At 37.6% G+C, this 51,845-nt stretch overlaps 3 protein-coding genes and 1 pseudogene across 3 annotated transcripts; all 4 read left to right on the top strand.

Annotated features, from left to right (window-relative positions):
* The first annotated feature begins 10,613 nt into the window (after positions 1-10,613).
* On the top strand, positions 10,614-28,629 carry LOC110937002 (protein SPIRRIG). The gene is made up of 18 exons (XM_022179414.2): positions 10,614-11,155; positions 12,252-12,321; positions 12,416-12,501; positions 12,611-12,746; positions 12,845-12,901; positions 13,028-13,192; positions 13,885-14,076; positions 14,171-14,236; positions 14,329-14,443; positions 15,537-16,606; positions 16,691-17,387; positions 17,477-17,579; positions 17,663-20,365; positions 22,261-24,969; positions 25,083-25,379; positions 25,516-25,822; positions 26,096-26,242; positions 27,012-28,629. The coding sequence occupies exons 1-18, from the start codon at positions 11,007-11,009 to the stop codon at positions 28,194-28,196; spliced, it is 10,254 nt and encodes a 3,417-aa protein (XP_022035106.1). The 5' UTR covers positions 10,614-11,006; the 3' UTR covers positions 28,197-28,629.
* A 2,020-nt stretch (positions 28,630-30,649) lies between these two features.
* Positions 30,650-32,049, top strand: LOC110933763 (annotated as a pseudogene).
* An 815-nt stretch (positions 32,050-32,864) lies between these two features.
* On the top strand, positions 32,865-36,721 carry LOC110937001 (2-methyl-6-phytyl-1,4-hydroquinone methyltransferase, chloroplastic). Its single transcript, XM_022179413.2, has 4 exons — positions 32,865-33,023; positions 33,298-33,875; positions 34,655-34,961; positions 36,361-36,721. Exons 2-4 carry the CDS (start codon positions 33,307-33,309, stop codon positions 36,514-36,516), a joined length of 1,032 nt encoding a protein of 343 aa, XP_022035105.1. The 5' UTR covers positions 32,865-33,023; positions 33,298-33,306; the 3' UTR covers positions 36,517-36,721.
* A 4,018-nt stretch (positions 36,722-40,739) lies between these two features.
* On the top strand, positions 40,740-42,462 carry LOC110934941 (ammonium transporter 2 member 5). The gene is made up of 3 exons (XM_022177626.1): positions 40,740-41,342; positions 41,488-41,773; positions 41,849-42,462. Exons 1-3 carry the CDS (start codon positions 40,740-40,742, stop codon positions 42,394-42,396), a joined length of 1,437 nt encoding a protein of 478 aa, XP_022033318.1. The 3' UTR covers positions 42,397-42,462.
* Positions 42,463-51,845: the final 9,383 nt, after the last annotated feature.

Below are 51,845 nucleotides of genomic sequence, written 5' to 3'. Positions count from 1 at the left end.
CCAGTCTTCCTGCACAGATACGAACTGCTCAGATAGAAGCGTTAAAACCCGAAAACGTCAAAGCTGAAGCCTTACGCGGCTCAAGGCAACGAATGGAACAAAAGGAAGACGGTGCATACTATGTAACGGGGCGTATTTAGGTCCCACTTTATGGCGGTTTACGAGAGCTTGTGATGGACGAAGCACACAAGTCTCGCTACTCGGTACATCCAGGGTCGGATAAAATGTACCACGATCTCAAAACTACATATTGGTGGCCTAGTATGAAGGCTCACATCGCTACTTACGTCGGCAAGTGCTTGACCTGTGCAAGAGTCAAGGTTGAATATCAGAAACCAGCGGGTCTACTGCAACAACCCAGGATACCACAGTGGAAATGGGAAGAAATTTCCATGGATTTTGTTACTGGCCTGCCTAGATCCCAGCGTGGGAATGATACCATATGGGTGATCGTGGATCGACTCACCAAGTCTGCACACTTCCTGGCTATAAAGGAAATGGATAAGTTCTCCACTCTCGCAGACATCTATCTTAAAGAAGTTGTTTCGCGGCACGGGGTGCCCACCTCCATCATTTCGGATCGGGATGCACGATTCACGTCAGAGCTATGGCAAGCGATGCACAAATCTTTCGGCTCACGGTTAGACATGAGCACAGCGTATCATCCTCAGACGGATGGGCAGTCTGAGCGAACGATCCAGACTCTTGAAGACATGCTTCGGGCATGTGTCATTGATTTCGGCAACGGCTGGGAAAAGCATCTCCCTTTGGTGGAGTTTTCGTATAATAACAGTTATCACACCAGCATACAAGCCGCTCCATTCGAGGCATTGTACGGACGTAAATGCCGGTCACCTCTCTGTTAGGCAGAGGTGGGGGATAGTCAGATCACGGGTCCAGAGATTGTAGTGGACGCCACATAAAAGATTGCACAAATACGACAACGCATGGCGGCAGCACGCGACCGTCAGAAAGCATACGCGGATAAGCGTAGGAAACCGTTGGAATTTCAGGTCGGGGACCGGGTTTTACTAAAAGTCTCACCCTGGAAGGGTGTGGTTCGATTTGGTAAACGAGGCAAGCTCAATCCACGGTATGTTGGACCGTTCGAGATCGTTGAGAAAATAGGCAAAGTGGCCTACAAGCTAAACCTACCAGCTGAACTCGGTGCAGATCACAATGTTTTCCACGTGTCGAATCTGAAGAAGTGCCTGTCAGATGAGACCCTCATAGTTCCTTTTAAGGAACTCACTATCGACGAGCGGTTGCAGTTCGTCGAGGAACCAGTTGAAATCACGGACCGGGATGTTAAGGTCCTCAAAAGCAAGAGAATCCCTCTTGTTCGAGTTCGTTGGAACTCCCAACGTGGCCCAGAGTACACCTGGGAACGCGAAGACCAGATGACAGAAAAGTACCCCCAGTTATTCGGAACCAATGTAACCACTACTGAGACTGAAGCTACTACTGCGGAATTTCGGGACGAAATTCCAAATCAACGGGGGGATGATGTGACACCCCAGGAAAACCAGTGAACAATACAGCTTACCTAGCTTCCTCAGTGAGTGCGTACCAAATTTCGGGACGAAATTTCTTTTAAGTTGGGGATAATGTGACAACTCGAATTTTCAATATTTCTATTACGCATTTATTGCACGTTTCTTGATTGTTTAATTGTTTTCTTGCACAATTGGTTTGCTATGAAACTGTATACGTTTTGATACAATATAGTGTTTTGTGGTTGTGCATGGTTATGTGTTACTTGTGAAAGATTTGACAAATAATGGAATGTGGTGTTGAAACTGTAATAAAAAATACTTAAGGGTGCTTAGGGTTGATAGTGAAACTTTAACAACTCATAACCCTAATCCCCTTCCCTAATCATTCACTAATCATTGGCAAAGAATCAAAACACGTACTTTCACCTCCTCTAATCCTCTCTACAACCATCTTCTCATTATTCTTGGTTTCACAAGTCTTTGGCATCAAGTTTGATCTTTCAATCCATTTGGAATCAATCAAGGTAATTGCTTAATCATTGTTGGTTGTTAGTAAGTGATTGTTTGATTGTTATTAATCCTTGATTCTTGTGATTCTTGTAAACCCTAGTTCTTCTCATGCTAGTTCTGTAGTTGTTGATTTGATTCTGTCTATTGTGATAATGTTGTTGATTAGTTGTACAATCGATTGCTTGATGATCGAGATTCATGGTATGTTAGAAGTGTATGAAATTAGGGTTTTGGAACGATGAACGTAACTGATGAATGAAGGAAACGTAACTGTTGAAATTGTGTCAATGGAAATTGGATATTTCATGTTTATGTTTGTCCGAGCTTTGTGATATTATAAGGGAGTCCGAGCTTTTAACTAACCCAACATATCCGACCTTTAGATGTGAAGAATGTCCGAACTTTTATAAGTAACACACTAGGTCCGACCTTTATGATCACAAGATGCCCGACTATTATTTAAGAGCATATAGTCCGAGTTTTAATGAATGTTGAGGTCCGAATTTTTATAAACAAAGCATGAGTCCGACCTTTGGTTTGATATGTCCGAGTTATACAAGAAACAAATGGGTCCGAGCTTTCTTATACTCAAGCACATGTCCGAGTTCTTTTGATAGGGGACTTGGTCCGAGTTCTTAACCACATAAACGTGCATGTCCGACTTTTATTCAAAGGAGAGGGGTCCGACTTTTATTCAAAGGAGAGGGGTCCGACTTTTGATCAAGGGAGTAGGTTGTCCGATCTTTTGAAATGAAACACCCCCATGTCCGAGTTTCATGCATTATTGCCTTGTCCGACTTTAAACCCCCACACCCCCCATGGTCCGACCTTTCCACTTGCTGTTTATGTCCGACTTTGTGAATAGAGGATCCCTTAGGTCCGAGTTTATTAATGTGATAACATGTCCGAGTTTATTAATGTGTTACATGTCCGAGCTTTATTAATGTGATGACATGACCGAGTTTTGATATCATAACTGTTATCCGAGCTTTGTGAGGAGATATATTGTCCGACTTGTAAACAGGGGAAGCCCCCCCCCCCACACTTGTCTGAGTTTTAAGAAGGGCAAGGCCCTGTCTATTTTGCGTATGATTAATATGAGGCCATGCGTTGTATGTTAACTCATGATTTCATCTGTTAAGATATGCCTGTAACCCTGTTTAATGTGTTTACCTGGTAGAGCATGTTAACTGCCTGATTATCCTGTCAAGTATGAAACTATATGGATTTGACTGACTACTTAAATACCGCATGATGAATAATTGCCAAACACAATGTGACATTTGATTTGTGTGCAAGAATTGTTACGAACGAAAAACTGATTTATTACATGTACACACAATAGGACTTGACTGATTACTTGTGAGTGCATAACCTAGCATACCGAGCAAACCAAGGTGAGTTCACACAGCCAAGGCATGGGGTTCCCGGGTGGGAATGGGATTTGATGAACTATTGTATATACTTCGCTGATAGAACTACGACTAGACTAGTAACACTTATTGAACTGATCTTCGCACACCTGCCAAGGGTTGGCCGCGATATTATGACTGACTTCGCACACCTGCCTTTGGAAGGCCGCGAACTGAAATTTACTAATCTTCGCACACCTGCCTGGTAGGCCGCGATACAGATAAACCTAGTCTAGAATACTCGGGATGAACATCCCCTAATATCTTCGCATACCTGCCTGGGAGGCCGCGATGGAAACTAATACGATACATGACATAACGAACGAACATACTACTACACACACTATACTATTACTGAATTGTTAACTGTGAACTCGCTCAACTAGTTGTTGATCCTCTGTTACATGCCTTGCAGGTCGTTAGATACATGGAGCTTGCACAGGGAGGAGCAGGTCGTTGTGGAGCATGGATCGTGGATGCCATGTCTAGAACATTTAAACATTTGAACTTATGTTACACATTGGGTTTTCATACTTATGCTTCCGCTATACTTTGAAACTATGATCATGTTTTGAACACCTGTCGTATTGAATGATTGGTTTACAATTATTATACTTGATATTAATTGCATGTTCGATATGATTGGTGGCTTGATCCTGGTTAGTCACGCTCCCAAGCGGTGATACTCCGCAAGTGGATTTTGGGGGTGTGACAAACTTGACTTGGATTTGAAACAAAAACGGAGAGTTTTGATAATATTGAGTGTTTGAATAATCTCCATAGTCTAAAGTGTTTGAATAATCTCCAAAATCTCCAAGATTTAAATAAAAGTTTGAATACGAATAATCCATCGAGTATTATATGATATTAAAAAAGAATAAGATAGAGAATCAGTTGTGGGTATGAAAATATGTTAATCTTATTCAATATTTACATGGAAAAAATCATGAATTTTAATATTTTATGTTTTTTAATCAGATAACATTAAATTCTTTAGATAATAAAGTTATTGAAAAAAATCTAAGGAACCACTAGGATCAATACATGTGGGAAAAAAAAAGATAATGCATATAATTTTCTTTGAACGGACTTAGTTTTTAATAAAATATATATAAGAATGTTCACAAAAAGGTTAAACAAGACTGTGTTTTCAGTTTTTTTTTAAGTTAAATATTAATAAGTTACAATAAATCAAATTTTAGGTGAAATTAATTGTTATAAAAGACAAATGAAAAAAAAAAATAAAATCCAACCATACATTAGATGACAAGTGTCATATTAAAATTCATAAAAGATCACAACGCAAAGATTGTGCAACACCCCCGGTCGAGCAACTTAAATGGATTCTCATTATTTTTTTACTTTCATTAACCCAACCTTGAATAAAAGTCAGCAATGGACATAGCCTTATGTGTTGTTTGTTTTTTAAGAGATAAAATGTTTGCAGTCTACAGATCACATCTGCAGACATATGTAGTAGAATAGGTGGACCAAACATGTGCAATCTGCAAGAAGAAGGTCGTTTGTTTTGTAACATATGTAGACTTCTAAAATAAACTGGTGGTGGTGTACGGACGGTGGTGGTGGTGGTGGACGGTGGGTGGTAGTGGTGGACGGTGGTCGTAGACGGTGATGGTGGGTGATGGACGGTGGTGGTGGTGATGGACGGTGGTGGGTGGTGGTGTTGAACCCTCTACAGATATTAGAAGATCTTAGAAGTGGTGGGGCTAAGTCTGCACCAAGTAGAGCTCGCACAAACTTTTTTAATGAAACGTCTTCAGGAAAACAAACAGTCTGCATATGGCAATGTTTGCGCGTGGTCTGCGCGGCGCAGATAGAAGAGCTTGCGCAAATCTTTTTAGAAAAACAAACACCACCTTAGTTTATGATATCACTTGATTGAATACTCCATAAACACAAATCTTCATCCTTATCGCAACTGAACACCTCCATCTCCTTAAACACCTAATAAAAACCAACCTCTCCATCATCCTCCCTCACAAAACCTCGAAATTCCCTGCTCTCCTAACCCTATATCTCTTTCAAAATCATAATCCCATCCATAGGGCTGCAAATGAATTGAACTTTTAGCGAACAGTTCATGAACCGTTCGTGGAAGTTCATTTGTGTTCGTTTGATAAATGAACAAACACGGACAAAAAACTTCATTCGTTAAATTAAATGAATGAACGTGAACATGAAAAGAGGCCCGTTCGTTCATTTATGTTTGTGAACATTGAGTAACGTGTTCGTTTGAATCCGTTCGTGTTCTTTGTTTTCGGAGATTTAAAATCTATTAACATATATATATATATATAGGGTAGGGATATGGTAAAAAGTGTCTAAAATGTGAGAAGGCTAAGAAGTATTTTAAACCATTTGATATTTGATCTAATGGTTGAGATCAATAGGGTATAAAATGTAAATTGTGTTTTAATTAGAAGGACCTTATGTAAGATTAAAGGGCAATAGTGACTTTTCCAACGTTTCAAATATGGTAATCGTTTGAAAACCCCCATCAATCTCCTATAAATCAGCGAATTTATGGTAACTGCTTCAAAACCCCCATCAATCTCCTAAAAAATCAGCGAATTTCTCGTACTGAAATAAATTCTTCGATTTCCTTCACAACTTTTTATAACACTATAAAGAACAGTATATTACATGATAAAACACTATAGGAAGATATAACACTATCCATAAATAAAACACTCTTGATGGGGGATAAAACACTATGAAAAGGAACAATATATTACATGATAAAACACTATAGGAAGATATAACACTATCTGTTTACTGTAAGACACTATACAGAATAAAACACTATTGATGAGGATAAAACACTATGAAAGGAACAGTATATTACATGATAAAACACTATAGAAAGATATAACACTATCTGTTTACTGTAAGACACTATACATAATAAACACTATTGATGGGGATAAAACACTATGAAAAGGAGATTAAAGATACCTGTACATAATATAACACTATTGACTGGGGAATATAACACTACAACAAGAACTTACCGTAAACAATTAAATGTATAGAACAAATCGAATTCGAATCACATCCCTAATATATCGCTTGATATTTTTGGCAGTTATCTTTGAAAATCAATTAATTGATAAGAATGGATAATTCCTAATATACCCTTTTGAATTAATTAGAATAAGGGACAATTGTCATTCCCAAATTATTTCTCACACTTCTCACAAAAGTTGGACTTTTTATAGGATCCCCAACCTATATATATATATATATATATATATTAATAATTAATAGGGTATATATTTATTTTATATTTTATTACCCATGTATAATATTAAGTACTTAAGTATGTTTGGATAATAAGGTTGGTATATTTTCAGTGGATCTACTTAGTGTCTTTGATGCCGATCATTTTGAAAAATTTAATACATGTTCGTTTGTGTTTGTTTATGTACACTAACGTTCGTTTGTGTTCGTTTATGCTCATGAACACTTGTTTGTGTTCATGAACGCCCATTTATGTCTGTGTGTTTTAATGAACATTCGTTTGTATTCGGTACCCAAAATTAACAAATGAAAACGAACAAGTTAATTTCTTTAATGAATGAATATGAATAAAAAATCTCGTTCAGTAAGCGTTTGTGAACTGTTCCTGAACACATGTGTATCCTTAACAAACAAACACAACACAATACATTGTTTGTGTATATTCAGTTTGTTTTGCAGCCCTACCCATCCATCTTCAAGGCATCATAATCATTTTTCAACAGGAACATCGTTCTAAGGTAAGATTCAAACCCTTGTTTTATGTTTTCATTCAATTATCTTAAACAAAACCCTAAAAAAATAGCTTTACTGTAGTTAAGATGATGTAAAATGATCATGATAATTCTGGGCCGTTATTTGATGAATACATATAAGTTTGTCACTTAAAAACTTGTTTAGAACACAAACAATCACAATAATCTTCAAACAGATTCAAACCCGGTTTTATGGAAGTCATAACTTGATGATAACTAAATTAATCTGGTCGATTCTTGAGTCCAAATTGAATTCAAAGAGTCCTTGTTTTAAGTCTCAAATTATACATTTTCATTAGATCCCGGTTAGTCTTTTTGAATTTATAAAAAATGTGTATCAAAAATGATTTCGAAACAGAAACTTTGGGTTGTCTTATGAGAGTCATAACCCACTCAATATAAATCTAAATGACCTAACATTTTTGTACAGGACATAGTCTTACGAGTCCTTGTAATTTTCCAACTGGTTTTGATTTTTTTCAATAAACTATCCATTTTTAATGATTTTTAGCGTAAGCTGTCACGGGAAAAACACTTCTACTACCTTTTAGTGTTGTACAATTTTTCGTACTTTTTCTACAAACGTTTACAATAAATAAAATATTTTTGAATCCCAGAAACTCATAGAAACATGCCATAAAAGTTTCATAATTTAATTTATCAACTTAGTATTTTAATAAATTTTATGGAAACATCTCAGAATCTGACTTAAAACTTAGATTCAGGAACCTGTTTAAACTTAACAACAATGGACTCATTTGACCTTAATAGTTCATAAGAGAGGTCAAAACCCTAATGTAAAATCATTAAACAATAGGGAAACATGTTTAACTATTTGTAACATGTAAACTCGTAATTCAACACATCAACAATTACGAAACAACTTTAATCACCACAAATGCTTGTTTATCATCTAAACATAGTCCTTAACCACAACATATGTGTTGTAGACTTCGTGTAGGACGGAAACTCATCAATCTTAGCAATTTTTGTGTAGATATTAGCAACATATCATATGTGAGTTTACATAGCCCTTTTCATTTAAACTTTTTGGGTGAAACATGTATAATTACTTAAAATTAGTAATTACTTATGCCATAACATGTTATCTTTATACTTCTTGTCTTAAACATTACTTTGTCAACTAACGTTAAGAAACACTACAAACATTAACTTTGATCAAGCCAACTGTAGTAGATTATAGCACTATAGGTTTGAAAAACCCATCCCCGTATGGATCTAGGGATGATTGAAACAACAACTATCTAACAAAGGTTAACTCGTGGAGTTCCTTCAGTCACAAGGGTTGATTGTACACCATCATTTATTCTAAGGTGTGTGTTTTCACAAGATAGTTTTAGATAAACATTTTATATGCTAATTGCTTAACATATCTTTCATATGCAAAACTTATGTATGCTCACCAACTATTCGTAGTTTACCTTTTTTATCTTAACATATTTCAGGGAACATTGCTTGAAGTCTTTTGAGCTTTAAATCACATTGGAGCTGGGACTTGGTTTAAACTTAATTTGAATCATTTGTCTTTGTTGAAGTATTGGTCTCTTTGGATTGTTGTGTACGAATTTCAGATATGGGTCAGTAAAATATTTAAACTCTAGTTGATCATGAAGTTATGAAAAAATCGTACCGCCCCGATGTTTCCGTCATTGGTTAAGGTGTTACACTTCGTCATCACCACCATCTTCCAAATTGGAAAGGATACATGTTGTGTTACTATAAAGTATGTTTTAGTATTTGGTGTTGTGATTAGGATACGTGTATCGGTTCCTTGTTGATTCTTGATACGTCAATTTGTGTTAATCACATATTAATAATTGAGGTAACAAAATTGTGGCCCAAAATAGTGATTTGGGGTCATAAAACCAACAAAAAAAAAAAAACATTTGAATATTTTGAAGCAATCTGGTTTTGAAGCATGGCATAACCAAAATCAAATAGTAATTTTCAGTTAAAATAAACAAAACCGAAGTGTTGATTGTTGGCTTAGGTCGATTATCTCGTTTACAGTTTTATATAACTATTAAAAACCAAAGGGGCTACAATCCCTGTGTTGCACCCCTTTGGTAAAAGTAAGAATATGCTAATTAATTAATGAAGATATAGGTTGGACTTTTGGTTATATGGATCACAATGCAACACTTTGGTGAAGGTTTTGTTTCTTTTTTTTTCTTATTATTATTTTGAAAGATATTTAATACGCATCTATATTTCAATATAACTTTTAGTAAAAACGTATGTGTATTCAAATTTAATATCGTAAAGTATACACAATACCGAAATACCGATACACTACCAAAGTGCTGTAACGAATTGAATCAATACCCACTGAAACCGTCTTCCCGCCATATTGAGCATATAACTATTAAAAACCAAAGGGGCTACAATCCTTGTGTTGCACCCCTTTGGTAAAAGTAAGAATATGCTAATTAATTAATGAAGATATAGGTTAGACTTTTGGTTATACGGATCACAATGCAACACTTTGGTGAAGGTTTTGTTTCTTTTTTTTTTTCTTATTATTATTTTGAAAGATATTTAATACGCATCTATATTTCAATATAACTTTTAGTAAAAACGTATGTGTATTCAAATTTAATATCGTAAAGTATACACAATACCGAAATACCGATACACTACCAAATTGCTGTAACGAATTGAATCAATACCCACTGAAACCGTCTTCCCGCCATATTGAGCATATAACTATTAAAAACCAAAGGGGCTACAATCCTTGTGTTGCACCCCTTTGGTAAAAGTAAGAATATGCTAATTAATTAATGATGATATAGGTTAGACTTTTGGTTATACGGATCACAATGCAACACTTTGGTGAAGGTTTTGTTTCTTTTTTTTTTCTTATTATTATTTTGAAAGATATTTAATACGCATCTATATTTCAATATAACTTTTAGTAAAAACAGATGTGTATTCAAATTTAATATCGTAAAGTATACACAATACCGAAATACCGATACACTACCAAAGTGCTGTAACGAATTGAATCAATACCTACGGAAACCGTCTACCCGCCATATTGCGCATATAACTATTAAAACCAAAGGGGCTACAATCCTTGTGTTGCACCCCTTTGGTAAAAGTAAGAATATGCTAATTAATTAATGAAGATATAGGTTGGACTTTTGGTTATATGGATCACAATGCAACACTTTGGTGAACTGTTTTGTTTTTTTTTTTTTATTATTATTTTGAAAGATATTTAATACGCATAAGTGCTAACAAATTGAATCAATACCCACTGAAACACTAGTTGGTTTTTTACATACAAAGAGTCAAACACTACTCGGTCAAGGGGCTAAAATAACACAATATATAATTCTGGAGACGTTCAGGGGTTAAAAAGAGAAACATTTCAAAATCGACGCAAAAGAAATAGAAATACACAGAACAACGAGAAACAAGGCGGGGAGTTGTCTGTCGTCCAAAATCATTCGAATTTATAGTTAGGGCACCAAAAGTGACGAAAAATCTCATCAACTCGTCGTAATTCACTCATTCGGAGGATAAATTAGCACACATTCCAGCTTCATCATCATGATCTTCGATCCAGATTCAATTATTTTCCCCTAATTCAACATCATAAACACTCACTCTGATTATTATCATCATCTAACGATTTCCAAACCGTATGACGGAGGGTTTTTGAGCTCGAAAATTCTCCACATTCATAATCGTATTCACACATTCGGTGTTTTGTTACATTGATTCGCTGTTTATAAACTTTTTACGGCGAATGAGTGGTTATTATAACGATGAAATGGGTAACATTGCTTAAAGACTTCAGAGATAAGGTAGGGTTATCGTCGCCTAGACAGGCTTCATCGTCTGCCTCACCGTCCTATTTTTTGGTTGAGGATAGTAACAATGCCACTTCCTCAAGCTATGATGACCCATTGTCAAGGTATTTTCGTGGACATTGATATCCGAAACGATGATTGTTGATTGTATATTTGATGTTTAGATGCATTGTTGTACAATAAGGTTTTGTAATTCACTGTTAAGTAGTTGAAGTAGTAGTAGCTACCTTAGGAATCGAGTGGTTTGTTTGTAGTATGGCACTGTTTGATAGGTACAGTACAAAGCTATTTAGAGATATGTACTTTAGGTTTTTACTACAAACGGATGATGTTTGTGTTTATAGATATTGGATAGTTCGAAAGGAATAAAAGATATACATCTGATGATGATGATAAAGGCTAATAACTTAATCACTTTATGGTACAAGTGACCGTGACAGTTGATTTTACGTTGCTATGTTCACCATTTGATTTGGTGACAGAGGAGTAAGCTTGTGGTAATTACTGATGGTAAAACAGTCATGGAAGGGACAAACATAATGTGGTAGGGTTATTGAATTAATTATTCATTACTGCACTGCTTAACTCAATTTGGAAAGAAATGAAGGATATTGCGATTCAAAGGAGCTGCAAGTGCTTATGGTTTGTGGTTCAAGCTATCCTTAATGTAGCATTGGGTTAGAGGCTTAGAGCAGGTGGACTTAAGATTTGGTTATTAGTAATCGGTGATTTAGGATGTTTTTATTCTATATGGTATGCTACACTTATCTAGAGTACACAAGTAGTTAGTTATTTTCACGAGGAATTTAGATCTGTGAAAAGATGTATTAAATGATAAAGATCTTGACTTTTATGTTTTTAGCCGTAGAATTTATTATGGGACCAAAGAGTATTCCTTCAATACCCTTAACATTGAATGCATACATGAGTATAAGGGTTTTATGCTGTGTGTTATAGGCCTCCACCGTCCACACATATAATGCTTGCGTTTTTATTTTTCTCTCTCCACCATGGACATGATACTTGCACAAGTTTCATATGATAGTTTGCTTGCACATTAAAGTAAAATTATATTTTATGTGAACTTTTACTTTTTAGTAACTCTAATTTGCTCCACGTGACCATCCATGTAAAAAGCCCAGTGTATCTTCTTCACGTTGTACCTTATTTGTTATTGCATCCTTACCTGTTTAAAAGCAGAGAAAAATATGAACTGGAACTGGACTTCAAGAGGTCCTGGGAAGAGTTCCGGATATCGAATTCAGAGAAGGTTGGTACCAGTTACAATCATGAGTCGCTTCCTTTTTTTTTTTTGTAAAATAAACAGCCGACTAGAGTTGACGATTTTGAATACATCTATGCAGGAGAAGGAAAAAGCCTTGAATTTTACTATTGACGTCTTCTGTAGATTAGTAAAGCAGCATGCTAATGTAGCACAACTGATTTCCATGTATGAAATCAACCATCCTTGTTTAATTTTCAATTTACATATCTTTCTCTGTTTAGTTTTATTATTTTGTTTTGAGTATATGTTAATATTGTCATGTTTTGATCCACAGGTTAGTAGAAACACACATATTTTGTTTTGTTGTGGGTAGAGCATTTGTCACAGATATTGAAAAGTTAAAAGTTAGCAGCCAAACAAGATCTTTGGAGATTGAAAGCGTGATAGGTTTTTTCTCAGAGCCTACAGAGGTTTCCCTCTTTTCCTTTTTTTTTTTTTTTTATATTTTATATGATTTTGTTTGCATACAATTCATATGAACATGCATTATATTATCGTACCATTACAGGATGGAGTTCAAGTTGGTTCAAATTTACTACAAGCAGTGTCGTTCCTTGTTTCCGGGGTATGTATTTAACCTTCACATGTTATAAATAAACACTTTTGGGTTTTGTTCTTTAGTGATGAATAATGCAACTAACCATTTTATATTTTCACAATGAATAGTGTATCTTTTATATATTGTTTGCAGGCTATTGATAAACAATCTCTTCTTGATTCTGGGATATTCTGTTGTCTCATTCATATACTTGATGCCTTTCTTGTTTCTGATGGAGTGAATGCGAGCCAAAATATTGTTACTGCTGAAGAGAAACCAGAGGTAACTGAGAATGCAGCTCCAGATCGGCGGCTTGAGGTAGGTCTTTTTTTAAAATCATTTTAATAACAAAGTCTTGTATCAACTTGTTACTATTGAGTAAAATGCCATTTTCGTCCATGAGGTTTGGCCAGTTTTGCGACTTTCGTCCAAGGGTTTGTTTTTCCGCATCTGGATCCAAAAGGTTTGAAATCTTGCCATTTTCATCCGGCTCGTTGACTCCATCCATTTTTCTCCGTAAACTCAGGGGTATTGTCGTCTTTTTTCTTAACTTAAAGGGTAATTCGGTCTATTTCACTTTACATACAAGCATTTAGCATAATGTACAAGTATTCAAAAAAAAAAAAAGCCAAAGTAGGTAAAAAGACAGAAATACCTCTAACTTAATGGAGAAAAATGGATGGAGTTAGCAAGCAGGATGAAAATAGCAAGGTTTCAAACCTTTTGGATCCAGATGCGAAAAAATAAACCTTTGGACTAAAGCCGCAAAACGGGCCAAACCTCAGGGACAAAATGGCATTTTACTCTGTTACTATTTGTTATTTAAGGAGTAGTATTAATGAAACAGAGATTTGGGTTTCTTACTTGTAAGAACATAGTTTTTACAATATTCAATGCTAGGGTACACATCAATTTAATCCACATGCTTTAGTTATATAGATTTGACCTAAGTAAGAACAACAAATGAGAGGTTAAATGGGTATATTTGTAATTTGGTTTTGTCCTTGAAGGTAGTGGGCAGCATTCTGCATATTATGAAGGCATTGGCAAGCCATCCTGCAGCTGCGCAGAGTTTGATTGATGACAATTCTCTTGAGCTACTCTTTCAGATGGTAGCCAACGGGTCGTCAGTTTTATTTTCAAGATACAAGGATGGGATTGTCCCCTTGCACGCCATTCAGCTCCATAGGCATGCAATGCAGGTGATTACATAAGGAAACACCATCACCTTATTCACCTAACTATCCTTGCCTTTATCTTAACTAATACAATTATATTAATTCTTTTGTTATCCAGGTACTAGGTCTTCTTCTGGTTAATGACAATGGGAGCACCGCTGAGTACATAAGGAAACACCAGTTGGTGAATATCACATTCTGTTATCCTGAACTAAATTGAGTTATTCAACATTTTTTAATATTAGTTTAGTTTTATTATACTATCTTTTTGTGCAGATAAAAGTGTTATTGATGGCAGTGAAAGACTTCAATCCCGAATCTGGAGATTCTGCATATACAGTGCATATTGTGGATTTGTTGCTTGAATGTGTGGAATTGTCATATAGACCTGGTCAGTTACATTGTTGATTTTTCACTATTTTTGTAGTGATTATGAAAATTATATCTTCTCAATAATAATATAAGTTTCTGAATAAATGATTTAGGAGGTTTTATGCATTAAAAAAGTGAATCGCAAAAGTAGCCCTTTTCTGAATGTGTTATACCCCTATGACCATTCAGAACAGTTTCACACCTACAATCAAGTGATACACGGATAAGATTCGACTATCTACTCTTTGTACCTGCGGATTTGTAAAAAATATCTTTTCGTTTGCTGATAATCACTATCAGATTCGAGTATATCCTTTATTTAGAAAGTTGCCTTTTCATCTGCCCATAATAAATGTTATTTGAATTGGATCCGAGTATCTGTCTTTTGTGATCGCGTATCCTTAAAAAATGTCTTTTCATATTCCGATAATTAATGATACACGTATCATCTCTCAGTATATGTTATTTGTACTTGTGTAACTCATGTGTACTATTATCAGACTAAAAAATGATACGCGAGTAAAAATGTATACACGTAACGTATCTCATGGCTATAGGTGTCGAATTGTTCTTATATGGCCATAGAGGTATAATATAATACACTCTGAAAAATGGCTACTTTCATGATTTTCTCTCAATAATATATATTACACTTTGGGTGACATTTGACTTTTTTTTTCATAATTTTAAATATATTATTACGCCCCGCTTGCGGTGTGCACAGATAATGTATATATGTGTGGGCGCTTAGGGGGAAAAAGTGAAATTGCACTAATTTTAACGTTATTTTACTAATTTCATGAAAATAACGTTAAAAGCGGCGGACGATTAATCATGCATCATGTAGTGGCGTTGATAGCCGAAAGACTAGGGGGTACATGCACCAATCGGCCTGCCTCGATTGCTAAGCGTTATGTGCCTTATGTCCAAGGCTTGATGCAAAACTACTATCGAGCTGGGGGTCTCACTGGAAGCAATCTCTCTATTCCAACAGGCCTCCTCAGACCCTACCTTAGCTTTGCTATTGGTGGGATTTAGTTTTACTGAGTATGATGATGATGATGAATTCTAAATATATTGCGATGCTGACTAAACATAATGTTGATTTGTAGAGGCTGGTGGTATCAAGCTTAGGGAAGACATTCATAACACTCATGGTTACCAATTTCTCATTGACTTCGCATTAATTCTTTCAAGAGATCAGGGTTCTCAAACTAGTCAAAGTTCTGACCAAGAAGGGTCAAAGTCAACTAATGACATGGACATGCATGATGAAATGGGAAAAGAAGACACCTCATCACCATCCGTTTCTCCCACACTCTCTAGATTACTTGATGTTCTTGTTAATTTAGCTCAAACAGGCTCAACTGATACAAGCGGGTCCCCTAGATCAAAGGGTACAAAGAATCTTAATAATATTGATGTTTGGGAGAAGGATAATAACAAAGTTAAGGATCTAGAAGCTGTTCAAGTGCTGCAGGACATTTTTCTCAAAGCGGATCGCACGGAGCTGCAGGCTGAAGTGCTAAATAGAATATTCAAGATCTTTTCAAGTCATCTTGAAAACTACACGTTGTGTCAGCAGTTGCGAACTGTTCCATTGTTCATCCTCAATATGGGAGGCTTTCCTCAATCTTTTCAAGAAATTATCCTTAAAATTCTTGAATACGCCGTGACTGTTGTGAATTGCATACCTGAACAAGAATTGCTTTCACTTTGCTGCTTGTTGCAACAACCGATAACGTCTGACTTGAAGTGCACTATTCTGGGATTCTTTGTAAAGCTAGTGTCATTCGATCAACAGTACAAAAAGTTGTTGAGGGAAGTTGGTGTGCTGGAGGTTTTATTAGATGATCTCAAGTTGCACAAGTTTCTTGTGGGTCCAGAGCAGAACAACCATGATGATAGTGCTGAGGTGGAAACAAACGGTTTCCAGAAACATCTGGAAAGTCCTAAATTATCGGATTCTGGTTCCACAAAGTTATGTCTTTTTGAAGATGAAGGTACAATTCCAGTTGCTTGGGACTGTTTGATTTCGTTATTAAGAAGAGCTGAATATAACCAAGTGACGTTTCGTTCTGCTGATGGAGTAACGACTTCTCTTCCTTTCTTGGCCTCTGATGTCCACCGCACTGGTGTCCTTCGCGTATTATCATGCTTAATCATCGAGGATTCCGCACAGGTTGGCAGTGGTTCCTGTTTTCTTTTTAGACGTTTGTGTTAAACTGATTGGAACTTTATTAACCGAATTTGTAATCTTTACCAGGCTCATTCAGATGAACTGGGTGCACTGATAGAAATTTCAAAGAGCGGGATGGTGATAACTACTTCGGGATCTCAATACAAACTCCCAGACGATGCAAAATGCGATGTTTTTGGCGCCATGTGGCGAATTCTAGGAGCTAGCGCATCTGCTCAGAGAGTGTTTGGTGAAGTCACTGGGTTTTCGCTTATCTTAACAACCCTTCATAGTTTCCAGGGAGATAAAGGACTAATCAGTCAATCCTCAATGACGGTCTGCATGAAAGTTTTCACATATCTGTTGCATATGATTACTGCTGGCACCTGCAACAATCCTGTTAATAGAGTAAAGCTACACACGGTTATTTCTTCTCAAACTTTTTATGATCTTTTATCTGATTCTGGATTGATCTGTGCGGAGTGTGAAAACCAAGTCATGCAGTTGTTATTTGAACTTGCTCTTGAGGTTGTGATTCCACCGTCTTTCACATCAGAAACTACCGAGATATTAGATGATACTGGAAATGTTTCTGCTTTCCAGATAATTACTCCATCAGCTACGTTTCTTCTTGATAAGCAGAACATATATAATGCTGGCGCAATTAGGGTTCTCATCCATTTGTTGTTGCATTTTACTCCAAATCTTCAACTCAAGTTTCTAAAACTTATCGAAGAACTTGCTTGTGCTGGCTCTTTTAATCAAGAAAGCCTTACATCTGCAGGTATTCATTTACAAATTTGCGACGTGTTATTGTTAAAGATATTATTATCTTATATTCTTATATATCTTGCTAACTTGTTCTTTGGTTAGGTTGTGTGGAACTTCTTCTCGAGACAATACATCCCTTCCTTTCTGGTTCATCCTCTCTGCTTTTTCAGGCTTTGAGGATCATCGAAGTACTTGGTTCTTATAGGTAAATTTTTATACTCATGGATAATAATGCTATAATAGTACTTGACGTTTATAGATATTCTTGATTTGTGACTTTTGTTGCAGGTTGTCATCAGCAGAACTGCAGGTGATAATAAGATATATATTGCAAGTGAGACACATGAAATCCGGTCTTACGCTCATTACTATGATGGAGAGGTTTACGGTTTCGGGGAATATTCCTCTTGCACCGTTTGTAGATATGGATATGAGCAAATCGGGGCATGCATCTATCCAAGTACCATTGGGTGAAAGATCATGGCCCCCTGCTGCCGGCTATTCTTTCGTTTGCTGGTTTCAATATCAGAATTTATTAAAAACAGTTGGCAAAGAAACGGAACCTTCACAAATCATGCGTATATTCTCTGTTGGTGCTACAGATGGCGGTAACAGCAATACCTTCTATGCAGAGATTTATCTTCGAGAGGATGGAACGTTAACGCTATCAACCAGCAACTCGTCTTCATTGTCATATACAGGTCTAGATATAGACGAGTACAGATGGCATCATCTTGCTGTGGTACATAGCAAACCAAATGCATTAGCTGGATTATTCCAATCTAGTGTTTCATACGTTTATCTTAACGGAAAGCTTAGACACACAGGGAGATTAGGGTACTCTCCCTCGCCAGCTGGCAAGTCTCTGCAGGTAACAATCGGGACACCTGTCAGTTGTGCAAGGGTTAATGATTTGTCCTGGAAAATCAGGTCTTGCTATCTGTTTGAAGAGGTATTGACACCTGGTTCAATTTGTTTTATGTATATTCTGGGTAGAGGGTATACTGGTCTTTTCCAAGACACAAATCTTTTGCAATTTGTCCCGAATCAGGCTTGTGGTGGTGGAAATATGGCTATCTTAGACTCTCTTGAAATTGATTTTGCATTGGCTTCTAACATACAGAAACCTGATACTGGTAATAAGCAAGGTGGTTCTAAGACAGATCGTAGTGGTGTTGTTTGGGATCTTGAAAGATTAGGAAATCTTTCACTACAGCTTTCTGGAAGAAAACTAATATTTGCATTTGATGGAACTTCTACGGAAGCTTCTAGAACGTCTGGAACTTTGTCAATGCTCAATTTAGTTGATCCAATGTCCGCAGCTGCTTCTCCAATGGGAGGTATACCACGCTATGGACATCTTCATGGGGATATATATGTATGCAAGCATTCGATAATAGGTGAAACGATGCGATCCATAGGTGGGTTACCCATGGTCCTAGCCATGGTTGAAGTAGCTGAAACCAGAGACATGCTGCACATGGGGCTCACACTTCTCGGATGTGCACTTCACCAAAATCCACAAAATATTAGGGACATGCAATCTTATAGAGGATATCACCTGCTAGCACTCCTACTACATTCCAAAATGTCATTATTCGACATGCATTCACTCGAGATCTTTTTTCAAATTGCGGCTTGTGAAGCTTCTTTTCCTGGACCAAAAAAGTTGGAAAAAATCAGTAACGATAACGTTCCGCCACCTGCTGAAACATATGAAGAATCCAGCACCTCTGTGGAACTTAATTTGTTAAATGAAGTTTCTTCAGTTGGTTCACATGGAGATATGGATGATTTTTCTGAAACCAAAGACAATTTTAGTCATATATCAGAACTCGATAACACTGAATTTCCAGCTGAAACGTCAAACTGCATTGTTCTTTCAAATGCAGATATGGTTGAACACGTACTACTGGATTGGACCCTTTGGGTGGCAGCATCGGTTCCAATACAACTTGCTCTTCTGGGATTTCTTGAAAACCTAGTTTCAATGCATTGGTACAGAAATCACAATCTTACTGTATTATGTAAGATAAATCTTATTCAACATCTTTTAGTAACCTTACAAAGAGGCGATGTGGAAGATCCCGTTCTAGAAAAACTAGTTGATTTGCTTGGGGTAATTTTGAAAGACAGGTTTGTAATTTCTGAACTGGAACATGTTGTTAGATTTGTAATCACGACCTTTGACCCTCCTGAACTGACATCAAAAGGTCAAATCATAAGGGAGTCAACGGGGAAGCAGATTATCGTTAGAAATATGTTGCTCGAGATGCTAATTGATATTTTGGTGACAGTTACATCAGAAGAATTGCTTGAACAGTGGCATAAAATCGTTTCGTCAAAGTTAATAACTTATTTTTTTGACGAAGCGGTTCATCCCACTAGTATGAGATGGGTTATGACTCTTCTTGGTGTGTGTTTAACTTCACCTTCTACGTTTTCTCTTAAATTTCGCACAAGTGGAGGATATCTAGGGTTAGTAAAAGTGCTTCCTAGTTTTTACGACTCCCCCGAGATATATTATATTCTTTTCTGTTTAATATTTGGGAAACCCGTTTATCCAAGATTACCCGAAGTTCGTTTGTTGGACTTTTATGCCCTTATGCCTAGTGATGGAAGTCAGACCGAGTTGAAGTTTTTGGAACTTTTGGATTCTGTTATCGTAATGGCAAAATCGACATTTGACAGGTTGTCTATTCAGACAATGATTGCCTGCGAAAGCGGTGATATAAATCTGATTGGTGCAGGGCTTGCGGCAGAACTTTTGAATGGAAATACCGAGATGACCGATGAGCTTCAGGGTGAAGCTTTGATGCATAAAACATATGCCGCCAGGCTCATGGGCGGAGATGCTTCGGCTCCAGCTGCTGCAACTTCGGTTCTTAGATTCATGGTTGATTTAGCCAAAATGTGTCCACCTTTTTCTGTTGCGTGCAGACGGGCCGAGTTTCTTGAAAACTGTGTGGATCTTTATTTTTCCTGTGTCAGGTTCTACTTCACATTTCTTGACTTATATGTGTAATGTTTAGAGGTTGAAATTTTAACCTATATATTCAAACTCGTCATAAAAAATAGTTCGAAGGGGAATGGATTTAATGGGTTGAAATTCTACCAGTCTATATTTAATGCATACATCATCAACTGTTTTATTCAAAGATAGAGATTATTGTTGTAGAAGTTCTGTCTTCGTAATCATAGTTAACTCAAAAAGAATAATCGTTATCTACATAAAATCTGAAAAATAGATAAAAAAGTTTTAGTGGGACAACTCAACCTGGCCTTGCCATGCCTTGCTTGTAGGGATGTAAACGAACCGAACGTTCAGCGAACAGTTTGTGAACCGTTCGGTGGGAAGTTCGTTTATGTCCGTTCGTTTAATAAATGAACAAACACGAACAATAAATTTTGTTCGATTAGCATAACAAACGAACATGAACAGAATCTGCGTTTGTTCGTTTATGTTCATGAAGGTTCGGTAATGTGTTAATTTATGTTCATTTGTGTTCATTCGTTTAAAGGTTTTTTAACTATATAGTTTTATTTTATTGGTTTTAGTTTTTAAAATTTGAAACCATAGTTATACTATATGCCTCTGCCAACATCCCTCATTTGATCATTTCAATTCAGTTTGTATTAATTATATTAAGTATTTTTTTTTGTGGATTCTTCGTAATCTCTCTGATGAAAATTGCAGATTGTTTTTTTAAATGAATATACAACGTTTGTTTGTTTGATTTATGTTCATGAACATTTGTTTGGGTTCGTTTGCGTTCGTCTATGTTCGGTAAGTGTTCATGAACAATTATGAACATGTTCATTTCCTTAACGAACGAACACGGACAAGAAACCTCGTTCGGTAAGCGTTCGTGAACCGTTCGTGAACCGTTCGTGAACCGTTCATGAACATGTTCATTCTTTAAGAACAAGGCCTTGTTCGTGTTCGTTCGGTTCATTTACAGCCCTACTTGCTTGACATATTCTAAAATGCCCTGTTTTTGTATATTTAGCTGTTTCAAATGGGTTGAGCGGGTTAAAAGTCGGTCAAGTATTTTTTAATGCATGCAACTTTATAAATCATATTATAAAAAAGATTTTGATTATCATTGCAATAATATCCTTTTGTAATCAAATGTAACACATTAATTATGTTTAGAAAAAAAAACACAAGGCCTTGATTAACCTAATTCAGCCCGTACTTAAAAATGATTTGTTTTGATCTCTTACCCAACCACTCTACTTATATGTGTATCATGTTATCATTGGGAAAGGTTGTGGCTAGGGTGCTAAACGGGCCGTGTTCGTGGGTTCAACCCGACCGGAACCCGAAAGTCTTAGACGAACCCGAACACGACCCGAACCCGAAAATCGTGTCATACATATGAACCCCAACACAACCCGAATATTCATTGGTTGACCCGAACACGACCCGTTCAACCCGATTTTTTATATTTTTATATTTTTTTTCGGCAAATTAATATATTAAAATTAAAATTTACTACAACAAAACACAAATGTATATAATACTATTACATTTGAATTATAAGATCTTATGTCAATTCTCTTTTTAAGTTAAAATTATGTCAAAAAACACACCCAATTTAATTTATGTCATAAAACATATTGTAAGAAAATATAACATAATTTAAATGAGTTAAACGGGTCAACCCGCCAACCCGACCGGGTTGACCCGAACTTGACACGTTTAGCTTAACGGGTTCGCGGGTTCAACCTGAAACTGACCCGAACCCGGTTAGACTAAACCGAAACCCGTGAATTTTGTGTTAGGTTCGTGTTGTGTAAGAAATTCACATCCCTAGTTGTGGTGGAGATCTCTTAATTGTGTACTTACCTGAATCATTTATGTAGTTATTTTGTGTTTGTAGGTCAGCTCATGCTGTGAAGATGGCAAAAAAGTTGTCTGTGAAGCCAGAAGACAAAAATCCAAACGACCGTGATGATACCGGTAGTTCTCACAATAGCTTGCCACTTGAGCAAGAAGAGTGTACTGAAGATATTCCTGTTGCCACAAACAATTCAGATGGATATAAAGAAAATAACATACCTGCATCATCTTTAAGTGTGTTAGATTCCTCGTATTTACCAGAGAAATCCACTGGGGTACACCGAACACCTTCATCACAAAATCTTGCAGTGAGTCTCATCGACACAAAACCGAAGTTAACTTTATCTCCATCAATGGCATCGACTGTATCCTTGTCTGAATTTGATGCCACGTCAGAGTCGAAACGCCCTCCGGTAATTCCAAACACCACAGACCCAATTTTCACAATTAACCCGCAGATGCTTCTAGAAGCAGACGATTCTGGTTACGGAGGTGGCCCATGTTCAGCGGGAGCAACCGCCATTCTAGATTTCATGGCTGAAGTTCTTTCAGATTTCGTAACTGACCAGATAAAAGCTGCACCCGTTATCGAAAACATTCTAGAAAGCATTCCTCTGTACATTGATGTCGAATCCGTCTTGGTTTTCCAAGGTTTGTGCCTTGGTAGACTGATGAACTTTCTAGAAAGACGTATCTTGCGTGATGATGAAGAAGACCAAAAGAAACTTGATAAAACTCGTTGGTCAACGAATTTAGATGCGTTATGTTATCTGATAGTTGACCGTGTATATATGGGCGCGTTTCCCGAGCCTGTTGCTGTATTGAAAACTCTCGAGTTCTTGTTATCTATGTTGCAGATGGCGAATAAGTATGGTAGAATTGAACAAGCAGCACCACCTAGCAAAGGGTTACTGTCTATTGGAAGATCAAAACAACTCGATGCTTATATACTTTCAATGTTTAAAAACTTGAATCGTACGATTATGTACTGTTTTCTTCCTTCTTTCTTGATCTCTATCGGAGAAGATGAACTTGTTTCACGTCTAAGGTTACAAATTGAGCCCAAGAAAAGATTTATTCTTAACGACTCAGAAGACGACAACGTGATCGATATTTGCACGGTGTTACAGTTGCTCGTTGCTCATAAACGAGTAATATTCTGCCCAAGTAACCTTGAAAACGATCTGAATTGCTGTTTGTGTATAAATTTAATCTCTCTTTTACATGACGAGAGGCAAAACGCACAGAATCTGGCTGCTGATATTCTAAAACATCTGTTGCTGTACCGGAAAACCGCACTAGAAGACCTGCTCGTGTGTAAAACAAATCAAGGATCAGTTTTGGATGCTTTTCATGGTGGTTTTGATAGACTTGTTACCGAAAGTATGCAATCTTTTTTAAAATGGCTTCAAAGTTCTGAAATTTATGTTGATAAAATATTGGAACAGTGTGCTGTGGTTATGTGGGTTCAGTATATTGGAACATCTGTGAAGTTTTCGGGAGTGCGAATTAAAGGTATGGATAGCCACCGTAAAAAAGAAAGTACCAAAAAAAAGGATTCAAGAAAGTTTGACCAAAGACATTGGGAGCAGATTAAAGAAAGACGAATCGCACTGGAATCGGTTCGTGATCATATGTGTACTGAATTGAGACTTGTTCGTCAAGATAAGTACGGGTGGGTACTTCATGCTGAAAGTGAGTGGCAAACACATTTACAGCAACTCGTACACGAACGAGGTATATTCCCCTTGCCCAAATTGGGCACAAGTTATGATCCCGTATGGCAGCTTTGTCCCATCGAAGGTCCGTTTAGAATGCGGAAAAAGATCGAATGGTGTAAACTGAAAGTCGACATGATTGAATCCATCTTAAATGTCGAGTTTGAAGGTCGGGAGAAAAACGAACATGATCTCAAGAATTCTGATTCCGGCTCTGGTTCTTTCTTAAAAGTTTTACCGTTTGATGAGTTGTATGACGACAGAGATTATGTAAAAGACGGGGGTTCCGGTCAAGTTGGGTGGAATGATAAGGATAGTAGTATTTTCGATGCATGTATTCATTCTGCTGCTGAATTTACCGTTAATGTCAGCACAGCGGTTGCACCAAAAGCAGAAAGCGTATTCGAAAATTCCGAGGTTGGTTCGTTAAGACGATATGCTTCCGTAAGATCTGATAATGTTAGAGTGACCGATGACAAAATCGATAAGGAGTTAAGTGACAACGGGGAGTATTTAATTAGACCGTATCTGGAACGTAATGAGAAAATTAAATTTAAATATAATTGTGAAAGAGTTGTTAGTCTTGATAAACATGACGGAATCTTTTTAATCGGAGAACTTTGTCTATACGTTATTGAGAATTTTTATGTTGATGATTCCGGGTGCATATGTGAGAAAGAATGCGAAAACGATCTCTCGGTTATTGATCGGGTTTTGGGTGTAACAAAAGATGCGTCTTTAAGCGTTGACTCTCAGTCAAAGTCACCTTCATCCTGGGGAGCGGATGTAAATAAACACAGTGGTGCATGGGGTAATGAGAGTGCAATTAATAGCAGAAATGTACCTCATTTGTGGCGAATGTGGAAGCTTAATAGTGTTCATGAACTTTTGAAACGTGATTATCAGCTTCGTCCTGTTGCTATTGAAATATTCAGTATGGATGGATGCAACGATCTTTTGGTTTTTCATAAAAAGGAAAGGGAAGAAATTTTCAGAAATATGCTCGCAATGAATCTTCCTAGAAACAGCACGTATGTTTTTAGTCAACATTTATTTTGTTCACAATAATAGTCAACATTTATTAAGTTATAAAAACATATATTACTTCATTGATATTCTTGTCTTTGTGCATGTAAATAAGCAGGTTTTTGGACCCCACAATCTCTGGATCACTGAAACAAGAAAGCGCCTTCAAGCTTACGGCTAAACCTTTTTCCAAAAGGTGGCAAAACGGAGAAATTAGCAACTTCCAGTACCTGATGCACCTCAACACTCTTGCGGGTCGCGGTTACAGTGATCTTACTCAGTATCCAGTCTTCCCTTGGATTTTGTCAGATTATGATAGTGAAAATTTGGATTTAACCAACCCCAAAACGTTCCGGAAGCTTGATAAGCCCATGGGTTGCCAATCACAAGAAGGGGAAATGGAGTTCAGGAAAAGGTTTGTTTCGTTTCGTTTTGACCATTTTGCTTTTAGCTAAAATTATCAGGTCAACCGGTTCACAAGTAAATAGACAAAGGCATGACCTCTACTTTGTTCATGTGAATTTTTCTAATCTATCGTGGTTTATTTTCAGGTTTCACAGCTGGGATGATCCTGAGATTCCGAAATTTCATTATGGTTCTCACTACTCTAGTGCTGGAATCGTACTCTTTTATCTTATACGTTTGCCACCATTCAGTGCGGAAAATAAAAAGCTGCAGGGGGGGCAGTTTGACCATGCTGATCGGCTTTTCAATAGCTTACGTGACACGTGGACAAGTGCTGCTGGAAGAAGCAACACCTCAGATGTAAAAGAACTCATCCCAGAATTCTTTTATATGCCAGAATTCTTGGAGAACCGTTTTGATCTTGACCTTGGGGAGAAACAGTCAGGAGAAAAGGTCTGTTCAAGTTCAAGTATTGGGTTATATATTGTGAAAAATTAGATTAATATTCTATAATATAACTTTTTAATTTGTTTAGTACATTAATTAGTTATAAAGTTAAAGAAACAATGAACCAATAATGTTTGTGAGTTGACTCAACCAATCCAACAACATGTACACATTGACCCGTCCACATTGCCACTTTAAATTATTGTATGCTGTCTATGGTGTATTTTAATGTTGCTAAATGTAACAATATAGAACTGACATTAGTGATTGCTTTCATAGGTTGGAAATGTTGGATTGCCTCCTTGGGCCAAAGGTTGTACTAGAGAATTCATCAAGAAGCATAGAGAAGCTCTGGAATCTGATTATGTTTCCGAAAATTTGCATCATTGGATAGATCTTATATTTGGTTACAAACAACGAGGCAAGGTGTGTGTTGATCTTCGTCATAGTTATACCTTTTTTCTTCTTTTATATATTTCTTTTACATATGGTTACATATAAAGTATTAATCTTTATCTATATGTTTATCTATATGTATACTATATAATAAAAGAAAATAAGGGGACATGTGTCATCCATTGAAGCCTTCTACTTTTTTGTTTTCCCGCCTCTTTCTCCTACTTAATATATCATTTCACCTTAAAACTTCACCAAGTTCAAAATCTGTTAGTTAAAATATTAAGAAAAGAAGAATAATTATGATAATTGTTTTTATAAGTGATTTCTAAAAATTTTCAAGTATTTAATGTGGTTGGATGGTAAGAATGGTAAAAAAACATGTTAAAAAGATAGATGGTATTAAAAAATTAAAGTTAACACCAAGTTGAAAAAATTAATGTTTTAAAAATTAACTTAAAAAAATTTATAATAGTCACGTTAATGTTTATTTTTTAACACATCTTAACGATTGTACATGTTAACAAATTACATTATATTTTACTCTATTAGTATAACACATAGGTTTTGTTCAACCATGCAGGGCATATGTTTTATTTAACACAACCTTTTTTATTACCAATTATATAACATTACATTTATCAACCCGTGCAATACACGGGATTATAACCTAGTACAGTAATAACCTAAATCTTTGAACAAAAACAGTTTAGTAGGTTGTATCCATTAATTAGTATGATGTGTTTGTAATGAACTGATTTTTCTTTTTCTTTTTAATTTTTAATTTTTATTTTGACAGGCGGCTGAGGAAGCTGTGAATGTTTTCTACTATTATACATATGAAGGAAGTGTTGACATAGATGCAGTTGCTGACCCTGCAATGAAAGCGGCAATTCTTGCTCAAATTAATCACTTTGGTCAAACCCCTAGGCAACTTTTTTTACGTCCCCATGCCAAAAGAAGAACCGATAGAAAACTTCCTTTAAATCCACTCAAATTCTCTTCTCGTCTCACGCCACACGAAATCCGCACGATTACATCTTCAGTAGCACAAATTGTCACAGTTAATGACAGGATTATAGTCTTAGGTCAAAATAACATAATTAAACCCATGACCCACACCAAATATGTTGCATGGGGCTTCCCTGACCGTAGCTTGAGATTCATGAGTTATGATCAAGACCGGCTCTTGTCTACCCATGAAAATCTTCATGGTGGTCAGCAGATCCAGTGTGTGAGTGCTAGCCATGATGGTCAACTTCTGGTCACAGGTGCAGATGACGGTTTGGTTTGCGTTTGGCGTATAAGTAGCTACAGTGGGCCCCGTGCGCCACGTAGATTGTACTTAAAGAAAACTTTGTGTGCTCACACGGCTAAAATCACGTGTCTTTACGTTTGCCAGCCGTACATGATGATTGTAAGCGGTTCAGACGATTGCACCGTCATCCTATGGGATCTTAGCTCATTGGTCTTTCTTAGACAGCTTCCGGAGTTCCCATTCCCGATTTCGGCTATTTTAGTCAATGATTTAACCGGTGATATTGTGACGGCTGCTGGTGTTTTGCTGGCGGTTTGGAGTGTGAACGGTGACTGTCTCTCGGTGGTCAACTCTTCTCAACTTCCTTCTGATCTTATTTTGTCTGTGACCACTTGTATGTTTTCTGATTGGCTGGAAACAAATTGGTATATATCCGGTCACCAAAGTGGGGCCATAAAGGTCTGGCAAATGGTTCATAATTCTTCTGAATCAGCTCAAACTCAGAAGCAACCTTCTTCACAGTTGCAATATGGGTTAGGGCTTGGTGGTAAATTACCAGATTACACATTGGTGTTACACAAGGTGCTTAAGGGTCATAAGCATCCAGTCACTGCGCTTCACATATCAAGTGATTTGAAGTTATTGCTGAGTGGTGATTCTGGTGGGCATTTGTTTTCATGGACATTGCCTGATGAAACTTTACGGAATTCTGTTAAGTGGGGGTGATTGCAGGTAAAACCGAGATGTGAAAGTCAAAGTCAAAGTCAAAGTCCTGTGTCCTGTTCTCTAAAGAGAGGACAAGAGACTGCTTCCTACAAGTCAAAGTCAAAGGGTTGACCAAGTATTGAGAAAGAGAGAAGAAAGGGGCCAAGATGGGTTCGGGTGAGCGTGATCTTGGCTGCAATTGCCGTGTTTGGGTGAGGTTTGACTCGGGGCCGGGACACATTCTGATATTTGAAATGTGGTAGTAGATGGAGATGCTAGAGTAGTGAATATTTTGTTGTACATAGAAGGTGTAGGGGTAGTTTCAGTGTTGTAAAGTTTTGGGTCGGGGTGTTTGTGCGGATGATTGGCGCACACATTAAGGCCCTGTTTGGCTCGGGGTGTACAGTTGATTTGTAAATTATCATATGTGATTTGTTATAGTTATATGATCTACAACTGCTTAGTTTAGTTGTTAACAAAGATCATCACTAAAACTATTAGAGTAATATATAAAAAGGCAAATTAGATTTTAATAATAGGGACTATGATAGCATGACTTATTCGTTTATGACATAAAAGTTCTAACGCTCACTTTAGTCGCGACATAATCATGTACTAGTCTACAATTAATATCAATGTTCCAATGGCAATAAGTTAATCAAAAAATAAAGAGTAAATTGTCACAATCGTCTTTGAGGTTTAGGTCTGTTTGTCAGTTTCATCCAAAATGATTTTTTTGTGCCAAACAGCCCTTCACCTTTGGTATTTTTTGTCATTTTCATCCAAACCACCAACTTAGTTTACTTTTTCTGTTAAGTTGAAGGATATTTAGGGGCGTTTAAAAAACTCGTGGCTCGCAGCTCGCTCGAAAAAAGCTCGAAGAAAGCTCGGCTCGAAATTGGCTCGGTTGTAAACGAGCCAGCTCGGCTCGGTTCGTAAACGAGCCAGGCTCGAGCTTGGCCTGGCTCGGCTCGTGAGCTAGCTTGATAAGGTTTACATTCTTCATTTTTTTGTCCCACATCGCTTAGAAAACAAAAACTAAGGGAGTATCTCCTCTATAAAAGAATAAAAGAAGGTAAAGACAATGTACAAAGTGAATTAACTATTTATACTTGCATGTTTAGCCATATGATTAAATTAAATGACAATTATGGCCCTTAGTCTATTAAGAAATTCATTTTTAAGGGCTTTTTAAGTAGTAAATTTTGCAGTTCTTTGTTAGTTCGAGCTAGGTCGAGCCGAGCTAGCTCGAATTCTAATCGAGTCGAGCTCGAGCCTCAAATCTCAGCTCGATTTGAAATTCGAGCTCGAGCCGAGGCAGCTCGAATCGAGTTCGAGCCGAGCTCGAGCTGAGTCTAGCTCGGCTCGACTCGGCTCGTTTACAGCCCTAAGGATATTTGGATGAAACTGACAAATATAAAACCTCAGGGACGATTTTGGCAATTTACTTAAATTCTTTTTAGTTTCTTTTATTTAATTAGTTTTGTCATATATATATAAAACAGAAAATACATACAATTCTTATAAAAAAATTAACAGTTTCGTCACATAATTTTTATAAATTTTCATCCAACAACTAACTCAGTAATTTTTTTCTATTAAGGTGAAGGATCTTTTAAATTTTATAAAGTAAAACAAAAATAAATTTCCAATTTTTTTATATACATCAATTTTGTAAAAATAAAATCTACTTCAACCTCTAAATTTTATAAAACTAAAATGCTAGTGACCTTATAGAAAACCGTCAAATAAACAAATCTTATCATATGTACCAAGTTTGTAATTCATCTTCTACTCTTTTAAATTCGCTTCTTACAAAAAATAGAAGTCACTGCCCCTATCAATCAACGTATCATTACCAAACTTTAAAATTACCCACCAAATAGTAAGCATAATGCCATGAACTTAAAATTACCCACCAAATAGTAAGTATAATGCCATGAACCAAAAGTTTCTTTACTCAAACCACTCGGAATAAGTATTAGTTAGTTATCCTCATAATCGTCCCTGAGGTTTTATATTTGCCAGTTCATCAAAATATCCTTCAACTTAACATAAAAAGTAGTGGTGGCAAAGTAGGCAAGTTGGATGGGTTTGGGTGATGGATCAAGATGGGTTTAGGTTAGGATGGGTATAGGTCAGGATGGGTATTTTAAAAAATGGGTCAGATGGATAATGGGTTAAGATGGGTTTGGGTTAGGATGGGTTTAGGTTAATATAGGTTTGGGTAAAGTAGAGATGAAAAAATAATTAAAAAATTAAAAATCATAAAATAAAAAATATAAAAATTCTAAAAAAATCAAAAGAATTCTAATCGATCAAAAAAATTCTTAAAAATCTTAAAAATTCAAAAAATTCTAAAAAGCATAAAAATCCTAAAAAATCAAAAAAATTGTAAAAAATTCAAAAAAGTCAAAAAATTCTAAAAAGTCAAAAAAATTCTAAAAAAATTCCTAAACTCATCCTAACCCAAACCCACGGATGAAGAGCCGTTTGCGCCTAATAACCCGAAAGGATTTGTGGGGAAGACTCTGGGTCAGCCCGGGTTGAAACGGTCGGTTCGGGTTGGTGAGACGGGCTTTCGAGAAGTGGCTGCTTATCTTCTTGATTATGATCATTTTGCTAATGTGCCCCCTACTGCATTGCTTAAAATTACTCATTCTGTTTTCAATGTTAATGATGGTATGAGTGGGAATAACAGAAACAAAAAAATGTTTTAGTAAAATTGCTTCATTTCAACAGTTTATTGTTCATGATTTTGATGCTAGTGATCATGGGACATCGAGTTTTTCGGTGTCTAATGTTCATCGTGTCGGTATATTAGATGTTAGGATCTTAAACACAGACCGACACGCGGGGAATCTGCTCGTTAGAAAGGTTAATGATGGTGGAAAATTCGGTCGGCAAGTTGAGCTCATACCGATTGATCATGGTCTATGTCTGCCTGAAAGTTTAGAGGATCCGTATTTCGAGTGGATTCATTGGCCACAAGCTTCGATCCCATTTTCAGAAGATGAACTCGACTACATTGAATCACTTGACCCGTATCAGGATTGGGAGTTGTCGAGAAATGAGCTTCCAATGATTCGTGAAGCCTGTCTACGCATTCTGACCCTATGCACCATTTTTCTAAAACAGGCTGCGGGTTTCGGTCTGTGTCTGGCTGAGATCGGTGAAAGATGACCCGTGAGTTCAGGCCAGTGAGCTCGAGGTGTTGTGTATGGAGGCTAGACGGGCTGCAGCCGAGACCAATAGAGAAACATTTGTGTTATCTCCTAAAACCGGACTGCAGGAAGACGGTTTCCAATTTGAAATCGATTATGATGATTTGGAATCTTCCATAAACCCGACGCTTCCATTCCAATTCGGATTCGGGAGAAACCCGCTTTCTAAACTTGAAGAAGAAGATGAAAACGAAGAAGACGTGCGTCCCGCTTCAGGAAAGATTCCTTCTGTGTCGAACCTATCGGCGTCGTTGAAAAAAAGCTTAAGCGTAGGCGACTCACCGGCTGGGCATAGGCGTCCGAGTGAGCAGGTACCCGCGAGTGCTAGCTTTGTGAAAGTGGCGGATATGACCGATGAGGAATGGAGTCTGTTTTTAGAGAAGTTTCGAGGGCTTTTGCAGCACACGTTGACCGCGCGTAAGTCGGGTGGTGTGGGACCGAGGCAGCGACAGATGCTCGGTACTTCTTGTCGGTTTTGAGAGTGTAGGTTAATGTTATTTGAGTTTGATTTTGAGTTTATGTTGTTGTGTTGATGTAGGTTTTTACTGTTTTAGGATGAAGTCCTTGTGGACCTGTTTTATAAATAATTTGTAGAATATGAAAAATGAAAGAAAAGATAAAAGAATGAAAATAGTGGTGTAAAAATGGAAGTATTTGGAAGTTTGTGATTTGGTTTTTGTTTTTGTTTTTAGAAGTTGGGCTGTGGAAGTGCAAGTGAATTAGTAAAGTGTTTGCAGAGGGAATGGAATGATTTGTTTACAATTTTTTTGGTTTTTTAGATTTTTTATTCATTTTTGTAGATTTTTTTTTTGATTTTTTGGAATTTTTATTTTTTTTGATTTTTTTTTACAATTTTTTTTTTTGATTTTTTTAGAACTTTTTTGATTATTTTTAGGTTTTTTTTTATTTTTAAATTTTTCATTATTTTTAAAAGAAAAACGACGGAGAGTAAAACGGCGGCGATTGGTGAAGTCACAATTGTGAAGAGATATCTACGAGTAGTAATTAGTTTAGTGATTTTATGTCATACCCATCCTGACCCGCTTGGGTTTTATTACATACCCATCCTGACCTACTCTTTTTTTTTATCCGTCACTTCATAACCCATCCTAACCTAGTGACTAATTTTGTTTGGCTCATCTTAACCCATCTTAACAATTAAAATACCCATATCAACCCAAAATGAAATGGATGAGCTTGTTTTGCCAGGTCTAATAAAAAGTAAACTAAGTTAGTGATTTGGATGAAAATGACAAAAAAAAAAAAAAAAAAAAAACTAAAGGTGAAGGGCTGTTTGGCACAAAAAAAAATCATTTTGGATGAAACTGGCAAACAGACATAAACCTCAGGGACGATTTTGGCAATTTACTTTTTTTTAATTTTTAAAAACAAAAATAATAAAAAAAAAACCAGCCAGCAATATATTGTTTTGTCTGATTTCCAGAAAAAAATCATCACCACAGGATTTTCGTTATCTCGTTAACAGCCTTAGCCTGAAATTGTTCATTATCAACAGCCGTATACTTGGGTTCTTCTCCAACGCCAACTTCCCACCACAAATTTCTCCTCTTCTTTTCTTAACCGCTTCCACTCATTCATCATCAATGGTGCTTTGAGTCAACTGGTAAGCCCTCTTCTTCACTTTTGCATGAACTCAACCCTTACAAGATTACTTTTCTTGATTAATTCCCATATGGGTTATTCTTAAAACATCAAAATTTGTGAATTTAAACCCAAAATCACTACTTTTTCCATGATTCCATCTTGGGTTTTGTTTAATCATGTTGATATGAACTCAAAGTTACAACCTTTACATCTAGGATTTTGTTGAAATCTTGAAATTGAACTTTGAAGTTATTTAATTAATCTGCATCTGTTTTTTTTTAATTATTTTTTAGTTAGCAATAATGACATCTTCAATGCTGTATGGGGCTGAAAATCTGGCAATCATAAGAGGAAGAGTTGCTGCAAATGGGTTAGGGTTTAATGGGTCAGAATTGAATGGAAGAAAATTTCCACTCAAAGTTAATTTGGCTTGTGGGAATTCGATTTCGAGAGGTAAAACCTTAGTTGTACCTAAGTGTAGTGTCTCTTTACCTAGGCCAGCTTCACAACCTAGGTTCATACAACACAAAAAAGAGGCATTTTGGTTCTATAGGTTTTTGTCGATCGTGTATGATCATGTGATAAACCCGGGCCATTGGACTGAAGATATGAGAGATGAAGCGTTAGAACCGGCTGATCTTTATAGCCGGAATATGCTAGTGGTGGATGTCGGTGGGGGTACCGGGTTCACAACTTTGGGTATTGTGAAAAGTGTTGATGCTAAAAATGTTACAATCTTGGATCAATCGCCACATCAGCTTGCTAAAGCGAAGCAAAAGGAACCGTTGAAAGAATGCAAGATCATTGAGGGTGATGCTGAGGATCTTCCTTTTAAAACTGACTATGCCGATAGATATATATCTGCCGGAAGGTATATATACATATATATCCTCTCAAATTGGATGTTTTGTGCTTATCTTTATTTGGTTTTGGTTAACTTTATTATTGTGATAATTAGTTTACTGTGTTTGGTAAATTAGTTATTGGAAAAATTACAAGTTTTGTCCTTTATCTTTATACCACTTTTCAGGCGGTGTCCTTTTTAACGAATGTTGACAGACGGTGTCCTTTACTAGGTATTTTGTTGCAAGTTTAGTTCTTTACACCCAACCCAGTTAAAAAACCATGTTAATTGTTGGGTGTAAAGGACTAAACTTGCAACAAAATACCTAGGTAAAGGACTAAACTTGCAACAAAATACCTTTACTAGGACAGCGCCTGTCAACAATTAACAGGGTTTTTTAACTGGGTTGGGTGTAAAGGACTAAACTTGCAACAGAATACCTAGTAAAGGACACCGCCTGAAAAGTGGTATAAAGATAAAGGACAAAACTTGTAATTTTTCCTTAGTTATTTATGAAAATGTAAGTGGACAAAGAAATGGTCAATTAAAAAAAATGGATCATTTTTGTATAAGTAACTTCTTTAACCGTATTTAATAAACTAGTTATTTTTGAAGATTTTAAGATGGTCACGGAAGTGGTCAGTGGTCAACCCGACCCAAACAAATAAAAGACAATATTTACATGTTAAGTGGCTTGAAGAAATAGAAAGTTATCTTCGATCATTTTACTATCTTTTTCTGCCCATAGAAAGATTGACTTCTTTAAGAATCTTTGACGTACGGGCTATGTGCATTTATTATTGCAGCATTGAGTACTGGCCCGAGCCACAACGAGGCATCAAAGAGGCATATCGAGTTCTAAAGATAGGAGGGAAGGCATGTGTAATTGGGCCAGTATATCCAACACATTGGTTGTCTCGTTTCTTTGCGGACGCGTGGATGCTTTTCCCGAAAGAGGAAGAGTACATTGAGTGGTTTACAAAGGCTGGATTTAAAGATGTGAAGATTAAGAGAATTGGCCCAAAATGGTATCGTGGGGTCCGTCGCCATGGTTTGATCATGGGGTGCTCTGTTACCGGTGTCAAACCTGCATCAGGAGATTCACCGTTGCAGGTAACGGTTTCTTACTTACTTACTAGTTAAGGTTGCAATATGGGTGGGTGGGGATTTTATAAATAGTTAATGTGTTAAATATGATTACCATAACTACGTTATTACAACTATACTTCCAGTTAGAAAAAAATGGTGAGCGAACTACATCTTTCGTCTCTATTATATTATATATTCTGGAACCAAGTGTTCCTAATTTAGTGGTTTTGTACCATTTTTTTGTCCGTAGACCCGACTAACTTAATGGGTCAATGGTTAACTAAGGGAAATGACTATTTTACCCTTCTCCTTCATCTTCACCCTCTTGAAGAAGATGAGGAACACCATTTAAAGATAAATAAACCTCGAAGCCCAAGTTTCTCAAAATCAAAACCTTGTAACCAAAATCATTTTTTTTCATAAGCAAATTCCTTTCTTATCTTCTTTATGATCTTGTAGAAGATGTAAACACCAGTTACATTTAAAATAAAGTTTTATAAAAATATGGTTTTTCAAATTATTCTGTTTGACCTGTTTACTTTTTTCTTCCTAATTATTCTGTTTGACCCGTTAGGGAAAAGTCATAACTCAAGTCGACCCATCAAGTAAATGAGTTGAAATTTCACCGATTATTAGGGTACGGCTGTGAATTATGCCCTGCACTCAATCCATTTTTGTTAAAACTGGCTAATTCTGGCTTTATTTTATTGCTAATGGGTCAACTGGACAAACTAAAAAGAAGCTGATTAAAGAGGCTAAAATATTCGGTTTTAATGTTTCGATAAACAGATTTTGTATTTTATTATATAATTATTATTTTTGGAATCAAATATTAGTTTTGTATAATAATTAAAAGTTACCTACTTACCTGTTGATAAACCTAATTTGATGGACTTTTATCCTATGCAGTTAATATCGGTTATATCAGTCATATCGGTCTCTTAGTAAAATATCGGTGTCAAATATCGGTGTCAAATATCGGTCAAAATATCGGTACCGATATTATTGGCGATATTGACCGATATAACCGATATATCACCGATATTTGACCGATATAACTGATATATCACCAATATCTGACCGATATAACCGATGTATAACTGACATATCACTGAATTATTGGTGTTAAATTACTATATATATAAATTCTGCATTATATTAAAATTACCGATATCTCACCGAGATAACCTATATTTCAAATATCGGTCCTGGTCCTTGACTGATATCCGGTAAAATCCGATATTCTACCGCATTAACTGCATAGCTTTTATCCTTATCTCACAAAAAGTCTCTCCTCATAAAAGTGTCACTTTTGGTCATTTTATTAATTATAATTTTTTAAATAATTAAAATTTATTGAACAGTTAAGACATCCAATTCTGTGATTACAATATCTCTTATTAACATTCTTTTGCATCATCAGCTGGGCCCGAAAGAAGAAGACGTCTCAAAACCAGTGAACCCATTCGTGTTCCTTGCGCGTTTCCTGTTGGGTGCGTTGGCTGGAGTCTACTACGTCCTGGTCCCTGTTTACATGTGGCTCAAGGACCAAATTGTTCCAAAAGGTCAGCCCATCTGAGTGATGGTCAAGTCACTTTTGCTTTGTATCAGATGATGTCCAGTTTTCATTATCAAGTGTGTTTTGTGAACCCATGTTAGAATTTTAGCTCTTTGTTTTTTTTTTTTTTTTTTTTTTTTTTTTGAGTGTGTGACCATAAACTTTTATGATTTTGTGCAATTTTTTTAATGGCAAATAGCTCTCATGTAGGTCGTGTTGGGTGACATGTTAAAACATATACTTCTATCTGCGCGTAACAAATCCATATCAGTTTAGAAAGTACGCACCTACACATACATATTATTACTTCTGCCTACATGCCTACACACTCACTATTTATCTACTATAACAAAACCCAACGCCTGTAACAGTGTTTTCATTTGGTTCGTTGACTTGGGCGGCCACCTGCCACCCAATTTTTTTTTTCTAAATTACGATTTTGTCCCGTTTATACTTATAGTCATGCATGACACTTCTCTATTGATCAAACAAATTTACGATTTTATCCCGTTTTAAAATTATGATTTTACCATCAGTTCAAAATTATGCTTTTCCCCTCATTTAAATTTTTTTTTTTCTAAATTACGATTTTGTCCCGTTTATATTTATAGTCATGCATGACACTTCCCTATTGATCAAACAAATTTACGATTTTATCCCGTTTTAAAATTATGATTTTACCATCAGTTCAAAATTATGCTTTTCCCCTCATTTAAAAATAAATTTACGCTTTTGCTCCCAACTAAAAATTTCCAATTTTTCCCTCGGTTCAACATTATGATTTTGCCCTGCTTAAATTTACAGTTTTACCATTAGCTTTTTCCCTTATAATAACGATTTTGTCATCTGTTCAAAATTATGTTTATACCCCTATTTAAATATAAATTTACGTTTTCGTTCCCAGCAAAAAATTTCAATTTTGCCCTCGATTCAAAATTACAATTTTGCCCCTTAAATTTACAGTTTTGCCATTAGTTTTTTTCCTCACATAGCCAAGTTACGATTTTGCCCTCAACCCCATTGGTCCATTTAATTTACGATTTTATCCCTGAAACAAAATTATGATTTCCCCCTCAGTTCAAAGTTACGTTTTCCCCATCGTTTTAATTTTTCTAGCAAAACTATAAAAGTTTTTGTTTTAATTGGTTGACTCGATTTAATTTTTTTCGTCTAAAGGAGCTGCCTAATACGCTCTCATTAGTCCTGAAAAATTACAGTTTTGCCTTGAGCCCAAAATTACAGTCTTATCATCGTTTTTATTTTTTTCTAGCAAAATTATAGCAGTATTTTTTAATTGATTGAGAACTATTTGGCCATCGCCCCACAATGCGGACGAGGCATCAACTAGTCACCTACATATACATTTACAATGTCAGGGAATAGGCTTGCTTGCCACCTCTCTTGGACCAGCCTATTTTTTATTTAATAATTTTATTTTCAGTTTAAAATTACGCTTTCGTCCTTCGTTTAAAATTACGCTTTTGCCCCCAGCTGAAAATAAATTTATAATTTTGTTCCTAACTCAAAATTACGGTTTTGCTCTCGATTCAAAAACTCATTTTTAATTTTGTTCACATTTTAAAATTACGATTTCGCCCTCCGTTTAAAATTACGTTTTTGCCACCAGTTCAAAAGAAAATTTTGTTTTTTCCTCTAGCTCAAAATTTACATTTACAAGGTCAGGGAATAGTGCTAGGCAGCTTGCCTGGCACCTCCCTATTGGACCAACCTATTTTTTATTTAATTTTATTTTCAGTTTAAAATTACGCTTTCGTCCTTCGTTTTAAATTACGCTTTTGCCCCCAGCTCAAAATAAATTTATAATTTTGTCCCTAGCTCAAAATTACGATTTTGCTCCCGGTTCAAAAACTCATTTTTAATTTTGTTCTCAATTTAAAATTACGGTTACGCCCTCCGTTAAAAATTATGTTTTTGCCCCCAGTTCAAAATAAAATGTTGTTTTTTTCCTCTAGCTCAAAATTACGCTTCTGCCCTCAGCTCAAAATTACGTTTGCCTGACAATTCCCTATTAGACCAACCCATTTTTATTTTAATTTTATTCTCAGTTTAAAATTACGCTTTCGTCCTTCGTTTAAAATTACGTCTTTGCTCCAACTCAAAATAAAATTATAATTTTGCCCCTAGCTCAAAATTACGTTTTTGCCCTCGGTTCAAAAACTCATTTTTAATTTTGTTTCCAGTTTAAAATTACGATTTCGCCCCCCGTTTAAAATTACGTTTTTGCCCCCAGTTTAAAATAAAATGTTGTTTTCTCCTCTAGCTCAAAATTACGATTCTGCCCTCAGCTCAAAATTAGGTTTTTTACCATAGTTCAAAATAAAATTATGTTTTCCCCCTAGCTTAAAATTATGATTTTGCTCTCAGTTTAAAATTATGATTTCGCCTTCAGTTCAAAATATAATTACGATTTTACTCTGTACAGACATACATGTTATGAGAGAGAAATATTCGGCTATTGCCCCGCAACGCGGACGGGGCAAAAACTAGTTACGCCTACACATACAAATTATTCTACCTATACGCCTACCCGTTCCCTCTCAATATTCACTTTGCCCAATCAGAGGCTGCCACATGGCAACCTTACATTTTTTTTTCCTTTTTGCCTTTTACTTTATATTTTCATTTACACACATGGAGTTTAATAAAGTTCTCATGCAGCTTCTAAACTTCAATGAAATTATTTTTTCTCTCCTTTGACGACTACGGGCTACACTGTGTGTCAATACTGTACTGATACCGTCGCAACATTTGGGGTAAAATACTAAAGTTATCATACATTTCCTAAACTTCAATAAAGTTACTTTACTCTTTTCTACAACGATGCCAAGTGTCAATACACCGCTACAAGAAATGAGTTAAAATACTAAATATAGTTCACAAACTATATTATTTTATGGTGGCTAAAAAGGCAAAAGATAAAGATTCCATTGATTTCTTAGCCTACAAAAATATGGCAATGATCCCATCTTTTGGGCTTTGGTCTCTCCGAACGCACCAAATGCAAACAAGTAAACAACTCATAATCCAATAAACATATCTCCTATCGCTTTTTTCTTGTTATTCAAATTTCCAATTTTAACCCTACGCAATTCCCATATCACCATAAAATAAAGAGTAAACTGTCAAAATGGTATCTAAGGTTTAGTCACTTTTCCCATTTTAGTCCAAAATTCAAACCTTTTAAATCTGGGTGTCTGTGGTTTTAATTTTGTTGCCATTTTCATCTAAAATCAAAACCTGGTTAGATTTTCAGTTAACATCAAACTTTTTGTCTTTTTCCTCCCTTTTAACGAAGGGCAAAATGGTCTTTTAACGTTTATTATAACAAATTAAAAAAATCCGACCATTTTGCCCTTCATTAAAAGGGAGGAAAAAGACAAAAAAAAAAAAAAAAAAAAACTGGATGTTAACTGAAAAATCTGACCATATATTGCTTTTGGATGAAAATTGAAATCACTGGGACCTAAATTCAAAAGGTTTGAGTTTTGGACTAAAATGACAAAAGTTAGAGGTGTGCAATAACCGAACCATTAACCGAAACCGAACCGAAATTAACCGAAAGTCGGTTAACGGATATTTTTTTTACCATTGGTTAACCGAACCGAACTGAATCATTTATTTCTTTATATATTTCTAGCTTTTATACCTCTATTTCATGTATTTCATGTTTTATACTTTCATTTTTTTTTTGTAATAATACCTCTATTTCATTTATTTATGCATTCATTTATTTATACCTTCATTTCATTTATGTATACCTCCATTGTATGTATTTAAACATCTATTCATGCATTTATACCTCCATTTCATTTATTTATACATCCATTTTATGTACTTATACATCTATTTCATGTATTTATACATCCATTACATGTATTTCTAAGCAAAAAAACAACCCTTGTTTGAATTGGTTATTAACTGAAAATTAACTGAACCGAACCGAACCGAAAACCGACAAACTAACCGAATTAACCGAACTGATTAACCGATGACTTCGGTTACGGTTACGGTTACGGATAATGCTAATAACCGAACCGAACCATGCCCACCCCTAACAAAAGTGACCAAAACTCAGAGACTATTTTGTCAGTTACTCTAACATAAACAAAACACATGGGCACTAAATTACCTTCCCCAAAAATACATATATATAGCATGCATAAGCCAATTTTCAAAATACGAATGATTCCATCATTATTATTATTCACTAAAATTCAAAGAATATGTCGTTGTTTAACGTTCCTACAGCCCTCCTCCCCACCGATCCGAGCCCGGAATGGTTGAGCAAGGGCGACAACGCATGGCAGCTGACCGCAGGCACGATGGTGGGCCTGCAAAGTGTCCCGGGTCTAGTCATATTATACGGCAGCATTGTTAAAAAGAAATGGGCCGTAAACTCATGTTTCATGGCACTTTTTGCCTTCGCTGCGGTCTTGGTGTGCTGGGTCGGTTGGGGCTATCAAATGTCGTTTGGCTCGGAGAAGCTTTTACCATTTGTTGGACGACCAGGCTTGGCGTCATTGCGCGCTAGTTATCTAGTTGAAGAGGCATTTGCTGGAAAGTTTCCAAATGCAACTATGATTTTCTTTCAGTTTGTTTTTGCGGCTATCACGTTGATATTGATCGCTGGTGCGTTGCTGGGGCGAATGAATTTTTACGCGTGGATGGTGTTTGTTCCGATTTGGTTAACGTGCTCATATACGGTTGGAGCGTATAGCATGTGGTGTCCTGATGGTTGGTTGGCAAAAATGGGCATAATTGATTATTCTGGTGGTTATGTTATTCATCTATCTTCTGGAGTTGCTGGTTTTACCGCGGCTTATTGGGTAATTTAATCTTTTTGATGATAAACCAAATAATTTCTTTTATGGATGTTGGTAATAATACACATAGTAGTGTTGCTTGAACGGAAAATCTGTGGGGGCCGGACTGTTAAAAATCCAAAATTTTAACTATTTTTTGGTGATGTAGGTAGGACCGAGGGAAAGTAAAGATCGGGAGAGGTTTCCGCCCAATAACATATTACTGATGCTTTTAGGGGCGGGTTTACTATGGATGGGATGGACAGGGTTCAATGGGGGCGATCCTTATATGGCGAGTCGGGATGCTTCACTAGCGGTCCTTAACACGCATGTGTGTGCGGCCATGAGTTTGTTAACATGGCTCATGCTTGATATCATGTTCTTTGAAAAGCCGTCAGTTATAGGTGCTACACAAGGCATGATCACCGGTCTTGTATGCATCACCCCAGCCGCGGGTAATACAGATATAGATATAGATAAATATAAATTAGTTTTAATTATTTAAAATTGAAGTATATATAATTTTTTAGGAGTTGTGCAAGGCTGGGCAGCAATGATTATGGGAATATTATCCGGTAGCATACCATGGTACACAATGATGGTGGTACACAAGCAAGTGTCACTACTAAAAGAAATCGACGACACGATGGCAGTCTTCCACACCCATGCGGTAGCAGGGTCGTTAGGCGGTGTGCTAACAGGTTTCTTTGCAGAGCCGAGGCTAAACCGTATTTTCTTTGACATAACGGATGGGTGGCAACACTACATAGGGCTTGCTTATGGTTTAAAGACGGGCAATGTCCGGGCCGGGTTGCGCCAAATGGGCATCCAGTTGCTAGGAATATTATTTGTTGTGGTGTGGAACATTGTGATTACAAGTTTGATATGTGTTGCAATTAGAGTTGTGATCCCTCTTAGAATGAGTGAAGAAGAGTTACAATTTGGGGATGAAGAAGTGCATGGGGAGAGTGCGTATGCATTGTGGGGCGATGGGGAGAAACTTCTTGAGACTTCAAAGCTTTATTCGGGTCATGGGTTTGATGAGTTTTCTGTTAAGGAAGCAAGTAATTTTCGATAACTCTTTTTCCAATTTGTTTTTGTATAAATCTAGAAAAATATTGTTGTAATAAATAATACATAATTAGAGGCCGGTTAACGTACAATAGGGCTTATCGTACATTACGTACGCGATAACCCCAGCCGTCAGATCTTCATCTCCCATGCGATTTAATACCTCCATGCGAACTGTACGAGCTGTGCGAATTCAATCTTCCACATGCGATTTTCTCCATCTACACACCCCATGCCATTTTTCACATTACCCCATGCTAACCATTTTTTCACATGCGATATTCAATTTTCCACATGCGATTCTACACACCCCATGCCATTTTTCACATTACCCCATGCCATTTTTTTCACATGCGTTATTCAATTTTCCATTCTACACACCCCATGCCATTTTTTTCACATGCGATATTCAATTTTCCATTCTACACACCCCATGCCATTTTTCACATTACCCCATGCTAGCCATTTTTTCACATGCGATATTCAATCTTCCACATGCGATTCTACACACCCCATGCCATTTTTCACATTACCCCATGCCATTTTTTTCACATGCGATATTCAAAACTTCCACATGCGATTTTGTCCATCTACACACCCCATGCCATTTTTCACACTACCCTATGCTAACCATTTTTTCACATGCGATATGTATTGAATTCGCACCAGATCTGCACCTGATTGAACGGCTGGGATGATCGCGTACGTATCGTACGATAAGCGCATTTGTATTTTACTCTTTACCTACATAATTATATATTCTTTTACTTTTTAAGAAAAAAAAATTAATCTATTATTAAAGACGAGGTTATTGGATTTTATCACCCTTAAGTATTGACGTTTGGCCGCTGCCACCCTCAACTATCACTTTAACGCCCACCATGTCCGACTAAATATTTGGGTTGCGATATCACTCCTCAGTTAAATAGACTCTAACGGAGTTAATTTTTTTGGCTAACGTGGCATATTTATCTGACATCGCAAGATGACGTGGCGGTTTTATCATACAAATCCCCCAATAATACTATGGCTTAGGAACCCTCATCTTCCTCCTCAGCCTCATCTCAAATTGGATTGAAAAATGGGTCCTAATAAATCCACATAGAATCATCTTATTCTAACATGGTTGATACGGGCCGTATAAGGTTATACGACCCGTATAGAATAAAGTGAACCGACAAAGGCTGCTATGGTTGATACGGGCCGTATAAGGTTATACGGCCCGTATCAACCATGTTAGAATAAGATTATAGTGTGGTCGTATATATATTATACGACGATGTTATACGGGTCGTATATACCTATACGGCCCGTATACAATGAATTTCGTTTATTTTATTGTTTTATTACTATTTAACGCGACGTATTATTCCTCGATTCACGTGCGAGTAGACGTAAGATTCTCTGATTCGATGTTATATTCCTCGATTATCGTGCGAGTTATGTGATTAGACGTTAGATTCCTCGATATTTGTGCGAGTTATTCGATTCGACGTTAGATTCCTTGATTCGCGTGTTAATCATTTGAAACGATGTAATATTCCGTAAAATTCTCTATATAAATGACACTAATTTCATTCATTGTTACACCCCAACCAATGGCGGAAACATCGGGGTGCGAGCACTAGGCGTTCAGACTGCTCATGAGATTTCCATAACACTATTGTTTTAATAAAGATTAATTGATTTCATGCAAATTGTCTAACAAATGTCATCACAAGCATCACATTACAAACCAAATCATAAATCGTTCAAATTGTTTAAAGACTAAATTAACTAGGCGACGTTTCTAAGCATCTCCTAGCTTGATTCCCATGCATTCCAAAGCAACCTATCAGTCGCAACTGTTATTGGATCAAAGGGAGCTCTTTTAGAATTCAAAAGATTGATTCACATACACATAGGATAGAGTTTGGACTTCAAAAGATTAAGTTTATATAGAATACATGTTACACCCCAAAGTTTAAAAGTGAAAAGGGGATCGAGTATACTCACGGTGATTGCGTAACAGTCGCAACTGTTATTAGATCAAAGGGAGCTCTTTTTGAATTAGCCTGATTAGATTGCAATAGGATAAGAGTCGGGAAGAATAATGAGATTGCATAATGTGACGGAAACAATCACTGGATCGGATGGCTGTCCGATCGGATGGCTATCCGATCGGATTGCCAGTCAATCGGGTGACCTGTGTGTGAGAAACAGGTGGCTGCCCGATCGTGCCACTTGATTTAAAATCCACAAGGTGATGGGGGATAGGGTGGCTGCCCGATCAGATTGCTGTCCAATCGGGTTGCCACTCGATCCAAGTGTTAAGTGCTTAGGTTCCTCAGATCGGGTGGCCGCTCGATCGGATTGCTGTCCGATCGGGTTGCTGTTCGATCAAAAGTTCCAAGTTTCAAGTTCTCAAGCTTCTGAAAAGTTCTAAGTGTTGAAAGATTTCAAGACTAGAGGACAAGTGTCTCCTGATCGGGTGATCCTTGTTCCGTTTACCATTTTGTAGAATTTCTAAGTTTCACAGTTAACGCTGACGGCACGGTACGTATTGCGACAACAGTAAACTTATTAGCACATAACCAACCTGATCGGATGGAAATCACCCTTGTCCGATTGGTCGTCTGTCCCTTAACCAGTTTATGTCGGAATCCGTGTTTCGGCCATCTTTTCCGGCACGAACTTAGATCCAAACCGACTTTAGACTATGCATCAAGTCCACAGTCCGTTTAGACCCGGTCTCCACCGAATGAAGTAAAGTTTGAGGAAAAGATAAGAATAATTCAAGTTTTATACGAAAAAGTCTAGATTTAGCTTAGATTTAGTGTAAAAACGTATGAAATTCCTTAGATCCGGGCTAGATCTTGCCATGAATGACATCATATGGTGGTTTGTACAAACCACCATGATGACATCACCTTCAAGAACTCAGATCTGAGAGACTTCATAGTGAAAAGTGTGATTTTAAAGGAGAATCACGTAGAGAATGAGGTGTAGATCAAGAAAGTACAAAGATCTAGTCTAAAACGTACCGAAGTCGCCAAGAAAATGGAGGAGAAAGGTGTTTGTGCGTCTGAGTCGAGCAGGGCTGTCACATCAGTGAAGGACTGATGTGACAACTCCTATTTATAGTGTGGGGGCGTGAGAAGGGTGAAGGTGTGCACGGATCGAGTGGTAGTCCGATCGGGTGGTCATCCGATCGGGTGGTAATCCGATCAGATTGCCACCTGGCCAATCCAACCTTTCCGCGTTCCCGTCTTTGATTCGTTTTGCGAGTTAGATTAAGCGTTGCGTATTATTAGAATAACTAGACTACATCATAAACATCAAAAGTTCCAAAGATTAATAGATTCCGCCTGTGACAAGGCTCCAGTCTCTCGTTTAACCAAGAATCAAGTTTCGCGAGTCTGAAGAGTCAAGTACCAAATAGATTTAGGTATTCCGAGCATAGATTTAGGCTTTCCATCATAGATTTAGACATTCCAATTTAGACATTTCGAATATAGGATTTGGCATAGATATAGACATTCTAAGGATATAGGCACTCCACACATAGATATAGGCATTTCAAGTATATAACATAGACTTCCACATTGCTTAGGGGCTAGAATGACAATTAGACAAACTTCAGGGACTAATCTTGACCAAAATCCTAAAGTTTAGGGACGCTGGGCGTTACAGTCTCCCATCCTGTAGGAGATTTCGTCCCCGAAATCTTAGATGAAGACTACTCGAAGAGTTGCGGATACTTGGCCTTCATATCACTTTTCAACCCCTAAGTGAATTCGGCACCACGCTTTCCTTCCCATCGAACCTTAACAATGGGAATTTTGCGGCACCTCATACGTTTGACAGTTTGATCCATGACTTCGACCAGTTTCTCCATAAATTGGTCAGCTTCGTTTATTTGCAAGTCTTCAAGGGGAACCTGCAGTTCCTCGTCGGCTAGGCATTTACGTAGATTAGACACGTGGAACACCGGGTGCACATTGTTTAGTTCTTGTGGCAAGTCGAGTCTGTACGCCACCTTGCAAATCCTTTCAAGTATCATGAAAGGTCCTACATAGCGAGGAGCGAGCTTTCCCTTTTTACCAAAACGAACCACTCCCTTCCAGGGAGATACCTTGAGTAGAACTCGGTCACCAACAGCAAATTCCAGAGGCTTGCGCCTTTTATCAGCATAGCTCGTTTGTCTGCTCCTATCCTTGATCAAGTTATCACGGATCTGAAGAATCTTATCCATTGTCTCTTGCATAATCTCAGGGCCAGTGAACTGCTTTTCCCCAACCTCGTGCCAGCTGAGGGGAGATCGACATTTCCGTCCATACAAAGCTTCGAAAGGAGCCATCTGAATACTGGAATGATAGCTATTGTTGTACGAGAATTCTATCAATGGTAAATGTACATCTTAGTTACCACCAAAGTCGATGACACAAGAACAGAGCATGTCCTCTAGGGTTTGAATAGTACGCTTGGTCTGTCCATCCGTCTGAGGATGAAAGGCCGTGCTGAGATTCAAGTGCGAACCCATAGCGGACTGAAATGTTTGCCAAAGACGTGAAGTAAAATGACCATCACGGTCCGAGATTATGTCCAGAGGTATGCCATGACGGCATATAATCTCATCAGTATAGATCCTCGCAAGTTTCTCTACTTTATAATCCTCCCGAATAGGAAGAAAGTGGGCTGATTTAGTTAAACGGTCAATAATCACCCAAATACTGTCATGACCGGCAGGTGTACGGGGTAACTTAGTAATAAAGTCCATAGCAAGACTATCCCACTTCCAAACGGGGATTTTAGGCTGCTCTAAAAGTCCAGAGGGACGCTGATGTTCAGCCTTCACCTTCAAACAGGTAAGGCATTTAGAAACATATACATCAATGTCTCTCTTCATACCAGGCCACCAATAGGTCGTACGCAAATCATGGTACATCTTGTCAGTGCCTGGATGGATAGAATAACGGGATTTGTGAGCCTCATTCATAATGAGCTCACGGAGATTATCGCGATCTGGCACCCAGACGCGATTGAGATAGTATTGAAGACCATCAGGTTTAGTTTCGAGTTGATTAACGTTAGCTCCAAGAATTTCAACAGATAGACTTCCTTCATTTGGAGATGAATACTAGGCTTCACGAATACAAGCATGCAATTCACTAGATATATGAATAGCCTTGACATGAGTCTTACGACTAAGAGCGTCGGCCACTACATTCGCCTGGCCAGGATGATAGCGAATTTCGCAGTCGTAGTCGTTAAGTAGTTCCACCCAACGTCTCTGTCGCATGTTCAGCTCTTTTTGGTCAAAGATTTGTCGAAGGCTCCTATGGTCGGTGAAGAGCACACACTTGGTACCATAAAGGTAGTGTCGCCAGATCTTTAACGCAAAAACAACCGCACCAAGCTCTAGATCATGAGTAGTGTAGTTTTTCTCATGTACTTTGAGTTGACGAGATGCGTATGCGATGACCTTGTCTCGCTGCATGAGCACACAGCCCAAGCCACGGTTCGAGGCATCACAATACACCACGAAATCGTCATTTCCATCAGGTAGGGTTAAAACAGGATCGTTGTTCTTAAGAGTTTGAAAGGATTCCTCTTGTTCGGGACCCCAAGCAAAAGGTTTCTCCTTTCGGGTTAGAGTAGTAAGAGGAATAGCGATTTTAGAAAAATCCGCGATGAACCGGCGATAATAACCCGCCAATCCTAGAAAAGAACGAATCTCAGACACGGATTTAGGCGTACTCCAATTCTTCACTGCCTCGATCTTAGAAGGGTCAACATGAATACCCTGACTACTAACAATATGACCAAGAAATTGCACTTCGTCAATCCAAAACTCACACTTAGAAAATTTAGCGTACAGACGTTCACCACGTAACAGTTCGAGCATAAGACGTAGATGGCGAGCATGATCAGCCTTAGACTTAGAATAAATAAGAATATCATGAATAAAGACTATAACAAAACGATCGAAATAAGGTTTACAAACACGGTTCATAAGATCCATGAACACTACGGGTGCGTTGGTCAGGCCAAAAGGCATGACCACGAACTCGTAGTGCCCATATCGAGTACGAAACGCAGTTTTAGGAATATCATCTTCGAGGACACGTAGCTGATGATATCCAGATCGAAGATCGATCTTAGAGAAGCAGGACGCACCTTGTAGTTGGTCAAATAAATCATCAATGCGAGGTAGAGGGTAACGATTCTTCAAGTTCACAGTAGTCGATACACATACGAAACGATCCATCCTTCTTCTTGACAAATAAAACGGGAGCACCCCACGGAGAGGTACTTGGACGAATAAAACCCTTATCGAGTAATTCCTGTAGCTGACTAGATAACTCTTGCATCTCGGAAGGTGCAAGACGATAGGGAGCCCTGGCGACAGGAGTCGCACCAGGTACGAGATCAATACGAAAATCGACAGATCTAAGAGGAGGAAGACCAGGTAGATCCTCAGGAAAGACATCAGGGAAATCACACACAACCGGAACATCATTCATGTTCTTCCCCTTGCCCTTGTGTTCCACCATGTGGGCCAAGAAGGCAGGGTTCTGTTTACGTAAACTTCTGTTCGCTTGTGTGCATGACATCAGCCTTAATCCTTTCGAAGGTCGGTCCCATAGACGTTTAAAATATCACCGGTCAGTAGAGGAAGACGTACGAGTTTCTCGTGACAAACAATCTCGGCATGGTTCTTACGCAACCAATCCATACCGATAATGACATCAAAACTACCCAGTCGCATGGGTATGAGATCAGTAAAAAAGACGTGATCGTTAAGAGTCAGGGAACAATCACGCACGATAGAGTTAACAAGAATAGACTTACCATTGGCGACCTCGACAGAGAACGACTTAGGTAACTTAGAGCGTGTACAATTTATCAAGGACTCGAATTCCACGGACACAAAGCTTTTATCGGCACCAATATCAAATAGGATCGAAGCATAAAGATTATTAACGAGAAACATACCATTCACCACATCATTGTTGTTGCAAGCCTGATTAGCGTTAAGATTGAATGCTCGTCCACGAGCGGCTGCTTGTTGATCCTGGTTCAGCTGGGGGCAACGATTACGAAGATGCGTAGTATCTCCACACTGGAAACATGCACGAACAGTATTAACCGGTTTGGGATCCTGTAGAGGAGCTGGAAGAGCTGCTTGAACTGCCTGAGCTGGGGGTTGCTGAGCTGGCTGTGCAGGGTTAGCTTGAGGACAGTAGAGAGTCGTATGACCATAGCGGTTACAGTTGGTACACAGACGACATGCAGAAGCAGTAGGATGATGAAAGTTGCAAGTTGCACACTTGGGATAAGACCCAGTGTATTGCTTCTTAGCTTCTGGAACAGCAGGGTTAGCAACAACAGTAGCAGGAGCAGGTTTAGCAGCAGGGTTTGCAGCAGGAGTAATAGCATTACATCCGGAACCCTGAGATTTCCTTTTCTTGTTCTTGCTGCCACTGGGCTGCTGAGTAACTTGGTTTGCAGACTTGGAGGTAGCAGGAGTAGCAAACTGCTTATCACGCATACGATTGTTGTTGAAACTGGCTGCAAGGCGGTAGACTTCCTCAATTGTTTCTAGCTGAGCTGCTTCAATAGAATCGCGCATAGCAGGAGGTAGACCATTGATGTACTTGGTTATCATCCGCTTGGGAGTAGAAACCACGTGAGGAACGATTAAGCTCAACTGCTTAAATCGGGTAGTATAAGCCAGATTATCGTCACCAACCTGCTTCAAATGCCAAAACTCTTCTTCGAGCTTAAGTTGTTCATGAGGAGGGCAGAACTCGAGCATCATGAGTTCTCACACCTCAGCCCATGGAAGAGCATAGGCTTCTTCATTAGAATGGATGTTTCTCTCATTCGACCACCACTCCAACGCTCTGCCTTGGAACATTCCAGTTGCGCTCCTAGTCTTCAAATGATCTGGGCACTAGCTGTTAATGAAGGTAACTTCGATGTTGTCGAATCACTCGAGCATAGCAGTCACCCCATCACTGCCCGTGAAAGGCCTAGGGTTGCAAGAGATGAAATGTTTGTAGCTGAACTTTGTAGGCTTTTGCTTCTCAGCCTTGGAGTCCACAGAGGATGGAGAAGTGTTTGATCCTTGGAGCTCAGAGACAATCTTTGGCACGGCTCGAGCAATCTGGTCGGCCATGAACGACATCATCTTTTTCTGAGACTTCTCCCTAGATTTCTTGAGAGTGTCGGATAGATTTCGAGAAGACATCCTAAAGATCCAACAAGAGGATTGTATGAGTCTACATAGATTAACACATGATAGACTAAAGACTCAAGATTCACATAGACAACATGAACCCACAACCTTCGCATGGCGCGTTGTACGGAGCTTGGCAACAAGTCAGAAACACTTATATATAGGAAGTACCAGCGGCGTATCCACCACGCTTCGGGCATATCGCTTCTGCCCCGTACTCGGCGTCATGTTACGTGTCGCAATTGCCAAACAACTCCCTTAACATTATCACACTCACGTAGACTAATCCAATAGATTTCAATAGATTGCCATAGATTTCAATAGACTTCCCATAGACTTTTAATAGTTTCGCAGGGATTAGTATTAACAACTCACAACCAACGAAATCTTGCATGGCACATATTACGAAAGTTCAGCGACATGACGGAAGCACTTATATATAGGAAGTACCAGCGGTGTATCCACCATGCTTCGATCACGCCACGTCCCCCTCGTCATCGGTGTCATACTTTGCCAACCACAACATTAGACTAGTCGATTAGATAGCATAGATTGACCCAACTGATCCACATAGATTGCCCGAATAGAATTACAACATAGATTTACCCAAATAGACTTCACAACTTCAACCCGAGCCTACAAAACTACGAACTTCACTTAGCGCGTGGTACGAAGGTTCGGCAACATGCCAGAAACACTTATATATAGGAAGTACCAGCGGCGTATCCACCATGCTTCGGACATGCCACTTTCCTCCTCGTCTTTGGTGCTAGGCTACGTTTCGTATTTTTGTTTCTCAATCCACACATACGTAGTTTACACATAGATTTCGCTAGAGTACACGATAGATTTCACATAGATTTCTCATAGAGTACACAAATAGACCTTTCATAGCTTTAGATTTCAACAACAGACACTAAGTTTCGCATGGCACTTGGTACGAAAGTTGGTAACATGCCAGAAACACTTATATATAGGAAGTACCAGTGGCGTATCCACCATGTTTCGGACACGTCACTTTCCCCTCGTATTCCGTGCCATGTTACATCTAGTGCCTTACAATCACATTATCACATAGTTTACACATAGAATAAAGCTTCGTAAATTTAGTTTGTTCTGAGATTAGAAGTAATGTTTTAGGTTGCGGACACGCGTGTGAGTAGTGTAAAGACATACCAAAATGAACGAAGAATCGAGTTCAAAACCACATGCATAAAATCGAGATAATATAA

Source organism: Helianthus annuus, chromosome 4, assembly GCF_002127325.2.
Source record: "Helianthus annuus cultivar XRQ/B chromosome 4, HanXRQr2.0-SUNRISE, whole genome shotgun sequence".
Classification (NCBI taxonomy): Eukaryota; Viridiplantae; Streptophyta; class Magnoliopsida; order Asterales; family Asteraceae; genus Helianthus; species Helianthus annuus.
Note: the sequence above shows the minus strand (reverse complement) of the source record. Positions and strands in the feature narration are given on the sequence as shown.

Excerpts from the sequence above, each read along its gene's own strand:
- LOC110937002 (XM_022179414.2), top strand. The coding sequence starts at position 11,007 with ATGAAATGGGTAACATTGCTTAAAGACTTCAGAGATAAGGTAGGGTTA. Across the intron at positions 12,747-12,844 it reads TTTTCTCAGAGCCTACAGAG|GATGGAGTTCAAGTTGGTTC; the intron begins GTTTCCCTCTTT and ends GTACCATTACAG. Across the intron at positions 14,444-15,536 it reads GGAATTGTCATATAGACCTG|AGGCTGGTGGTATCAAGCTT; the intron begins GTCAGTTACATT and ends GTTGATTTGTAG.
- LOC110937001 (XM_022179413.2), top strand. The coding sequence starts at position 33,307 with ATGACATCTTCAATGCTGTATGGGGCTGAAAATCTGGCAATCATAAGA. Across the intron at positions 33,876-34,654 it reads AGATATATATCTGCCGGAAG|CATTGAGTACTGGCCCGAGC; the intron begins GTATATATACAT and ends TTATTATTGCAG. Across the intron at positions 34,962-36,360 it reads CAGGAGATTCACCGTTGCAG|CTGGGCCCGAAAGAAGAAGA; the intron begins GTAACGGTTTCT and ends TTGCATCATCAG.
- LOC110934941 (XM_022177626.1), top strand. The coding sequence starts at position 40,740 with ATGTCGTTGTTTAACGTTCCTACAGCCCTCCTCCCCACCGATCCGAGC. Across the intron at positions 41,343-41,487 it reads GTTTTACCGCGGCTTATTGG|GTAGGACCGAGGGAAAGTAA; the intron begins GTAATTTAATCT and ends TTGGTGATGTAG. Across the intron at positions 41,774-41,848 it reads ATGCATCACCCCAGCCGCGG|GAGTTGTGCAAGGCTGGGCA; the intron begins GTAATACAGATA and ends ATAATTTTTTAG.